The following is a 67500-nucleotide window of genomic DNA, read 5'->3' as shown; positions in this document are numbered from 1 at the left end:
GCTCTGCCCCTCTGTCCTTTCCCCACCATGGGCACCCCGTGCAGTCACTCCCAGGTTTCAGGAAGTGTCTCCCACACAGGGACCCCAGCAGGACTGCTCAGTACCCGAGTGCCCTGAGCGTGCTCGGGATAATTCCCCTGGGTTGTGCCCTCACTTCCAGGCAGCAGAGACAGCAGCTCAAGCCTCAGCAGGGCTCAGGCCCAGAGGCACAGCAATTACCTCCTGTGACTGTGCCTGTCATCGCCTCCAGTCCTACAGCAGAGTCTGTCATGGAGCCACTGCTTCCTTCGGGAAACGCCGCCTTCTGCCCAGCCTCTCCATCCACTTCTGGAGAAAGGAAGAGGGACGGCTGGATCAGGTGGGGCTGTTCCCCATTGGGGAGGTGGCATCTTCAGCAGCCAGTACTTGTGAAAGTCATGGTTAAGGATCAGGAATCCACACAATTTTCTGGGTAGGCCAGGGTCCACTTTCATGATAACACCCGCCCTTAGTGATCATCCTGGAGACTATGAAATTTCAGGGAATCTCAGGCCCGTGGTGCAGTTTGGGCTCCCTGTCAGCTGACGCCAAATGCCTTCCTGCAGAGACTGGGCAGAAGCTGCCGCCAGGCCAGGCTGGGAAGTAGCCCTGCGGGGCGTGAAAGCAGCAGTGGGGCAGAGAGGCTGCCATGGATCCCTTCCCGCTGTGCTGGGCACGGTGTGTCCAGATGTGCAGCCAAAGGCCCTGACTGCTGAGTCCCAGGGGAAGCATGAGGGAAATGCACCCACCTTGTTCGGTTTGCAGTAATTCTTTCACCATTAGTCCCGTGATTTTGAGTGGCTCATGGGGTTTCTTGTGACCTGTAGCTTTGTTCTTTCGCCTCGGAGGACCTTAGAGCAACAGAGTTCCATTTCCCAGGAACAGATCCCACAAAAGCAGGGATCAGCCTGTGGGGTCAGCAGGGACACACTACTCACCCCTGCGATGGGAGCTGGGCTTGCCTGCAACATCCACCAAAGGACCTGGGAAAGTCTTCCCTGCAGGCACACCTGTAACACAACAGCCACAGAAGCTTCTGCCATCTCTGCTGATCTGCACGGGCACCACTGAGCCGCAGGAGCTGTGACGGGATCGCGCAGGGCAAGGGCACACACGTGCATGGATCTGTGCTGGCACCTGCAGCGCTGTCAGGATATTGTTAAGAAAGGCACAGGGACAACTTGCCTCCAGCATTCTTCAAGAGCCTTAAGCCATCATCCAGCAGGGCATCCAAATAGTGCAATTTGCCATCCAGATCTAGAAGGGAGCACAGATCAGAACCATTTCCCTGGTGTATTGTGGCCCCCTCTGCCTCAGATAACGGCATTGCAAGTGGGTTGGGTAAGGTTGTGGGAGCCAGATGTGAATGGATGTGGCCAAAGCTGCACAGGGGCCTCGGGAGCTCTGGGCAGGCTCCTGGCCAATCCCCATCCTCTCTGCAGGCCCTGTGTAACATCCCTGGCGAGGTGGCTGGAGCAGCCCGGGGTGCATTTGGGCTCTCCCACTCCCAGAGCTAAAACTCTTGCTAAAGCACTAGTGAAAAAATGCAGCAGGCACTGCCACAATCGTCCCTCCCTCCCTCTGCCCTCTCTCCCTCCCTTCCTAATTTCTTCTCTCCCTCTATTCCTCTTCCCCCTGAAATTCCTCCCTGAAGGGAGAGGACATAACCTGGCCCCTCAGGACACACTGGAGACTTCCTGTCCTGCTCTGTCAATTCCCCACCATGGGAATGCAGTCGCTCCTAGGTTTCAGGATCTCCCTCCCACGCAGGGACCCCAGCAGGACTGCTCAGTACCGAGTGCCCTGAGCCTGCTCGGGATAATTCCCCTGGGCTGTGCCTGCACTGCCAAGCAGCAGAGAGGGCAGCTCAAACCGCAGCAGGTCCCAAGTCCAGAGGCACAGCAATTACCTCCCATGCCTGTGCCTGGCATCGCCTCTCTTCCTGCAGCAGAGGCTGGCATGGAGCCACTGCTTCCTTTGGGAAACGCCGCCTTCTGTACAGCCTCTCCATCCACTTGTGGAGAAAGGAAAAGCAACAGCTCATCAGGTAAGACTGATCCCCACTGGAGAGGCGGCATCTTCAAGAGGCAATTCTTGTCAAAGACATAAACATCCTAGGTAGGACAGGGCCCACTTTCACCAAAACACCCACTGTTAGTGATCAGCCTGGATACTGCAAAATCGCAGGGGACCTCAGGTTGGGCATGGCCTGTGGTGCAGTTTGGGCTGCCTGTCAGCTGATGCCAAATGCCTTCCTGCAGAGGCTGGGCTGAAGCTGCAGCCAGGCCAGGCTGGGAAGCAGCCCTGCAGGGCGTGAAAGCAGCAGCGGGGCAGAGAGGCTGCCATGGATCCCTTCCCACTGTGCCTGGCACGGCGTGTCCAGATGTGCAGCCAAAGCCCCCAGATGCTGAGTCCCAGGGGAAGCATGAGGGAAATGCATCCTCCATGGCATCATTCCAGATAACTCAACATCTTCTCCATGTGTTTGGATGCCTCCAGGGACTTACTGTTCCTTCTGGGTTTGTTCTCCATTCTCAGGGGACCTTAAGAGGAACATTTCTATTTCCTCGGAACAGATCCCACAAAAGCAGGGATCAGCCTGTGGGGTCAGCAGGGACACACTACTCACCCCTGCCATGGGAGGCAGGCTTCTCTGTAGGAATCAGCAAAGGAGCTGGAGAAGTCCTCCCTGCAGACACACCTGTAACACAACAGCCACAGAAGCTTCTGCCATCTCTGCTGATCTGCACGGGCACCACTGAGCCGCAGCAGCGGTGAGGGGATCGCGCAGGGCGAGGGCACACACGTGCATGGTTCTGTGCTGGCACCTGCAGTGATGCCCCCCTGGCCCAGCTTTGGGCTCTGAGCTGGCAGCTCTCCCAGGGGGAAAGGCCTTGACCTACCCTCAGCATCACCCAAAGGCTCCGTCCTGGATGTGGCTTGGGAAGCTGCACCACCTTCACCAGCAGGTTCAGCTGCAAAGAAAGGCAGGACAGAAGAGCTGCTGTGGCACTGCAGGAGATCCTCAGGCTGCCCACAAGGCTCAGCCCCGGGGCACAGCCCTGGGCCCGGCCCCTTCCCTCTCTGCTCTTCTCTGTGGCTGCACAGAGCACATGGAAGGACACACTGGCATTGCACACAGGAGGAAGACTGACAACTAAATGCTCCTTCCTCCCACTGACAGCGATCCTGTGGGATCCCTCAGGGCTCCAGAAGGGAGCAGAGCAAATTTTTCAGCCTTTCAACCCTGACAGAACCTTGAGGAAAGTGGCATGAATGAGCTCTTGCCACATTGACACTGATTATTCTATCAGATAAAACAGAAATTCAGAACTTGCCTCCAGCATTTTCCAAGATCTTTAAAGTGTCATTCACCAGTACTTGCAAATAATTTATGTCGCCATCCAAATCTAGAGAGAGCAGAGATCATAACTATTTCCATGCTGTGTTTTATCCCCTTCTGCCTCAGGGAGCTGGGTACAGGAAATGGGAAAGGAAAGGCCATGGGAGCCAGTTGTGAATGGACATGGCCAAAGCTGCACAGGGGCCTGGGGAACACTGGGCTGGCTCCTGGCCACTCTCCACCCTCTTTCCCTGCCCTGTGTAACATTCTGGGAGAGGAAAGGGAAATGGGGCTGTCCAGGGCCCCTTGGGACCCTCTCCCTCCCACAGAGGAAACCCTCCCTAAAGCCCTGGGCAAAACCATCCCCAGCGCTTCCCAGGGAGCAGGGAGCACTGTCCCGGGAAAGGGCAGCCAGGCTGCCGGCTCACCTGCTCGCCGCGCTTGCGGCGGAGCAGCCTGGGCAGCCCTGGCAGGCAGGGCCACAGCCAGGAGGAGCAGGAGTAGGAGGCGCAGAGCAAGGGCCATGGTGCCTTGCCCTCCGCCAGTCCCGCAGCTCTTGCTGCCACCGCTGTCCCAACACCGCTGTCCCAATGTCAGCACCGCTGCTGCCACAGCCGCTGCTGCTGCAACAGTTGTGCTCAGGGACTGACTGCTGGGTCCTTGTGCTGCTGTGCAACCACGGGGCTCTGGCACCTCTGGCACCTCTGTGACCTCAGGGCCTGCTGTGAGCTCAGCCAGCTGTGACCCCAGAGCCCTGCTGTGACCTCATGGCCTTAGCTGTACCCCCAGAGTGTGCCCCCATCTCTATGAATGGACTGCCCTGATTGTAAATGTTTTGCTTCATCAAAGGGCCATTCACAAAACTTTTTTTTCGCCTACTGACATTGCAGGTCAGGCTGTGTCCCTGGAGATGCTCAGTATTCATACAGAATTCACAGAATGACCAGGTTGGAAGAGACCTTCAAGATCATCCACTCCAACCCATGTCCCAACACCACAACTAAACCATGGCACCGAGTGCCACATTCAGTCTTATTTAAACCCATCCAGGGATGGTGTCTCCACCACCTCCCCTGGCAGGCCATTCCAGAATTTTATCACTCTTTCGGTGGAAAATATTTTCATGATATCCAACCTACATTTCCCTTGATGCAGCTTGAGACTGTGTCCTCTGGTTCTGTCAGTGCTGTCTGGAGAAAGAAACAAACCCCACCTGACTACAACTACCCTTCAGGGAGCTGTGGAGTGATAAGGTCACCTTGGACTCTCCTTTTCTCCAGGGTAAACACCCCCAGCTCCCTCAGTCATTCCTCACCAGGGCTTGTGCTCCCAGCCCCTCACCATCCTCGTTGCCCCCTCTGGATGTGCTCGAGCAACTCAATGTCCTTCCCAAACTGATGGCCCAGAACTGGACACAGCACTCGAGGTGCGGCCTCACCAGTGCCAAGAACAGGGACAGAATGACCTCCCTGCTCCTGCTGGCCACACTGTTCCTGACACAGGCCAGGAGCCATTGGCCTCCTTGGCCACCAGGCCACACTGCTGGCTCATGTTCAGCTGGCTGTGACCAGTGCCCCCAGGTCCCTTTCTGCCTGGCCACTGTCCAGCCACACTATCCCCAGCCAAGAACACTGCAGGTGCTTCTTGTGGCCAAAGTGCAGCACTGGGCACTTGCACCTACTGAGCTTCATCCCACTGGACTCTGCCCATTGCTCCAACCATTCCAGCTCTCCCTGCAGAGCCCTCCTACCTTCCAACAGATCAACACACTCTCCCAGCTTAGTGTTGTCTGCAGATTTGCTAATGAAAGACTCAATCCCCTCATCCATGTTGTCAATAAAACCATTGATCAGAGCTGGCCCCAGCACAGAGCCCGGAGGGACACCACTGGTGACTGGCTGCCAGCTGGGTGCAGCACCGTTCACCAGCCCTCTCTGGGCCAGCCATCCAGCCAGTTCTGAGCCCAGCAAAGAGTGTTCCTCTCCCGGCCCTGGGCTGCAGCTTTTCCAGGAGCGTGCTGTGGAAGACAGTGCAAAGGCCTTTCTGCAGTCCAAATAGACACATCCACAGCCTTTCCTGCATCCACCAGGCAGGTCACTTGCTCATGAAAGGAGATCAGGTTGGTTGGACACGACCTACCCCTCCTAAACCCCTGCTGGCTGGGTCTGATACCCTGGCCATCCTGTAAGTGCTGTGTGATGGCACTCAGTATAAACTGCTCCATCACCTTACTGGGTACTGAGGTCAGACTGACTGGCCTATAATTACCAGGATCCTCCTTCCCACCCTTGTTGTACATGGGCGTCACATTGGGAACCTTCCAGTCATCTGGAACCTCACCAGTGAGCCAGGACTGTTGGTAAATGATGGAGAGCGGCTTCACCAGCTCATCTGCCAGCTCCCTCATCACCCTGGGGTGGATCCCATCTGGCCCCATAGATTTAGGAACATCCAAGCAGCTCAGCAGTTCTCTGGCTGCCTCCTCTTGGCTAACAGGGGGCCCATTCTGCTCCCTGACACCATCTACCAGCCCAGCAGGACACTTGTCCTGAGGACAAGTCGTCTTCCTACTAAAGACTGAGGCAAAGAAGGTGTTCAGTGCCTCTGCCTTGTCCTCATCTGCAGTTCCTAAGTTCCCTCCCACATCTAAGAAAGAACAAAGGTTGGTCTTACCCTTCCTTTTATCGGTGATATATTTGTAAATACATTTTTTTATTATCCCTTACAGAAGTCACCATTTTAAGTTCAAACTGAGCTTTGGCCTCCCTAATTTTTTTTTTCCTACGTGCTCTAGCAGCTCCTTTAAAAACTTCCTGAGAGACTTGACCCTCCTTCCAAAGATGATACATCCTCTTTTTATTCCTAAATTCCTCCAAAACCTCCTTGCCCATCCAGGCTGGGCGTTTGCCTCATTGACTCATCTTTCGGCACCCAGAGACAGACTGTTCCTGTGCCCTGTAGATCTCTGTTTTGAAGCATGCCCACCTTTCCTGGACTCCTTGGTTTTTAAGGGCTGCTTGCCAAGGAACTCTCTGAAGAAGTCTCCTAAACAGGCCAAAGTCTGCCCTCTGAAAGTCATGTGTAGAAGTCTTCTTGATGTTCCTCCTGTTTTCACAAAATACCAAGAATTCTTCATACATTGGTGTTCCCCTGTCTGAGACATAAGACAGACCACTCGTGTTTCCTCAGAAAAACAGCCTTGTTTATTGTCCGGAGTGTTCTTTTATAGCCCACCTAAATTTTCTGGGCCAAGACAGCTCATTGGTCTATCTGTGTGCCCCCAGACTCTGAACCAAGACAATGTCTGCATCCTAGGAGAGTTCCCATTGGATGTGAGCTTCTGTCAGTCAAACACAGAGGCTAGTTCATGGAGCTGAGCTGGACTGCTTCTTAGAACTTGATTAATGCTGACTACAGATCAGCTTACAATGCAACAAATTCCATCATTTCATGATCACTATGCCCCAAGCGGCCTCCAGCCACCACATGTCCCCCCAGCCCACCTCTATCTGCAAACAGCAGATCTAACATAGTCCCTCCCCTGCTGGGCTCACCCACCTGCTGCAACCAACACTTGTCCTCCACACACTCTACAAATTTCCTGGGCTGCTTTTTCTTCTGTTGTATTAAGTTCCCAGCAGATGTCTGGCAAGTTGAAGTCACCTACAAGAACAAGGGCTGATGATCCTGAAACATCCTCTAGCTGTTTATAGAATGAGTTGTCCACCACTTCTTCCTGGTTGGGTGGATGATGACAGACTCCCAGTAGGATGTCAGCCTTGTTGGCCTTCCCCCTCATTCTCATCCATAGGCATTCCACTTCATCATCATTAGTTTCAATATCCATGGTGTCCAAAGCCTCTCTAATATAAAAAGAGCCACGTCTCCACCTCTTCTCCCTTTCCTGTCTCTCCTGAAGAGCTCGTAGCCATCCAGTGTAGTGCTCCAGCCATGTGAGGCATCCCACCACATTTCTGTGATGGCAATGACATCACAGCTCTGCTGCTGGACCATGGGCTCCAGCTCTTGCTGTTTGTTACCCATGCTGTGTGCACTGCTATCCATGCACCTCAGCTGGGCTGCTGATTTCATCCCTAACTCAGGCTTACCACCCTTGGGCCTGCTTCCAGACAGCCCAGCTGCATCCCGTTCCCTCTTCAAACCTAGTTTAAAGCCCTCTCAACAAGTTCTGCAAGCTCATCAGCTAAAAACCTTCTGCCCGTAACAGAGAGCTGGAGCCCATCTGGTTCCAGCAGGCCAGGTGCCATAAAAGCTGCGCCATAATCAAAGAATCCAAAATTCTGCCAATGACACCAGCCCTTGAGCCACTTGTTGATGATATGAGCTCTCCTATTACTTTCACCATTTTTCTCAGCCAGCAAAGGGACTGAGGAAAAGACTACCTGTGTCCCTGTCCTATCAACCACTTGTCCCTGTGCCCTAAAGTCCCTTTCAATGGTCCTGACACTCCTCAATCTCATCACTTCCAGCCTGGAGTTTCAACAGTGGATAATAATCAGAGGACTGAATCAGCCCAGGAAGTCCCTCAGGAATATCCTGCACCTGGGCCCCAGGGAGGCAGCAGAGCTCTCTGTGGGGTGGATCCCCTTGACATGGGGCCCTCTGTTCCCCTCAGAAGGGAGTCACCCACCACGATTACAATTCTTTCCTTTTTGATGTTAGAGGTGGCAATCCTTGTATACAGATTAATCATAATTAGGAGGCTCTCCGGACAGATAATTTTCTTCTTAATCATTTGGCCGACTCTTTAGATCCAGGGGCTCATACCTATTCTGAAGTGGCCCCTGGCTAGGGGATGGGGGTCAGGAGGAATTTTTATCATAACCTCCCCGTGCAGGGACCATTTCCACTCCCCTTCATCTACCAGGTGTCCTTCTCTTGCCTGAGAGTGTGCGGCATAGGAGTCCTGTGACTCTTGCTGGGCCTTCCGTAAAGATGGAAGGGCTGAACTCCACCAATCTATTTCCCTTTCACTTTCCCTGATACTCCTTAGTCTTTAAACTTCCTCCCTAAGCTCGGCCACCAGTGAAAGGAGATCATTCACCTGTTCACACCGCAGGCAGCTTTTCTCCGCACTGCCCCCTGAAACCACTGCTAAGCTCAAACACTCGGCACAGGAATGGGTCAGGACAGACACATCCTTTTTGGAGGGTTCCATCTAGTTACATGCACTTGTACTAACTACAGTTTTCAATTGCGTAAAAACCACTACTGCCAGAAACCCCAAAACCAAGCAACCAACAGAAACACTGCAAACAACACACAGTAAACCTTCCTAGCAAGAAAACCTGCAACCCTGCCTGCTTGCCCTGCCTGTGCACACTGCCTCGTGAATTGTCTCTCAGAGACATGCCATGGCCCTGTTTGCCCACTCCTGTTTGCCACAAACCCTAGAGGCCTCTTTTAATCCGCCCGCTAACCAAGGAGGGAGGAAGCTGCAGCCCATCCCTGCGTAACTCACAGGCTCTTGATGGCTTCCCTCTTTTCCTGGGCATGCCACTGGAGGAGGTCCAGGCCCAGATGGTCCCAGGCAAGGAAATGTCCCTCAGCCCAGGGACGCTCAGCATGGGCTGCCCCATCCTCTCCGGGGACCCGCCACTGGTCACAGCAGCCCCTGCCTGGCTCCTGCCTGCCCACACCGTGCCCATCCCCAGCTGCCCCTGGGCACGCAGCTCAGCCAGTGCTGATCCTGGCTGGGCTTTGCTGCTGCTACCACCCGCACACTGGGGTGACAGCTCCATCTCTGTATTGCAAGAGAAGAGCTGGGCCAAGCCCTGCCCACCTTCAGTAGGGGCCAGAGAGCAGGGCCAGTGCCTTCAGGGGGAGAGGACCTTGTCTGGCTGGAGGCAGCATCTGCACAGCAACAAGCTGTTAAAGCAGCTGGCACAGGGACATCGGGCATGGGCATGGAGATGTGCGACGCAATTAGAGGTCCAGTTCTCCCTTAGGTGTTTGGCAGGACATATGAAGGGAGAAAGATACAACTGTGAAAGAGGCCATGGCAAGTGACACAGTGAACAGAGGCTCTGCTATACCTATCATGCTCTGCTTGTGCCCGTCCTGCAAGCAGAAAATCATTGGGATTCATCAAAGTGGAAGCAGGGCACGTGTTCCTGTCTTGCTTTGAACCTCTACAAGATCCGTGGGGAGCGTGAGCCCGTGCTGTGCTGCACTGCTGAGCTGGCAGCACGGTGAATACGGGCAGGACGTTCTCTGTTTCCCCCAGAGCTGGAGCCTGCAGGCACCTTGCCGGCCCTTGGCACAGGCTGTGCCAGCCAGCAAAGCCCAGCAGGCCGGGAGGAGAGCCCGGGGGCAGCGCAGCTGCTTGGGCAGTGGCTGCTGCCAGGGACAGGGGCCAAAGCCATCCCTGAGCAGCCACTGCCAGCCCTGGCCCTCCCTGCCCCGTGACAGCTCCCCCAGCCCCAGGGGACAGGCTCAGGCCCACTAAGGACACACTGGAGCCTTGCTCTCCCTCTCTGTCCTGTCCTCACCATGGGCACCCCATGCAGTCACTCCCAGGTTTCAGGATGTGTCCCCATGGAGGGACCCCAGCAGGACTGCTCAGAACCCGAGTGCCCTGAGCCTGTTTGGGATAATTCCCCCGAGCTATGCTGGTCGTGCCTGGGCTGTGTAAGACTGAACATTAAGAATTAAAAGCAATTTTACTTTTATTGCCAATGTGTCAGAAGATTCTAGGTTTCCCTGACTGTAAAACTACTTTATCAATTACAGAACTGTTGGAGGAAAGGGGAACAAATATCTGGTGTCCGTATTCTATGAAAAACTCTCCTCAATGCTGCAAAGGAAAAATATATCTAAATGTTTTAAAATGAAAGACAAAGATAACATGAGAGTGCTGTTGGTCGAATGAGCCCCATGCCCAGCTGCTGCCTGCCCATGCCTGGCTGTGCCCAGACGAGCATCTCCGCCAGTGCTGGTGGTAGCACACAGACACCTGAGCTGAACCTGGACTCAAGCCTGTGATAGATGAGTAAAGTGACAGTTGACTCTCACAATAAAGGATAAATATCATGTATATTTGTTAAGAGAAGTTTTATATATTTATAGATATGTTTTACCCCCTGTTGTGTTGTTATCTTGGGATTACCTGAGTTTAAGACATTTAAGAGGGTCACCTTGCTACGACAGCAGCACCTGACCTCCAAGCGAGATGTAAGGAAGTAAACTCCACCACTGGACATCAAAGAAGGAGTCGATGGACAGAACTTTAAGAAGGGCAAAAGAGTTGAAAGGTGAAACCTCCATTGTGTGGATGAGAATGTGGTGGGAAAAATCCTCTACTCCCGGCACAGTAACATTGTCTTTATTCACTGTCCTGTTATATTTCTAATAAGGTTTTTAATAAACATCTAATATTTTTACAAGTAAATATAACTTTGCGAATAATCTATTCCCTGGCTAGAGGGCTGCACCTCCTGTCCTGGATGGGCAGCTAGGCCAGTCCCTTCAGGGAGAGACGGATCTGTTCTAGGCAGTGCTTGTAGCATACTTCCAGCTACAAGCTGGTAATACACCTGTGGAAGGGACAATGGACACTGGCACAGAGATGCACGACGACAGGCCAAGTTCTCCATGACTGAGGTATTTGGCTGGACTTGTGAAGTTCCAGAGGTGCTCCTGTGGAGAGAGGAGGTGGCTGAGGCCCCAGCTGCCAGTGGCACACAGGGACTCTCCTGCACAGCAGGGCCCAGAGCTGGCAAGGCTCCCCAGCACGGCTGGAGCTGCTGGCACAGCTGGGCCCAGCTGGACAGCTGCCCCTCAAGGCCCCGGCCAGTAGGGCACGGCTCTGGGCAGGGTCCCTGGCCAGAAGCGGGCCCCAGAGCGCCTCTGCCTTTCAAGGGCAATCTCAGCCCTGCTCTTTCTCCTCCCCACCTCCCTCTGCCTCTGCCGCGTGCCCCTGGGGCTGCTTTTGGCCAGGCAGCCTCAGTGGGAGCCAGCACTGGCTGCTGCCCCAGCGGGGCCCCAGGACAAGGCCCAGCGATTGAGAGGCCAATGGAGGCACTGGGCAGCAGCAGAACCCTCAGCAGAGCTGTTTGGAGAACCATGGACTGGCCACAGCTCCAATGCAGCCTCTGTGGGAATGCTTCCTGTCTACATTACACTTTCAAAAGAAGCTCTTTCAGGGAAAGATAACCACTCACCGTTTCTTCTTCCAGTTACACCAGATTTTGACACAGCACAATATGATAATAAGGTCCAAAATAAGCAGGCCTGCCATTAACCCTGCCCAGCAGCCTGTTCCCATATAGAAGCCCCTTCCCAGGCCATCCTCGGCATCAGGAACAGGTGTTGTGGTGCCGGCTGCATCTGTGGGAGCAATGGGGAGCGTGAGCCCGTGCTGTGCTGCACTGCTGAGCTGGCAGCACGGTGGATATGGGCAGGACGTTCTCTGTTTCCCCCAGAGCTGGGGCCTGCAGGCACCTTGCCGGCCCTTGGCACAGGCTGTGCCAGCCAACAAAGCCCAGCAGGCCGGGAGGAGAGCCCGGGGAAGCGCAGCTGCATGGGCAGTGGCTGCTGCCAGGGACACGGGCCAAAGCCATCCCTGAGCAGCCACTGCCAGCCCTGGCCCTCCCTGCCCCGTGACAGCTCCCCCAGCCCCAGGGGACAGGCTCAGACCCTGTCAGGACCCAGCGCAGCCCCTGCCCAGTCGGGAGCCAGGGCTGGCTCTGGCCCTGGGCTGGCGGCAGGGCTCCCGCTCGGGGCTGCTCCTGTGCCTTGGGCCTCTGGGCACTCAGGGCCAGCTCTGCAGCAGCTGCAGCGCCAGGGACGCTGCTGCACCAGTCCCGTTTCCCCAGGGCTCTGAACCAGCTCCAGAGGCCTGGAAGCCCAGGCGCCTCCAGCTTTGGCTGCTGCCGGGCTGGGCAAGGGCAGGCCCTGGGGGAAGAGCTGCTGCCACACAGCCCCGGCCAGGGCTGAGCCCACCACAGCAATTACCTGCTGTGCCTGTGCCCGTTTCTGGCATCGCCTTCCTTCCTGCAGCTAGGGCTGCCAGTGAGCCCCTGCTTCCTTGGGGAAACACCTCCTTCAGCCCTGCCTTTTGGTCCATCACTTGAGAAACAAAAAAAGGACAGTTGGATCAGATGGAACAATTCCCCATTCCTTTGCTGGCATCTTCAAGGCAGCATGCTTATCAAAAATTGGGAAAAGATTTACAAAGTATCTGGGCTTTTGTGTCTGGGCCAGGGCCCTCCCTTCCCCAGACAGCTGCCAGTGCTGAGCAGAAATCATGAGGGGATTGTGCAGGGCAAGAGGACACACGTGCATGGTTCTGTGCTGGCACCTGCAGCGCTGCCTCTGTGGCCAAGCTTTGGGCTCTTGAGCTGGCACCTCTTCCAGGGGAAAGGCCTTGACCTACCCTCAGCATCTCCCCGAGGCTCAGTCCTGGACGTGGGTTGGGAAGCCAGATCACTTTCACCAGCCGGGTTAGCTGCAAAGAACGGCAGGACAGAAGAGCTACTGTGACCCTGCTGAAGATTCTCCTTCAGGCCTGAGTGGCAGTGAGGGCACCTGGGTGACTGGTGCCCTCCAAAGCACTCCCTCAGCTCTGCCTCCCACTCAGGAGCAGGGGGACCTCGTGCCTGCAGTGGCCCCACACTGGGATGGAAGGGGCCCCTTGGGGGGCTGTGTGGGCAGAAAGGACTCCCTGGAGCTGCCAGCAGCTCTAAACCCAGACCCGGGCAGGGCCAGGGCTTGGCAGTGGCAGCAGGAGCAGCTCAGGCTCCTTGGGGCTGGCAAAGGAGCTGCCAAAGGCTCAGCCCCGGGGCACAGCCCTGGGACCGGCCCCTTCCCTCTCTGCTCTTCTGCCGGGCTGCACAGAGCACATGGAAGGACACACTGGCATTGCACACGGGAGGAAGATGGACAGCTAAACGCTCCTTCCTCCCACTGCCAGCAATCCTGTGGGATCACTGTAGGGTACAAGAGTAGAAATTTGGAGGCTAGGATTTCCACAATCCATCAAACTTCAGAGGATCTCAAGGGAAATGACAGAGGAATATTACTCTGGACAATGATTACACTTGGACAATGATTGCTCTGTTAGCAAAGTGTTGCTGAAAACCTACCATCACCAAGCTCCAACATCCTTAAACTGTGCTTTAACAGCGTTTCCCAGTGATGGAAGTCACGTTCCCAATCTAGAAAGGAGCAGAGATGGGAACTGTTCCATGCTGTGCTGGGATCCCCTTGTATAGGGAACCGAGCACTGCAAGGGGGTCAGGTAATGCTGTGTGCCTGCATTGCCAAGCAGCAGAGAGGGCAGCTGAAGCCTCAGCAGGGCTCAGGCCCAGAGGCACAGCAATTACCTCCTGGGCCTGTGCCTGGCATCGCCTCCCTTCCTGCAGCAGAGGCTACCATGGAGCCACTGCTTCCTCTGGGAAACTCAGCCTTCAGCACAGGCTCTCCTTCCATGTCTGCAGAAAGGAAAAAGGACAGGTGAATTAGGTGGGGTTGTTTCCCAATGGGAATGTGGCATCCTCAGGAGGCAATGCTTGTCTAAGTAATGGATAAGATTAAGGAGAAAGACCAGGGCCCTGCCTCCTCCAAAGAGCTGCCCCTCCAGATGCGCTCACAGACTGGGAAAGTGCAGGGGATCTCAGGGTGGGCCATGGTGCAGTTTGGGCTCCCTGGCAGCTGATGCCAAATGCCTTCCTGCAGAGGCTGGGCAGAAGCTGCAGCCAGGCCAGACTGGGAAACAGCCCTGCAGCGCGTCAAAGCAGCAGCAGCAGCAGCGGGGCAGCGAGGCTGCCATGGATCCCTTCCTGCTGTGCCGGGCACAGCGTGTCCAGATGTACAGCCAAAGCCCCCGGCTACTGAGTCCCAGGGGAAGCATGAGGGAAATGCACCCACCACGTTGTCTCTCCAGGTCACTCCAGATCCTGTCCATCTGTTTGGATGCCTCCAGGGACTTGCTGTCTCCTCTAGGTTTGTTCCTCCCTCTCGGAGGACCTTAAGAAAAGCATTTGCATATCAGGTGAATGGATCCCACAGAACCAGGGCTCAGCCTGTGGGGTCAGCAGGCACACACTACTCACCCCTGCCATGGGAGCGGGGCTTGTGTGCAGCAACCAGGAAAGGAGCCTGAAAAGTCTTTCCTGCAGACACACCTGTAATTCAACAGCCACAGAAGCTCCTGTCACCTGCTTCCTGCCAGGTTCTCAATGATTATTCTTTTAGCAACATTGACAACATACCTGCTGGAGGGTTAAGACCCTGGAAATCTTCATTAAGCCAAGCTGCTGAAGAAGCCTTCCTAGTATGCTCATCTAGAGGGGAGCACAAATCTGATCAGACCCATTTCCATGGTGTGCTGGGATTCCCCTCTCCCATAGAGAACTGGGCACTGTAAGGGGGTCGGGTAAGGCCTTGGCTGCCAGATGTCAGTGGACAAGGCCAAAGCTGCACAGGGGCCTGGGGAGCTCTGGACTGGCTCTGGTCACTCTCCACCCTCTTTGCAGGCCCTGTGCAACATCCCTGGATGGGTGGCTGGAGGAGCCCAGGGACCATGGGGGCTCTCTCACTCCCACACAGGAAACCCTCCCTAAAGCCCTGTGCAAAACCATCCCCAGCGCTTCCCGGGAGCAGGGAGCGCTGTCCCGGGAAAGGGCAGCCAGGCTGCCGGCTCACCTGCTCGCCGCGCTTGGAGTGGAGCAGCCTGGGCAGCCCTGGTAGACAGGGCCACGGCCAGGAGGAGCAGGAGGAAGAGGCGCAGAGCAAGGGCCATGGTGCCTTGCCCTCTGCCAGTCCCGCAGCTCTTGCTGCCACTGCTGTCCCGACACCGCTGTCCCAATGTCAGCACCGCTGCTGCCACCGCTGCTGCAGCCGCAACAGTTGTGCTCAGGGACTGACTGCTGGCTCCTAGTGCTGCTGTGCAACCACGGGGCTCTGGCGCCTCTGTGATCTCAGAGCCTTCTGTGAGCTCATGGCCAGGGTGGAATTGTTTTTGGAGCTGTATCTGCCTTCTTCGGAAGGGAGCTCATCCTGCCCAGCTGCTCTGCCCAAGGGCTGTGACACAGTCCCAGCTCAGCTGATCTCACTGGTTGGGGCATGAAGAGATGCAGAGCAGCCCTGCTGAGAAGGACTTGGTGTTGCAGCCAGATGAGAGGCTGGACATGAGCCAGCCATGTGCATCCAAAGGAGAGTGCCCAGCAGGTTGAAGGAGGTGATTCCCCACCTCTGCTCAGGTAAGACCCTACTGGGAGTACTCTGGAAGGGGTTTTATAGTGATTTCTGTGAGCCATCAAGAAGTTTGATAACAAGATCCATGTTTACCCCTGAAAGAATTTCCTACCAATGTTTTTGACATGAAAACCAAGAAAGAAAGATAAATAAGAGAAACCTGCAATGGCCTATTCCATTGAGCATTTTGCTTGTCTCTCGTGACCAATGAATAAAGTGTAAACATAAGAGTTTTTTAAGAATGCAGAAAAAGCATGCAGGCTAGAATAAAAACAGGGTTTGAAGCCTTCTGGAAATGGAGTGTGTTGGTTTGTAGTGTCTCGGTCTCTACCACGACAGAGTACTGCATCCTGCTCTGGGTCCCCAAGGCAGGAAGGACATGGACATGTTGGATCTAGTCCAGAGGAGGGACAAAATGCTCTGAGGGCTGGAGCCCTTCTGCTTTGGAGACAGGCTGGGAGAGCTGACAGTGTTCAGCCTGGAAGAGAGAAGACTCCAGGGACACCTGATTGCTGCCTTTCAGTGCCTTCTGGGGGCTTGTAAACAGATGGGACAGAATTTTTAGTAGAGACTTTTGTGACCAGACCGAGGGTCTTTTAATCTAAAAGATGGTCAATTCAGACTAGATGAAAGAAGCACATATTTTACACTATTGCTTTTGAAACCCTGGCACAGGTTGCCCAGAGAGGTGGACATCCATCCCTGCAGACATTCAAGCTCCTGCTCTGAGCAACCTGACCTAGTTCAAGGTGTCCCTGCTCACTGCAGGCCATTGGGACTAGATGGCCTTTAAATGTCCCTTCCAACCCAAGCCATTCTGTGCTCCAGTGCACCATCAAAGCAGTGCTGCATTAGTGCTGGGCTGATTGTGCTGGCACCTGTATTTTGGTACTTGTGCCATTTAGCAATTGGCCACGAGAGGATTGATGGGCTGGGCAGTGAAGTCTGCAAATAACACACAGTGTGCTCTAGGAGAAACAGGAGAGGAACACGGCTTCCAGTTCAGATAAATGCCAGCATTTTGGTGCCCATTCCTGGTTAGAGAAATAAAGGAATATCCTGAAGATCCCTTCATGTGTGTTCATTATTGGCCGTATCAGTACTTGTGTTCTGTAAAACAGGTTAAGTTGTTACAGCTTCTTGCCACATTTATCCCCGGATAAACCCCAAATACTGCATTGCTCCTTGTCTACTTTCTTCCAAGTCAGGGCAAATTTTGTTCATTACTGAGTGGGACATATTCATCTGTTCACAAGCAAATTCCTCTTGCCATTCACACAATGGCTAGACTGCTTTGTTGATTTGCTCCAATTGGACTGTAATTAAGGCTAACTCTCACTAGAATTAAAGCTGATGCATTGGGAGGCAAAGTGTTGAGTCATTTCTCCTGGAGTCTGACACTGTAGAGAGTTGTTCTGTAAGTAAATGACATCCGAAGACAGGTGTAGTCTACCATACTTCTGGCATACTAGAAGTGAGAAAAAACCCTTTGAATCAGGATTTTATCCTTTCTTCTTTCTCCTCCTCCTCCTAGGAATTTTAATCTCTGAGGTCTAAGCTCTTCAGCTGCCTCACAAACATTGTTTTAATTCAGACAGGTATCCATGCAGTGAGCCACAAATCAGGACCGTGGTGTGAACCTTGAAGCAATGTAGGTTTATAGCACTGAAAATAATAATCCAATACCCAGGTTAAGCTAAGCATTTCCCAAAAACTCCACATGTCCTCAGATATGTTTCAAAAGGAATCACCGTTTTAGGTGGGAGTGGGCAGAAAGAGTGTCATCAAAATAAAAAATTCAACTTTCTGAGATCTTTATATTCCTATAAAAAGAGAGTCCAAGTTGTTCATGTATGGAACATTAACTAGGAAGTGAATGACAGATTGTAAAAATAATTACTTGGGGAATGAATAACCATAAATAATAACAAGTTTACATATAGGTAATAAGTAAACCATCATGCAAAGAAAAAAAACAGACCTGCCAAAATAAAAACCAATAAGGCTGTTTCATATGTCTGAATAGAAAAAAAAAATACTGAAAAGAATCAGAGATCCTCAAGGGCATTGCTATATATAGAAACTTCCAGCTATTCGGAAAAAATGAAGGAAACTGTAGTGTGCAATAAACAGAGGTAACCTGGAATTTATTGGTGGATTTGTTGCAGAATTTCAGAGAGCAGACTGGAAAAGCATAGGGGTTGATCAGACCATGTGTGGGCATTTACAGCAGTCTGATGGATGTTTCTGGGACCAACTGCAGGAAGGAAAAGCAGCACACAATTCCTGGGACAATCTCTTTGCTGGCTGTGGACTTTTTGATAGCCTGTCCCCTGGGGCTGGGGGAGCTGTCACGGGGCAGGGAGGGCCAGGGCTGGCAGTGGCTGCTCAGGGATGGCTTTGGCCCGTGTCCCTGGCAGCAGCCACTGCCCAAGCAGCTGCGCTGCCCCTGGGCTCTCCTCCCGGCCTGCTGGGCTTTGTTGGCTGGCACAGCCTGTGCCAAGGGCCGGCAAGGTGCCTGCAGGCCCCAGCTCTGGGGGAAACAGAGAATGTCCTGCCCGTATCCACCGTGCTGCCAGCTCAGCAGTGCAGCACAGCACGGGCTCACGCTCCCCATTGCTCCCACAGATGCAGCCGGCACCACAACACGTGTTCCCGATGCCCAGAAGGGCCTCGGAAGGTGTTGCTATTTTTGGAACCCTCTGTTTGCATGGGATAAGGGCAAGTTTGGCTATCTGTTTCTGCCAGGTAATTATTTGAAGAGCTCATCCGAGCCTTGACTCAGAGCTTCTCCATTGCAGTTCATGTTGTAATAAATAGGTGTGATTCCTGCTGATAAAATTATAAAGTAATCAATATTGATATAATAATTAATATTTGGAAACAGTAAAACCGTTAGAAGGTGTAATGCCAAGGAAGAAAGGGAGAGGAGGGGCTCCCCCCCTTCTCCTGCAGATGTTCAGAACAGGAAGAAGAAAGAGATAAGTATTACTGAATTTAGTTAGAAGAGAGGAAAGTTTGGTTGGACATCCAGGAAAATGTTAATTATAGGAGATTTATTGCTTTGATGCTAGAACATAGTATTGGCTTGTATGATATTAGCTTTGGCTTACATTATACCAGCTTGGTGCGCATGTGTAATCCAAAAGGTGAATCAAAGGACATCGAGGAAGAGGAGAGGCCTTCATCAGAGATGACCCCAAAGAACACTGCAACCACCTAAAAAATGGTGGAGCATGCGTGGTAAAAGTGATAATGAAGGTGGAGATACAAGTGTGACAAATTGAAAATGGGAAGAGATGGTGATGATGTACAGTGTAAAAAGGAGAATTTTAGGCTTGGCAATTTGTATGTGAGGGGACAGGGGTCAAGCCCTGCCCTCCGTACCCCCCGTGTACCCCGCACGGTTATTTTTCCTTATGCGCTATTATAAGAACCAAATTATCCCTTATCATAACCAAATTATATTGTCAATATTTTGAGTGGATTCAATTTCATATACTTTTCAGCTACTTCATTAAAATTGCTGCAACATTTAATTTGCTTGGTTTTCTTTCATGATACAGTAATTGGAGAAATATAACAAAATTTTTGACTGTAATTCAGTCCTAGCAGTCAGTTTTATACCCCTCCCCTTATTTTCTATTGTTATAGCATATTTTATTAGCAATGGGTTGCTCCTTTCCCCCCTGTGATGTTGGTTTTGCCCCACTTGTCCATCTCTCCAAAGACCTGCCCTTTTGTTCACTGTTCCTCCTCCCATTGCATGTCAGTCCCTCTCCAAGCCTGCCCCTTGCTCTAGAGACTTCCCTATCAATTTTGTATCCTTCGGAATCACATTGGTTTGTTTAAGTTCTTCCCCTCCCCTGTAATCCCCAATTGGTTTAAACCTTGTATTCCCCGCCTGGTGTTCCACCCTCAGTTTCTCCCAATTGGCTAAAGATTGGATCCTCCCCTGGGACCCTGCCAAGTTTGTAAGTTGGTGTATGCCTTTAGTGCAGTGTTGGCCTGGCCCTGATGGTCTGTAGAATAATCACCTTAGGAAAACATAGAGCAGACCTCACCCTGTTCCTTGTCCCTACCCTCAGGGCAGTCCTACCCCCAAGGCAGTCCACCTGTGCTGTAGAGCAGCTGTGCCCTGCAGCCACAGCCCAGATTCGACAGTTTTCTGGGGGCGGCCCAGTGCCACTGTGGGTGTGGGCAGCTAGTGGGGCTGAAGAAATGGGGCAGCACAGCACTTCCCAAATCAGCTCTTCTGTTGCAGTAGAGAGATGCAGCTGTGACCAGATTGTCCTGGTGGTAGCACCAGCAAAGCCCACCCGGCAGCAGCAGTGGCTGAGCTCCATGCCCAGGAGCAGCCGTGGATGGCCACGGTGTGGGCAGGCAGGAGCCAGGCAGGGGCTGCTGTGCCCAGCGGCGGGGCCCTGAGGGGATGGGGGAGCCCATGCTGAGCGTCCCTGGGCTGAGGGCACATTTCCTTCTGTGGGATCATCTGGGCCTGGACCTGAAGAGGCACAAAGGGATATTTTGGGGTCCCTGATGAGGGTTCCAGGAGTCCCGGATGTTTTAAATGAATTAGCTTTTTCTGATTAATACGGAGAATTTATTCCATAATTAAAATTCAGTCGTAGAAAATCTAGAAGCAAATATCAGATTGGCCCTGAAGCAGGCTGACAGCGTCAGGTGAGACAGGTGGGGCATTTCTCTCCCCTGTGCATCACGAAAGGACAGCTCTCTCAAAGTCTTTTTTGTCCATTTCCAAGCTCCAAGCGGTGTGGAGGGCAGCAGTTTTTCTGCTTTCTTATGGTTGTTTTTATCCTTTTTGCATATTCATGTATTTTTTCCTTTCTTGCTGCAGCTCTTGCTGAGAGTTTCCCCAAAACTGGTAAAAAATTCACTTTGTTAGAGGAAAATCTCCTGCAATATGCATTCTAGGAGGCACACATTTATCTTATAGATGATGCAAATTGAATGCACATTGCTGAGGTTTGGTCAGAGAAATAATCTTCTGGAATCAGCATTTCTGGGGATGAATATTCAGGCTAGGATTTTGGTGCATGTTGATTGCCCTGAACCCTCCTTTGTTATGCTAGGATTTTCATTAGGCGAGATTACTGTAGTCTCAGCATGAATTTGTGCATACAATCTATCAGAATCCCTCCCTTTCTCTATTAATTTATTAAATTTGTACTTTTAGGATACACTTTGACAAAGCTTACTTATTTTCTAATTTAATGTTTAGTATTTATAAAACTTAACAACTACGCTTTTATACTACTAGTCAGGGTATAAAATTAACAACTCTTCTCATAAGGTAGATTATTCTAAATCTTTAATTTCTTTTCTTTGGATTGTCAATTATATTTTTTTATATCAATGCATGTGCTTATTGTATTTTAGATATATTTTGACTCCATAGTCGTTTAAGGCTGGTAATATTTATAAAATAAGTTTTTCATGTTTTCTTATGTTGCCTGCTAAAATGTGTCTTTATAACTGTCTCATGTTCTTGTTTTCTAATTCTTGAGCAATTTGCTTTATTCTACTCTCAGGATTTATTTCTTCTCTAGCTCTTCCAGAACAAAAAGTTTTAATATATTGCTTACAAATTTTGCCATTTTATTCTTTTTGCTCTATTTCACATTTTCTTTATTCCAGTGTCTTTTACTACTCATAGTGCACCTTCTGAATTTGTTAACAATTTGTTAACATACTACACTAACTTGGGAGTGTGCATATGGCTCATTCTTTTTGGGCTTGGATGACTGATACAGTGACAATAATCCTCTGCAGTTTTAACACTCTAGCTCTCTCAAAGCCCCTTTGGGTTGCAGCCAAAGGGCCAAGATGTGTATCTTCTTGGTAGCAGAGCTTACACCTTGGGATCTAGTCACTGGTGTCATTCGTCTCATTCTCAGTATTTACTTCATAAGATTTATAAGAGCCTTTTAAATTGTTTTTCAGGATTTAGGATAGCATCTGCTTATTTCTAATTCTTATAATTTTATTTCTTTGACATTTTAGCTCTAAAGTTGTAATTAGTCTGTACACTTCTCTTTCTTTCAGCTATACTTGGCTGTTTTCCTTTATTTTAATTTGATCCTTATTAAATATCTAACGGCTTTTGTTATATCCTATCTGATTTAATGTTACTTTTAGTGTTTCTTGGAACTTAAATCTGGTTTGTATCTTATATACTTAATTTTTTTCCGATTTTTCACGAATCATATTATTGTTCTAATATATTCTTTACAGTGTTTCATTAGCTTTTACTTCTATTTCTTTTGTCTGTTATAACAAAAGCACTAAAATATTTTATTTTTTGAAATAAATTTGCATATCACACCTTAAATATTCAGTTCACTTAAAACAACCTCATGAATAATACAGTTTAAAATAAAATATTTTACTTCTCATAACAATGGGTTTTACAGCTTACAAGCTTAGGTATTAACATGCATCAGTCTATTTTACTTCAAGGAGTAGTGGTGACTTTTTAGTGAGGTTTGGCTGGTGTTTCTGCTGGTGGATTTACAGGTCTTCTGTCCTGCCTTTCTTGGCAGATGAACCTGCTGGTGAAGGTGGTGCAGCTTCCCAAGCCACGTCCAGGACTGAGGCTCTGGGAGATGCTGAGGGTAGGTCAAGGCCTTTCCCCTGGGAGAGCTGCCAGCTCAGAGCCCAAAGCTGGGCCAGGGAGGCAGCGCTGCAGGTGCCAGCACAGAACCATGCACGTGTGTGCCTGCGCCCTGCACGATCCCCTCACCGCTCCTGTGGCTCAGTGGTGCCCGTGCAGATCAGCAGAGATGGCAGAAGCTTCTGTGGCTGTTGAGTTACAGGTGTGTCTGCAGGGAGGACTTCTCCAGCTCCTTTGCTGATTCCTACACAGAAGCCTGGCAACCATCGCAGGGGTGAGTAGTGTGTCCCTGCTGACCCCACAGGCTGAGCCTTGCTTTTGTGGGATCCATTCCTGGGAAATGGAATTCTGTTGCTCTAAGGTCCTCCGAGGGGGAAGGACCAAGCTACAGGACACCAGAAACCCCATGATGCATCCGAAAACATGAGGCAAATGCTGAAGGAAATGCAGCAGGCAGAGGAAGGTGGGTGCATTTCCCTCATTCTTCCCCTGGGTCTCAGCATCTGGGGGCTTTGGCTGCACATCTGGACACGCCGTGCCTGGCACAGTGGGAAGGGATCCATGGCAGCCTCGCTGCCCCGCTGCTGCTTTCACGCCCTGCAGGGCTGTTTCCCAGCCTGGCCTGGCTGCAGCTTCTGCCCAGCCCCTGCAGGAAGGCATTTGGCATCAGCTGACAGGCCGCCTAATTGCACCACAGGCCTGAGATCCCCTGCAATTTTCCAGTCGCTGGGTAGAATAGAAAGGGCACCAGTTTGGAGAGGGGAGGGCCCTGGCCTTCCCAAAATGTTTATAGGGATTTCCTGATTTTAGCCATGTCTTTGACAAGCATTCCCTCCTGAAGACGCCACCTCCCCAGTGGGGAACTGCCCCACCTGATCCAGCTGTCCCTCTTCCTTTCTCCAGAAGTGGATGCAGAGGCTGGACATAAGGCGGCGTTTCCCAGAGGAAGCAGTGGTTCCGTGCCAGCCTCTGCTGCAGGAAGAGAGGCGATGCCAGGCACAGGCACAGGAGGTAATTGCTGTGCCTCTCGGCCTGAGCCCGGCTGAGGCATGAGCTGCTCTCGCTGCTGCCTGGCAGTGCAAGGACAGCCTGGACTAGAGCGGCACAGCCCAGGGAATTATCGCGAGCAGGCTCAGGGCACTCGGTACTGAGCAGTCCTGCTGGGGTCCCTCCTTGGGAGACATGTCCTGAAACCTGGCAGTGACTGCATGGGGTGCCCATGGTGGGGAAAGGACAGAGGGGGAGAGCAAGGCTCCAGTGTGTCCTGAGAGGGCCTGGCTGTTTGCCCTTGGGATCTGGGAGCTGTCCCAGCAGAAGGAGGGCAGGAGGGAGTGTAGGAGGGAGGGATGGATACCTGTGTCACTGCCTGCTGCAGTTTTCCCCAGGGTTTTAGAGAGGATTTCCTCTGTGTCTGAGGGAGGGAACCCGGGGGCCCTGCGCTGCTCCAGCCACCCCTCCCAGGGATGTTGCTGAGGGCAGGGAAAGAGTGTGGCGAGTGACCAGGAGGCAGCCCAGAGCACCCCAGGCCCCTGTGCACCTTTGGCCATGTCTATTCACATCCGGCTCCCACGGCCTTAGCCGACCCCCTTGCAGTGCCCAGTTCCCTGTGGCAGAAAGAGATCCCAGAACACCCTGGAAAGTGTTCTCATCTGTGCTCCGTTCTAGATGAGGGTGCTGGGAAGGCTTCTCCATCAGCTTGGATGAAGAAAGTTTTGAAGCCCTTGGAGCCTCCTGCAGGTATGTTCTCAGTGTGCCACCAAGGAAGAATTGTAGACAAGCGGGCAGGCACCAGGTGACAGAAGCTTCTGTGGCTTTTGTGTTACAGATGTGTCTACAGGGAGGACTTCTCCAGCTTCTCCAGCTCCTACCTTGGATGCTATACGCAAGCCCAGCTCCCATCACAGTGGTGAGTAGTGTGTCCCTGCTGACCTCAAAGGCTGAGCCTTGCTTTTGTGGGATCCATTCCTGGGAAATGGAAATATTTTTCTCTAAGGTACTCCAACAGGGAAAGTCCAAGATAGAACAGATAAGATATCCCTGCAACCATCCAAACAGATGAGGCAAGAGCTGAAGGAACCCCTGCAGACAAGGCAAGGTGGGTGCATTTCCCTCATGCTTCCCCTGGGAGTCAGCAGCCGGGGGCTTTGGCTGCGCATCTGGACATGCCGTGCCTGGCACAGTGGGAAGGGATCCATGGCAGCCTCGCTGCCCCGCTGCTGCTTTCACGCCCTGCAGGGCTGTTTGCCAGCCTGGCCTGGCTGCAGCTTCTGCCCAGCCTCTGCCGGAAGGCATTTGGCATCAGCTGTCAGGCAGCCCAAACTGTAACACACCCTGAGATCCCCCACTATATCCAGCCCTCCAGATTAGGAAAAGGGTGGCTGTTTGGAGGTGGAAGTGCTCTCATCATGCCACCATAACCTGGCCATTTTCCTGCTCCATAAATTTCACAAATATTACCTCTGATGCCACCGCCCAAGTGGGGAACAGCTCCATCTGATGTAGCTGTCTCCCTTCTTTTGTCAAGAGATGGGCATAGTGCTTCAGTGGAAGGTGGCATTTCTTGAAGGAAGCACTCCATCTTCGGTGCCAGCCCCTGCTGCAGGAAGGAAGGCGATGGCAGACACGGGCACAGGCATAGCAGGTAATTGCTGTGCCGGGCTCAGCCCTGGCTGGGGCTGTGTAGCAGCAGCTCTTCCCCCAGGGCCTGCCCTTGCCCAGCCCGGCAGCAGCCAAAGCTGGAGGCGCCTTGGCTTCCAGGCCTCTGGAGCTCGTTCAGAGCCCCGGGGAAACGGGACTGGTGCAGCAACGTCCCTCGTGCTGCAGCTGCTGTGGAGCTGGCCCTGAGTGCCCGGAGGCCCAAGGCACAGGAGCAGCCCCGAGCGGGAGCCCTGCCGCCAGCCAGGGCCAGAGCCAGCCCTGGCACACAATGGAAACAGTTCTCATCTTGGTTTGCTTCCAGACTGGGATGCTGGGACAGTTCCTCCATTAGCCTGGCACTCTGAAGTTGTGATGCCCTCCAAGCATTCAGCAGGTATGTTCTCACTGTCCCACCAAGGCGTAATGTTTGACTGACTGGTAAGAACCAGGTGACAGAAGCTTCTGTGGCTGTTGTGTTACAGGCGTGTCTGCAGGGACGACCTCACCAACTCCTACCTTGGATACTGCACAAAAGCCCAGCTCCCATCACAGGGGTGAGTAGTGTGTCCCTGCTGACCCCTCAGGCTGAGCCCTGCTTTTGTGGGGTCCATTGCTGGGAAATGGAAATACTTTCTCTTAAGGTCCTCTGACAGGAGAGACCAAAGACATGGCAGGCAAGAAATTCCAGGACCCATTAGAAATCATGTGGCAAATGCTGAAGGAATGTCTGCAGAGGAGGCAAGGTGGGTGCATTTCCCTCATGCTTCCCCTGGCACACAGGAGCCGGGGGCTTTGGCTGCACATCTGGACACGCCGTGCCCGGCACAGCTGGAAGGGATCCATGGCAGCCTCGCTGCCCCGCTGCTGCTTTCACGCCCTGCAGGGCGGTTTCCCAGCCTGGCCTGGCTGCAGCTTCTGCCCAGCCTCTGCAGGAAGGCATTTGGCATCAGCTGACAGGCAGCCCCAATTGCACCACAGTCCATGCCCACCCTCAGATCCCCTGCAAATTCCTTCTGTCCAGGCAGATCAGATGTTGGGGCTGTTTGGGGAAGGAAGCAGTCTTGGGTTGTCCCAATATCCTGGGTGTTTTCTGATCCTTATCCATTCCTTTCACAAGTGATGCCTCACCTTCCCCATTCCCAGTGAGGAATGTTTCCATCTTATCCAGCTGTCTCCTTTCCATTTTCCAGAAATGAAAGGAGAGCCTGTGCAGAAGGAAGCATTTCGTGGAGGAAGCAGTGGTTCCGTGGCAGCCTCTGCTGCCGGAAGAGAGGCCATGCCAGGCACAGACACAGGAGGTAATTGCTGTGCCTCTGGGCCTGAGCCCTGCTGAGGCTTGAGCTGCCCTCTCTGCTGCTTGGCAGTGCGGGCACAGCCTGGACTAGAGCAGCACAGCCCAGGGGAATTATCCCGAGCAGGCTCAGGGCACTCGGGTCCTGAGCAGTCCTGCTGGGGTCCCTCCATGGGAGACATGTCCTGAAACCTGGCAGTGACTGCATGGGGTGCCCATGGTGGGGAAAGGACAGAGGGGGTGAGCAAGGCTCCAGTGTGTCCTGAGAGCGCCTGGCTGTTTGCCCTTGGGATCTGGGAGCTGTCCCAGCAGAAGGAGGGGAGGAGGGAGTGTAGGAGGGAGGGATGGATAGCTGTGGAACTGCCTGCTGCAGTTTTCCCCCATGCTTTAGGGAGGATTTGTTGTGAGTTTGAGGGTGAGAGCCCCAGGGCCCTGGGTTACTCCAGCCACCCCTCCCAGGGATGTTGCTGAGGGCAGGGAAAGAGTGTGGAGAGTGATGAGGAGCCAGCCCAGAGCTCCCCAGGCCCCTGGGCAGGTTTGGCCATGTCCATTCCCATCTGGGTCCCATAACCTTACCCGACCCCCTTGCAGTGCCCTTTTGCCTGTAGCATTAGGGGTTCCCAGCATGCCACAGATATGGTTCTGATCTCTGCTCCCTTTTAGACTGGAATCGTGACATGGGTTTTCAGGAAGTCCTGATGAAGGATGGTTTGAAGTTCCTGGAGGATGCTGGAAGCAAGTTTTCATTCTGCCTTTCCTGAGTGAATAATCAGGATCAATGCAACAAAAGCTCATTTATAGACCCTTTCCCTTAACATTATGTAAGGGCTGAAGGATTCTGAGAATCTTTCCCTGCTCCCTTCTGGAGGCCTGAGGAATCCCACAGGATCGCTGTCAGTGGGAGGAAGGAGCATTGATCTTTCAGTCCTCCTCCCGTGTGCTGTGCCAGTGTGTCCTTCCGTGTGCTCTGTGCAGCCACAGAGAGGAGCAGAGAGGGAAGGGGCCGGGCCCAGGGCTGTGCCCCGGGGCTGAGCCTTGTGGGCAGCCTGAGGATCTCCTGCAGTGCCACAGGAGCTCTTCTGTCCTGCCTTTCTTTGCAGCTGAACCTGCCGGTGAAGACCCCACATCCAGGACTGAGGCTCTGGGAGATGCTGAGGGTAGGTCAAGGCCTTTCCCCTGGGAGAGCTGCCAGCTCAGAGCCCAGAGCTGGGCCAGGGGGGCATTGCTGCAGGTGCCAGCACAGAACCATGCACGTGTGTGCCTGCGCCCTGCACGATCCCCTCACCGCTGCTGCGGCTCAGTGGTGCCCGTGCAGATCAGCAGAGATGGCAGAAGCTTCTGTGGCTGTTGAGTTACAGGTGTGTCTGCAGGGAGGACTTCTCAGGCTCCAGGGCTGGATGCTTGGCCCCAACCCAGCTCCCATGGCAGGGGTGAGTAGTGTGTCGCTTCTGACCTCACAGGCTGAGCCCTGCTTTTGTGGGATCCATTCCTGGGAAATGGAACTACTTTCTCTTAAGGTCCTCCAAAAGGAAAGACCCAAGATACTGCAGCCAAAACATCTCATGAGGCAGATGAATTCCTGAGACAAGCACAGAAGCAAGCACCCCGAGGACAAGGTGGGTGTGTTTCCCTCATGCTCCCCCTGGGACTCAGCAGCCGGGGGCTTTGGCTGCACATCTGGACACGCCGTGCCCGGCACAGCAGGAAGGGATCCATGGCAGCCTCGCTGCCCCGCTGCTGCTTTCACACCCTGCAGGGCTGTTTCCCAGCCTGGCCTGGCTGCAATTCCTCCCCAGCCTCTGCAGGATGGAATTTGGCATTAGCTGATAGGGTGCCCCAACTGTACTGTGGGCCTGAGATCCCCTGCCATTTCCCAGTCTCTGAGAAGATCAGGAGGTGCAGCTGTTTGCACAAGGGAGTGCACTGGCCCAGCCCCAGTTACCTGGGCTTTTTCCTGATCTTTACCTGTGACTTAGACAAGCATTGCCTCATGAAGGTGCCACCTCCCCAGTGGGGAATATTTGCATTTGATCCAGTTGTCCCTTTTTTCCTTTTTCAATCGATGGACCAAAAGGCTGTTCAGGAGGAGGGACACTCAGGGAGAAGCAGTGGCTCATTGGCAGCCCTAGCTGCAGGAAGGAAGGTGATGGCAGAGACGGGCACAGGCACAGCAGGTAATTGCTGTGCCGGGCTCAGCCCTGGCCGGGGCTGTGTGGCAGCAGCTCTTCCCCCAGGGCCTGCCCTTGCCCGGCCCGGCAGCAGCCAAAGCTGGAGGCGCCTCGGCTTCCAGGCCTCTGGAGCTTGTTCAGAGCCCCGGGGAAACGGGACTGGTGCAGCAACGTCCCTCGCGCTGCAGCTGCTGCGGAGCTGGCCCTGAGTGCCCAGAGGCCCAAGGCACAGGAGCAGCCCCGAGCGGGAGCCCTGCCGCCAGCCCAGGGCCAGAGCCAGCCCTGGCTCCCGACTGGGCAGGGGCTGCGCTGGGTCCTGACAGGGCCTGAGCCTGTCCCCTGGGGCTGGGGGAGCTGTCACGGGGCAGGGAGGGCCAGGGGTGGCAGTGGCTGCTCAGGGATGGCTTTGGCCCCTGTCCCTGGCAGCAGCCACTGCCCAAGCAGCTGCGCTGCCCCCGGGCTCTCCTCCCGGCCTGCTGGGCTTTGTTGGCTGGCACAGCCTGTGCCAATGGCCGGCAAGGTGCCTGCAGGCCCCAGCTCTGGGGGAAACAGAGAACGTCCTGCCCATATTCATCGTGCTGCCAGCTCAGCAGTGCAGCACAGCACGGGCTCACGCTCCCCATCGCTCCCACAGATGCAGCCGGCATCACAAGACCTGTTCCCAATGCCCAGGATGGCCTCGGAAGGGGTTTCTGTCAGGGAAGAGGCTGCTGGCTAGGGTTACTGGCAGGCGTGCTTTCTTTGGAGCTTGTCTTCATGTTGTGCTGCTTTGGAATCGGGTATTCCTGGAACAGAAAACAGTGAGTGTTTTGTTGCTCTCCCCCTCAAACAGCTTCTTTTGAAAGTCTAACATGGTCGGGGAACATTCCCATTGAGGCTGCAGTGGGGTTGTGGCCAGTCCATGATTGTCCAAATAACTCTGCTGAGGGTTCTACTGCTGCCCAGTGCTTCCATTGGCCTCTCAATTGCTGGGCCTTGTCCTGGGGGCCCCGCTGGGGCTGCAGCCAGAGCTGGCTCCCACTGAGTCTGGCTGGCCAAGAGCAGCCCCAGGGGCACGGGGCAGAGGCAGAGGGAGGTGGGGAGGAGAAAGAGCAGGGCCGAGGTTGCCCTTGAAAGGCAGAGGCGCTCTGGGGCCCGCTCCTGGCCAGGGACCCTGCCCAGAGCCGTCCCTGCTGGCCGGGGCCTTGAGGGGCAGCTGTCCAGCTGGGCCCAGCTGTGCCAGCAGCTCCAGCCGTGCTGGGGAGCCTTGCCAGCTCGGGGCCCTGCTGTGCACGAGGGTCCCTGTGTGCCACTGTCAGCTGGGGCCTCAGCCACCTCCTCTCTCCACAGGAGCACCTCTCCCACTTCACAAGACCAGCCTAATACCTCAGCCATGGAGAACTTGGCCTGTCATCATGCATCTCCGTGCCAGTGTCCGTTGTCCTTACCACAGGTGTATTACCAGCTTGTAGCTGGAAGTATGCTACAACCACTGCCTAGAACAGATCCGTCTCTCCCTGAAGGGAATGACCTAGCTGCCCATCCAGGATAGGAGGTGCAGCCCTCTAGCCAGGGAATGGATTATTCGAAAAGTTATATTTGCTTGTAAAAATTTTAGATGTTTATTAAAAACCTTATTAGAAATATAACAGGACACTGAATAAAGACAATGTTACTGTGCCGGGAGTAGAGGATTTTTCCCACCACATTCTCATGCACGCAATGGAGGTCTCACCTTTTAACTCTTTTGCCCTTCTTAAAGTTCTGTCTATCGACTCCTTCTTTGATGTCCAGTGGTGGAGTTTACTTCCTTACATCTCACTTGGAGGTCAGGTGCTGCTGTCGTAGCAATTTGACCCTCTTATATGTTCCAAACTTAGGTAACGCCAAGATAACACATCAGGGGGTAAAACTTATCTATAAATATATAAAACTTCTCTTAACATATATACATGACATTTTTCCTTTAATTGTGAGAGTCAACTGTCGCATTATTCATCTATCACAGGCTTGAGTCCAGGTTCAGCTCAGGTGTCTGTGTGCTACCACCTGCACTGGCGGAGCTGCTCGTCTGGGCACAGCCAGGCATGGGCAGGCAGCAGCTGGGCATGGGGCTCATTCGACCAACAGCACTCTCATGTTATCTTTGTCTTTCATTTTAAAACATTTAGATATATTTTTCCTTTGTAGCATTGAGAAGAGTTTTTCATAGAATACGGACAGCAGATATTTGTTCCCCTTTCCTCCAACAGTTCTGCATTTGACAAAGTAGTTTTACAGTTAAGGAAACCTAGAATCTTCTGACACTTGGGCAATAAAAGTAAAATTGCCTTTAATTCTTAATGTTTAGTCTTACACAGCCCAGACAAGACCAGCACAGCTCAGGGGAATTATCCCAAGCAGGCTCAGGGCACTCGGGTTCTGAGCAGTCCTGCTGGGGTCCTTCCATGGGGGACACATCCTGAAACCTGGGGAGTGACTGCATGGGGTGCCCATGGTGGGGAAAGGACAGAGAGGGAGAGCAAGGCTCCAGTGTGTCCTTAGTGGGCCTGAGCCTGTCCCCTGGGGCTGGGGTGGCTGTCACGGGGCAGGGAGGGCCAGGGGTGGCAGTGGCTGCTCAGGGATGGCTTTGGCCCGTGTCCCTGGCAGCAGCCACTGCCCAAGCAGCTGCGCTGCCCCCGGGCTCTCCTCCCGGCCTGCTGGGCTTTGTTGGCTGGCACAGCCTGTGCCAAGGGCCGGCAAGGTGCCTGCAGGCCCCAGCTCTGGGGGAAACAGGGGACATCCTGCCTGTATCCACCATGCTGCCAGCGCAGCAGTGCAGCACAGCACGGGCTCACGCTCCCCATCGCTCCCACAGATGCAGCCGGCACCACAACACGTCTTCCCCATGCCCAGAAGGGAATTGGTTTCTGCCAGGGAACACACTGCTGGCTAGAGTTAATGACAAGCCAGGCTTTTCTATGGCATGCCGGGCATTGGGCATGCCATATAATAGCCTGTAAGGATGGCAGTAGGCCAGGGTCCCTCATGTGGCACACCAGCTGGAGGGGGGGTTTTGTAGGTGTTGGGTTTTGCAGGAAGGCATGCAGGGCTTTGCGTCCTTTGTAGAGTGGTGCATGGGGCTGGGGTTCCTCGTGAGGTTCTCAGGGGATTTGAGATCTCTTCTGTGGCATACAGGGGACTGGAGACATCCGTAAGGCTGGCAGGGGCTTGAGTTCCTCGTGATTAACGTGGTGGTTTAGTGCTTGCCGTCAAGGCCTGGAGAGGAGCTGAGTCCTTCCTAAGGTGGGCAGGAGGCTGTGGTCTTTTGTGAGGCACACAAGGCTGTCCTGGGGTCTCTGCATTGGTGTGCATGGATTCTCTGCGAGGCACACAGGGATATTTTGGGGTCTCTGCTGAGGGGTGCAGGGATCCCTCAGGAGGCATAAAGGAGTCTTGATGGTCTCTACGAAGGTGTGCAGGGATCCCTCATGAGATGTGCAGCGGGGTTTGTCAGTCTCCTCAGCGCAGCAAAGGGCCACTCTGGGTGGAGGCTGTGCAAAGTGGGCAGAAAGCTTCCTGCCAAGCCTTGCGGCCGGCGGGCGGGCGGAGCCCATCCTTGGGGGTCGGGTGGGGCCTCTGGAGCCGCCGCACCCTTGTCGGGCAGGTCCCGGCCCCGGCGGGGAAGGGCCGCGGCCCCGGGCTCCAGCGGCGCTGCCGAGCAGCAGCGGAGGCACAACAAGGGCCCCGCTCCGGCCTGGCCCTGTGCTGCAGCCGAGCACAGCGACAGCCACGGCCGCTCCCTGCGCCACAGGCGGCACCGGGGCTGCAGCTGAGGGCGTGCCTGCTCCCACTGAGGAAGGAGCTCCTTGCAATGCCCACTTCCCTAAAGCACGTGGGCAAGCCAGCACAGCATGGAAACGCTTCTGAACTGTGTTCAAATGGACACTGGGATCGAGAGATGGATTGACTGGAAGTCCTGGTCCGTCACTGTGTGGAGATCACGCTGCATGCTGGAGGCAACTTCTCGATGCCCCTTTGCTGAGAGAACAATCACGGATTAGCAGTTGTGGCCAAGAGCAGCCCCAGGGGCACGGGGCAGAGGCAGAGGGAGGTGGGGAGGAGAAAGAGCAGGGCCGAGATTGCCCTTGAAAGGCAGAGGCGCTCTGGGGCCCGCTCCTGGCCAGGGACCCTGCCCAGAGCCGTGCCCTGCTGGCCGGGGCCTTGAGGGGCAGCTGTCCAGCTGGGCCCAGCTGTGCCAGCAGCTCCAGCCGTGCTGGGGAGCCTTGCCAGCTCTGGGCCCTGCTGTGCACGAGGGTCCCTGTGTGCCACTGGCAGCTGGGGCCTCAGCCACCTCCTCTCTCCACAGGAGCGTCTCTGCAGCTTCACAAGACCGGCCAAAGAGTTCCATCAGGGAGACCTGTACCTGCACCTGCGCCTCTCATCAGCCATCCCTAAGCCATGTCCAACATCCCTGCCACAGGTGCATTATCAGCTTGTTGCTAGGGACATAGTGCCACCACCCTGAACAGGAGCCTCTGTCCCCAAAGTGCTGGCCCTGGTGTCTTTTGCAGTGAGCAAGGGAGTGAGGGAAGCCATGACAAACATTAGCAATGTCCGTTGCTTTTACTGTGGCCAACTTGGACATTTCCAGAAAGACTGTCCTCACGTTCCTGTTGGGCAATTTATTAACTATGTTCCACCTCCTAGGCCTCCTCCTTTCCAACAGCCCTATCGGCCCACATACAACTTTCAGCAGCAATATTATCAGCCGACCCAGGGAAATGCTTAGCAGAGCATGGGGCCACGCCGCGAAACAACAGCAAATTACCGGCCTTGCCTGCAAAGCCCACCTCAGCTGCCAGCCATCCAGGAGTCCCCCGCCCCAACAGGCTCCTCGCAGAGGACCGCAGTCATGAGGACGGACTCCAGTTGTTTCGCAGAACCCGGAACTTTCCCCAAAGCCTCCGACCAATGTTAGTAAGTTCTGTCCATCTGCTTTTCCCCGACGAAGATCTAGTTTGAGTTCCAGCTGGGTACCTTGAGCCCCCTTTCCACCCTCAACCAACTACAGTCCTGCTGTTTGGGGACAGTGAACACACTCCAGATCAGGTAAGTATATTACCAGAAGTTGTGACTGTAAATCCAGGCAATGAAATTACTGTGTCAGTTGTTTGTTACAATCCACCATTTACATTGTTGAAATTTGCACCTTTTGCACAAATGTTAATTTTAACCGGCCAGGATTCAGAGGTTGAACCTGATTCAAATTTTGATGCGTTTGCATGTCACCAGATTTGTAAAGACAAACCCCTGATTGATTCTTGTATTTCCAAAAATGGGAAATCCATTGAACTTCATCTCATGGCTGACACAGGAGTGGACGTTACTATCCTCCCCAGGGCAAAGTGGCCCCGCGACTGGGCACTGGTGTCCCCTTGTGGCACAATCTCCGGTGTTGGTGGAGCTGTCAATTCCATGCAAAGTCCTCATCTTGTAAGCGTAGAGGGGCCCGAGGGGCAAGTCTCCACCATCCAACCATTTGTCGTGTCATCCAATATCTCCCTATTTGGCAGGGATGTTTTATCCCAGTGAGGTGCCTGCCTTTATATCCCTGACCCCAAGTGGGATTTTTGGCATGGGCCACTGCAGAGCAAACTTCCCCACCATTGAATTGGAAAACCGATGTTCCGATGTGGGTGGATCAGTGGCCCCTCCCATCAGACAAATTAAATGCGCTCATCGAATCAGTCAAGGAGCAAGAACAACTCGGGCAATTAGTTACATCAACTAGCCCGTGAAATACCTCAGATTTTGTCATCCGAAAGCTTGGCAAAAGCAGTTGGCATCTGCTCCAAGACCTTCAAAAAATTAATGAGGTTATTGAGGATATGGTCCCCTTCAGCCTGGCCTCCCCTCCCCTTCTATGCTTCCCCACGATTGGCAGCTTGCTGTCCTTGCTATCAAGGACTGCTTCTTTAACATCCCACTTTACCCAGGAGATGCCCTCAGATTTGCATTTTCAGTACCATCTCTGAACAGAAGTGAGACTTTTAAAAGGTATCAATGGGTATCAATCCTCAAGGATTGAAAAACTGCCCCGTGTTATGCCAAATGTAGGTTGCTCAGGTTTTATCACCTGTCAGGAATCAGTTTCCTGAAGCTATCATAGTCCATTACATGGATGACATACTTATTTGTGCTGCCACCAAAAGTTACCTTAGTGCCGCTCTCGAAAAGACTGTTTCTACTATTGAGAAAGCAGGTTTTGTAATTGCTCAGGACAAAATACAAATGTCAGCACTGTGGATGTACCTTGGGTATCTCATCACTGGGAGAACTGTAACACCACAGATTTTTTCTATAAATGAACAGCCACAGGCTCTAGAGCACATTCAACGCATTTGTGGGATCATCACTTGGGTCTGGCCTTTGCTCGGCTTGACAAGGCAAGAGCTGGCTCCACTGTTCTCCTTGCTGAAGAAAGACACCGACCCCACAGCCCCACAGACCCTGACACCAGAGGCAGAGGAAACATTGCAGAAAGTAGCAGAGGCAATGAGGACACGACAGGCTGAACAGGTCAGAAAAAACCTTACGATTTAATTTGTCATCCTGGGAAAGTGCCCACACTTTCATGGGCTCCTATTTCAGTGGGACACATCACAGAAAGACCCACTCATCATACTCGAGTGGTTGTTTCTCCCACATCAGCCTGCGAAAACAGTGTATACACCATCAGAGTTGCTAGCAAAATTAATTGCCAAAAGTCACCATCGCCTCTGAAGCCCCGTAGGCTGTGATCCCTCATGCATTTACCTGCCTTTGAAGTTAGGTCAATTGGACGCCTTATTAAAAACAAATGAAAACATCCAAATTGCTTTAGATAGCTATCTCGGGAAAGTCTCAATTCACTACCCAAAGCACAAATTATTCAAAGATTCGTTCCATGTAGTTCCAAAAACTTTCCAAAGTCATCTTCCTATTAAAGGCGCTGTCACAGTGTTCACTGATGGGGCTGGCAGGTCCCACAGATTGGTATTTACCTGGAAAGACATGAACACTCAAAAGTGGGAATCTGATGTTCAGACCATCGAAGGTTCCCCCCAGATTGCAGAGCTTTTTGCAGTTGTGAGTGCCTTCAGGATATTCCAGCAACCATTTAACTTAGTGACTGATTCATCTTATGTTGCCGGGATAGCTGATGGAGCAGAGCATGCTCTGCTCAAAGACGTGCAAAAGAAACAGCTGTTTTCCTTGCTTTCAGAATTAATCTGGCTCATCTCTCATCGAGAGCAACCCTATCATATTCTACATGTAAGATCCCACACTGACATGCCTGGCTTCCTTACTGAAGGGAACCAGAGTGCAGATGCATTGGCAATGACAGTCACCACCACAATTACTTCACCAACTTTACCTGACATTTTTAAACAAGCACAATTGAGCCTCCTGTTCTACCACCAAAACATGCCAGCCCTGGCACGTCAGTTGAAATTGTCACAAGAACAAGCCCGTGCCATTGTAGCCACATGTCCAAATTGCCAATCCCATGCCCTTCCAACAGTATTAACAGGTATCAGTCCTAGGGGACTGAATGCATTTGACCTGTGGCAGTCAGACATTACTCATTACCCATGTTTTGGGAAATTAAAATATATTCACGTATGTATACATACATTTTCTGGTGCAATCTTTGCATCTCTGCATGTAGGAGAGAAAGCCAAAGATGTCACCAAGCACTTTTACATGGCCTTTGCTACCCTAGGAGTTCCAAAAAAGATTAAGACAGATAATGAACCAAGTTACACCTCCAAAGCATTTCAAAATTTTCTCTCAGCTTGGGGAAATCCCCATCCCACCGGCATTCCTCGCAACCCTCAGGGACAATCAATAATAGAAGGCACACACAAAGAAATTAACAACCTGTTAGGTTTACAAAAAGATTCTGCCCTTTTAATGACACCTCAAGAAAGACTCTGCAAAGCACTATATGTGCTCACTTTTCTTAACTGCCATTCAAAAGAGCCAAATCCTCCAATCCTTTGGCATTTGCATAACAACACATTTGCCCATCTCAAAGAACGCCCACCTGTGCTCATCAGAGACCCTGAGTCCCACCAAATTAAAGGTCCTTTTCCACTAATAACCTGGGGCCGAGGGTACGTGTGCGTTTCAACAGAAACAGGGCCGAACTGGATTCCAGGCCACTTTGTCAAACCCTACCAGGATGCAGATCAGCCTGCTGACCCACCCAGGAAAAGCCAAGCTGCATCTGATCAGCCAGACACCGCAGCAGATGCAGTCGCTTGGAAGCATCGGAAGAAGAAGACCAGAATTCCCAAAATTGTAGCACGAACTCTCATCACAAAAAAATATTTTCCCCTCTCATACCTTGCTGCAGAACCCCTCCTTTCCTCCCCAACTATCCCTATCCCTTTTCCCACATACCTTGCCCCCAACCCATCCCACAAGTCCCCACGCCTCTCTTTCCTGCTTGTGTCCTACGATTATTAGAAAAGGGGGAGGGTGAGGAGGGTGACTGAAAGAGTGTACAGAAATTTAATGTCATATGTTTCTCTTGCTATTTGCTACAGCAAAATCACCCTGGAAGGCCACCCGGGAAAGAATGAAATTCAAACGAGTGCTTTTCACTGCAATCACCATTCTGCTCCATCCATGGATAGCAGAAGGGTGGATGGTGCAACAACCGACAGAAAATGTATGGCAGAATCTGGCGAAAACTCTGAAACAAGATCTGCTTGTCAATGGGCAGCGTGGACAATCCTCTATCTACGTGCCTGGTGGGAATGCCTCTGTCGCAAAAAGATTATCCATATGCGGGGAAGAAACCAAATCCGGTTGACACCTGGGACACCTGGACAAAGATTTGACCACATGCCAGACAAGAGCCTCAGGAGTTAGATCTCTTGGGCTCTGCTCCAGCTGCATACTGTGTTAGGTTTTTCTATCTACAAAACACACCCATTTGGCATGACTCTGCAGTCTCAGGCACAATAACTCAGAAAGATGTAACACCTAATAGCAGAAAGTATAATTCAGCCACATGGTGCAACTATACCTCTAGCACACCACCTGAGTCCAGTGATGGTCCCAGAGTGTCACCGAGAGGCGTGTTTCTTATCTGCGGTGACAGAGTGTGGGCAGGGATCCCATCAAAGATCAAAGGAGGTCCCTGCAGCCTCGAACAGCTGACTGTCCTCACCCCAAACACATCACAAATTATAAATTGGCAGAATCAAGAACAATTGGCATCAAAAAGAAATCTTACACTTACAGTCAATTCGACCCAAATTGCGATGACAAAATTTATAATTGGAGCGAATCCAAAAGAGTCTCTGCATCCATTTTTCTACCTTGGTACGCAGCTGCAAAGGCTCTCGGTGAAATTTCCCACCTGGGGTGTTGGCTCAGCCATCAGGCCAAAGCTGCCTCCGCAGCCCTGTCAGATCTGCTCACGGAAGAAGAAACCACCAGGCACGCCACCCTACAAAATAGAGCTGACATTGATTTTCTTCTTCTGGCGCACGGTCACAGCTGTCAGGACTTTGCTGGTCTGTGCTATTTTAATTTAACATCTAAAAGCACCTCCATACATGGCAGCATTCAGCAAATTCGAAACCAAGTGCAAGACCTCATGACGGAGACCAGAGACATCAATGTAGTAGGTAAAGCACTCACACAGTGGGGAATCCCTGGGTGGCTTGTACCAATTCTCAAAAATTTGGTGTGGATTTTAGTTGTCATTTTCATGATAATGGTTGCCCTGAGTTGTTTGAAAAGAGTAATAGAAAAGTCACTTGGAAAAATTTATTTAATAAAGAAAGAAGGGGGAGATGTGGGGGTCATGGGTGAGAAAGCTATCTCAGGAATGCCCTGGGAAAGCACCATTGTCTAAGTCAGGGAAAATTCATTCCTTTCCCATGGTTTGAATGCTGTACTCCCTTTCCCACCTCACTCATCCTGTACCCTTTGTATCTTTCATTAGTTACTCCTGTGAAAACTTTTCCCCTCCCATCCCCCTCCATGTAGCTGTGCACAAAATCTGTAACTTTCCCCAGAGATCTCGCACTCGCCCTGGTATCCCTCTGCTGGTGTTACCATCCCTGCTGTCCCTTCGACTCACTGTGTGTCCCTCAGCCTACCCTCCATGTTTTCCTATCCTTTTTGGACCCTGCAATAAATCAGTTGAAATTATCCAGGACTCAAGCTGCCCTCCTTCTATCTAGTGAAGAGGAACATCTAGCCGGGGTCGAGCGGGTGAAAATCCTGACCCCGGCAACCTTGTTCTTATCAATTTCTATGACATCACACACACAGTCCTTAAACACACACAGACATCACCTATATACACTAGTACCGTTTCTTGGTTGGTATCTGGGTGGATCTCAAAGTGGCAAATGCCTTGGTCATTGTCAAGGCATATGTCTTGAGCACTAATCACATTACTGTCACAGATGAATCCCTGTTGTTCTTGAGCAATGCAAGGTTCCAAGTTTACGGTTTGCCATCTCCCCTGGATTTTCCAAGCCCATACCCTGTATTCTGAGGGGTATAATGCTGGCTGCTCGTGACTGAGCCCTAAGGCAGCAATGGCGTGAATAGCATGAACTGTGCCATTACGCAGAGTGAGCACGAAGACTGGAGCTGTGTTAGTGGAGGGATTATATGTAAAATTACCATGGTCCACCAAGACTGGAAATCTTTCTCAATGTCTGTAGCACTGCCCCAGACCACCTTTTGCACTTCAGTGGGAAAGACTCCTTCACTTCCTTCTCTTATGATTAAAGCAGCTGTTGACTGTACCCATAATTGTGTTTGCATATAGCTGAGGGCTGAAGATATGTTATCCTGTGCCCCCTTTAATGTGTCTGCTAGCAAGCTATGGTCTTGATCTTCAATATCTCTCCATTTCGGCAGCACCCTCAAGACTTGCCACTGACTGTTTTCCTATGCCAAAAGAGATGACTGTAAAGGCTGTTTTAATTTTATTGGATGGCTAGCTGCTACAGCTAATTTGTTCATTAATATTTCTGAGTCAATCCTATTCAAAACCCCTAGCCCAGTCCCTAACATCTTGGTTAAATCCCTTTGCATTCTGTCTCTGAAGTGTGCGTGTTTTTGTAGCCATCTTGTCCATCCCTTGAAGGATGACCTTATGAAGGGGGAACAAGGTGGCTGAACTGTCGAGATAGTAGTTTGCATTAACAGTTCGAAATGTCATAATCCTGGATTAAATAACTGTTGTTGTTGACCCGTATTCCTTATTATGTCTGGGCCAATTTCATAAACTCTAAGTTCAAGCTTCAATGGCATATTTTGGGTTTGTCCTTGAGTGCTGGGGTGGGTTGTAACAGGCTTAGCTATAGCATTTATTTTAAATTTGAAAGACAGCCCAATAGTGTTGCAGGCCCAGAGGCAAACCATGTTGACAGTTTGTCTTAATGTGAAGTTGTGCCAACAGTCCAATTCATTTGGACGATTACAAATCTTCCAGTGCTTATTTACACTGATTTGGGTTGCTTTACTATAGGTAGTCCCAATAATCATTCTACACTCTATCTTAATTACCTCCCCCATGGTCCCTTGAAGTCACCACAACCTCTGTTTCTGCCACTGCAGCGTTTTTTATATTTGCTTTTTGCACATGACCACAGTTGTTAGGTTTAAACCTTTTAAATGGGAAGGTTTACCCATGGATCCGGTCTATTGAGTAAGGGCTTGGGACCAAGGCCATTCAGCATTGTTCTGGCTAGGAGTACTTTCTAATTTTTGGATTACAGCAATGATTGTAAACAACACTTCAGCACAAATCCCCACCCACCATGATGCATTCATTTTGTGAGGGTAAGTTTCAGTTTCAGTTTACCATCACCCGGTGTTATTCTCCAAGGGGCTTCTGGAGCTTTCTTAACACGGCTGTGGTGGATCCAAGCACTTTGTTCCTTAGTCTTGATTGCAGTGAAGGTAGTAAGGAGCACTTGGTATGGTCCCTCCCATTGTGGTTTCAGGGCCTTCTCTGTAAGAGACTTAACATATACATAGTCTCCAGCCTGCACATCATGTACTGATGCATCGAGCCCTTTACCCCGAGTACTGGGGGTACCTCCAGGCGGTCATGCTCCACTGGCTCCCCTTGGTTTCCACTGAGGAAGGAGGCTGGATTGACAATATTAGTCACCACAATGTCCACAGCATCTTGCTCCACCATAATAGCTTGGTATCTCAGAAATCGTTGTGGGAAAAGCCAATGTCTGCCTTTCACCTCCAGCACTGCAGACACCGTGTGAGACACTGGCACAGTCATTTTGTCGCCCAGGGTGAATTGACTTACCTCTTGGATATTCAGTACAACTCCTGCAGCAGCTCTGAGGCATCCAGGCCAGTCTTTAGCTGCTGCATCCAATTGCTTAGAGAAGTAAGCAACTGGTCTCTGGTATGGGCCAAGGTCCTGTGCTAATATTCCCAAGGCCATTCCTTGCTTCTCATTGGAGAACAAGAAGAAAGGCTTACTCACGTCTGGCAATCCCAGAGCTGGAGCTGACATGAGGGCTTTCTTCAGCTGGTGGAAGGCCTGCATAGCTTCCTTTGTCCATTGGATTTCCCTGCTTTCAGTTGCAATAAGTTCATATAAGGGCTTAACAAACAGTCCATAGTAACAGATCCATAACCTGCACCACCTCGTCATCCCCAGGAAAGTTCCTAGTTCTTTTGCAGTCTGAGGTTTTGGGGTCTGGCATATTGCCTCCTTCCGGCTTTGGCCCAGGGTACATTGTCCAGTACTGACTTTGTATCCCAGATAAGTTAATTTCTGTTTTACTGCTTGAGCCTTTTTCTTTGATACCCGGCACCCTTGGAGTCCCAGAAAGTTCAAGAGGCTTACCGTCCAGGCCACGCATGCTTCACTCGTCCGTGTGGCTATGAGGATGTCATCTTCGTAGCAGCTTTGCTTCCTCTGGAGGGGCTTCCCAGGCCTCTAATTCCTTTGCAAGTTGTTCTCCAAACAAAGTGGGTGAGTTTTTAAATCCCTGTGGGGGTACTGTCCATGTAAGTTGAGTTCTTCGCCCACTTTTAGGACTTTCCCATTCAAATGCAAAAATTTTCTGGCTGGCTAGGTAGCTAGGAAGGCAAAAGAAGGCGTCTTTAAAACCTGAAACGGTAAACCAAGTTAGTTCAGGTGTTAAGCAATTTAATATCGTGTAGGGATTGGCCACCACACGATACAGATCCTCAGTTATCTTGTTCATGGCTTGCAGATCCTGTACTAACCTGTATGACTCATCAGGTTTGCTGGCTGGTAGGATAGGGGCATTAAAATCAGATTGACATTCTTTTAATAATCCTAGATGTAAAAAAGTTCTCAATTACTGGGCTAATTCCTTCCTTATCTTCCTTCCTCAGGGCATACTGTTTAACTCTGCCAGGTTGCATTCCCTCTTTTAGTCTGATCTGAACAGGCGGAGCATTTTTTGCTCTCCCTGATACATCAGAGGCCCATACCCCAGGGAACACCTGATTCATTACGTCTTCATCGATTTCAGTTTCCCTTGTGACTTGACTGGTGGTTAATATCAAACTCAATATTTCTACATACTTTTGATCATTTCCCTCCAGAGTAATTTCCCCATTTTTGAATGCAATAGTTGGCGGTCATTGTCCCAGCAAATCTCTGTGCAGAAGTTGCTCAGGGGAGTTGGGCATATATAGAAATTTGTGGATCCCCCACTGCTTTCCCAGTTTGTATTTTAGTGGCCTAAAGAAAAATACCTTTTCAGTTTGGCCAGTCCCTCCCGTAACTGTAGCATAATCATCCCTTACAGGCATCAAGGCTGTATTTAGAACCGAGTATCTTGTCCCAGGAAGGTACTCGCTTCTAAAGGTTGACTAGGAATTTCCCTTCTTTTTCCATTTCTCCCAGCTTTAGTTTTACAACCAGAGAGCCTGCTGGGGTAGTCTCCTCCAGCCCCCCCTAATCCTCTTGCACATGGGCAACCACCCCTCCTCTCCTTTGATTCCCTTGACCATTCTCTTTCTGCTCTGGAAAGTCCTTCTTCCAATGGCTCTGTTTCTTACAGTTTGCACATTGATTTCTGCCGGATCGAGGAGGGCCTTGCCTGGGTGCTCCCTGCCCACTTTCACGTCTTTCTTTCCGTTCCTCCTGCACTATTGCTATTAAGTTTTTCATCCCTTGTTTATCCCCTTCTTCTCTGTTGCTAAAGACTCTCCAAGCCTCCTCCAATAAGTTTCTAAATTCCGTATATCTTCTTCTCAGACTTTTTAGAGTTTGCATCAAATATCCCCCTTGGACTGTCCCAAAAATAGATTAATTACTTGTTGTATCCCTCTCGGATTTCCTGCAGTCAGGATGACCCTCCCCGAGAGTTCTTTTTTCCCAGCCCGACGGTGGAAGAAAGAGTCGTAATTCTTCAGCTCTGGTTCACAAGGCTGTTTATTGTCTCTTATCTAAACCATTCTTTTTCAGACCTGCAGAGGCCTGATCTGCAGGTCTGTCATGGGCACGCTGCCCACCCCTGGGCTGGTGTCTACATTTTATACGAGGAATTACATGTACTTTATTTGTCATTGTTTTCCAATACCTATCACCTCTGTTAGACTGTCTACTTCTAGTCTAAACCAATCCAAATGTGCCACCATCACCAAGAAGATGGAAGCTAGGAAGAAGAAGGAAGAAAAATAGGACAATGCCCAAATCCCTCCATCTTGCCTCCTAGACCCCCTCTAGTAAAATCCCTGAAATTCCACTTTTCACCCTAGGATTAATTCATTATCACTCTACTTAAACTTCCGTGACTTGTGATTCTTCATACAAGGTTGGTAATTTGCTCCATGGGTTAAGATCAAAATCCCAAGTGTCTCTGGCTTCCTGCCAGGATTCCCCAGCCCTCTGCCAGGGGCACGTGTCATCCAGGGCACCCAGAGGGGTGTCCTGGGTTCCAGCATATCCCCAGATCAGATGCAGGGTCCAGTGGTGCATAGCGTCGCATTGTGTTTCTCAGGTGGTCTGGGAACTCTCTGGGGGATTCTGAGGGTGCCTGTTTAATAGCATATAAAGCTGACCAATTTATAGTTTCAGGTGTTGCTCTTTCCACTCCCAATGTAAGACAATCCTGATAATTTTTTAGCCTCTGTCTTTGTACTGGTTGGTTCAGGTTCCAGCCTGGGTCCTGGAAGTGGAAAATGTTCCTTTAGATCCCCTGGTTGTTGTGTAAAGTGGTCTGCTACCTGGTTCCCGGCTGTCTCTAAAACCATCTAGCTTTCTGTTTCAGTGAATGTGTATAATAACAATTGAATATCACCCCAGTCTGGATTGTGCTACTTCATAATGTATCCTAGATGTTTAGCAGTATTTATTTGATCATTTTGGTAATTTCCTGCAATCCTTTTCCAAGCTTCCAAATCAAGGGTGGAGAAGGGCACCTTAACTAATATCTTTTCTCTGCCTGGTTTTACTGTCTCCTGCAAAGGGGCCTGCAGTATTTGTCCTCTGGTTCGGGATGCTATTGGGCTGCCTAGAGGGGTTGGAGCTGGTGTCTTCTCCAAAGGAGGAGTAGGAGTAGGAGTAGGAGTAGTAGTGGAAGAGGTCGACTTGGTGGTGTAGGTGGTGTAGATGGAGCCCCTCCCAAGTCTCTAGCCCTTCCCCCCTGCCCTCCCAAGTGAGGGGCAAATAGGTCAGCTAGATCTTGTTCTTGTTCCTCTAGTGCTGTGCGATAAACTTTATCTGTCCTGCTGCATCTCTGTCTTATGCTACAGGCCGAGCAGCCCCATTTCAGTTCTCCCATTTTGCTTCTGTTTTCTCTTTCAAGAGCCAAAACGAGGGGGCTCTGATGCCACAGTCCCTTTGCCAATCAGGGTTATTTTGGAGGGAGAAAAACATATCACAATAAGAAACCTCCTCCCATTTCCCTTCCCTCCATAGAAACAACATTAGCTGTAACAGGGTATTCTATTCCAATGTACCTGTAGGAGGCCACCTTGCCCCATCCTCCAGGTGATATCATGGCCACCAATGGGAGCAATATATAATTAGGGTTTTTAAAATTTTGCCTGCCCCCTTTGCCTGTTATTTCTCTCCACTGTGCTAAGACACAACCTAATGGGTTGGCTTTATGTACTTCCTTACTCTGCCTTGTTCCCATGATGTCTTTTTAGAGCAAGCTTTAGCTTATTCAGTTCCGAATGTCCAGATGTGAGTCTCAAATCAAAACTCCTTTTTTCCCCCCCTTCTTCTGAGTTATTTTTAAAAAGTAATAATTAATCAAATAATGTATAGAAATATTTCTAACCAATTTAACAATCAATAATATTTTAATTAATTAAATGTTATTTACATTAAATACAACTTAATTTAATAATTAATATATAACAATCCACCATTAACTTTTCCTTGTTTGTTGTTTTCTCAGTCCCACACAAAGTTACAAACTCCTATGGGTACAATCCAAACCACTGGGGAGAAAAGAAAAGGAAAAAATTCCTTAATTCTTCCTTTTGATACGGCGGTGCCACTCCTTTATCCTTTCCCAATCCTCTTCAAAGATGTCTTCCCATGTCTCAGGGTCTAGGTGACTTTTTCCACAGATTAAATTCACTATTTCACACTTTGCATGTACCTCTTGGTTATAGTATCTTGGCAGTTCAGGGGTGCATGCATGGCATGCAGGTCTCTGTCTATATGAAACACAATACCACCTCCTCTGACACTTTCTGCACTGAAGGAGAACCCAAGCTGTGTGCCAGTCTGGCTCCCAGTGAAAAGCTGTCAGTCTGCACACAAAACAAGGAATCACCCCTTCAAGCCCCCAGGTCAAGGCGTTTCTAAGCACTCTTTCAGCTGCGGGGTGTTCCCAGTCAAAGGCTCGATAACAACGTGTTGAACTGCGGTATATCCCTCCCAAGAACACTCTGTCTCTCCCTCCGTCCTCCCGTTCTATGACTCCCCAGCCCCTGACGGATGAAGAGACTGACTGGGTTCAAGCTGCAACCACCTGTGTAGAGCATGTCTCGGAGGCCGGGCTCTCCCAGCCCAGGCTTGAAGTTAGGCAGCCACCGTGGGCAAATCACCTCTCGCTTGTAGAAAAAAAAAAAACAAACCCCAAAACAACCCCAGCACACCCCTTAATGCAAAGGCTCTCCTAGTAACAGCTGTCAAGACTGAAGGGCAGTGTTATCGCACAGCAAACACTTAACTCTTAGCCCAGGTGGGCTTGCTGGCTGCCTTCAGGTGGTTCCTGCCCCTTACCAACCAGCGGCGCTTGCTTGCAAATGCCGACTTGTGCCGTGCTCCTGCTAGCTGTGCTATCAGCTAGCAGTGTTCAAAGCAACCCTACAAACCGCGGCTGATGCCCCGAGTGCCTGCCAGCCGTGCTGTCGGCCCGCTGCGCCAAGAGCAATTTGGCAAGGCCCAGCTCATGGCCCTGCACCACGCTGGCCCCGCTCATTGGAGCCGCCCTGCACCACGCATGTGCTGCTGGCCAGGGGCTGCCTGCGCTGGGCATGCGCTGCTTGCTCTCCCAGGCGCTGCCGACTGGCCGCCGCTGCCCCGGCTTTGCGCCGCCTCTGCCCGCCGCGCCGACCTGCGCCACGCTCACGGCGACCCGGCGCCCTTGAAATGTTCTTTGAAAAACCACAGTTACCAGAGAAACTAAACCAAGACCTCACTCCCCGCAGCGTGTTTCACCGTTCACTCACACACACAAGCACGCACGTCCAGACGTGATAACCATACACAATCACAGTTCAAACCAACGCTCCGCCAGCTGCTCTGTCAGCTGGGGACCCCCCGCCACCGGCCTCTCCCCGGCAGACGATTGCTTGCAAACTGCTTGTGCAAAACTGCACACAAAGACGTCTCTTATGTGACTTATCAGTAGCCAACCCTAAAAAAAAGAAAGGAATACATACCACTTCTGTCCATCAACTTGGAGACAGAGGAGCTCCTTAGTCTAGGCTTCCTGAATTCCCTGGTCTTCTCCTGGCCTTATGAGTAAAAAAGTTATCTGTAGCTATGATATTTTATTAAAAATCCTTTTCTAGGATTTTTCCCCTCCTGAGGAGCTGAGGGCCCCAGGAAAGAATTGCATACAATAACTATCTGCTGCTGTGGAATGCAACAGGTGCATCTTCCATTGGTCCATGTGGATTGTTTTCACTTCATGACCAATCACAGCCAACTGTGTTGAGCCTGTGAGCAGTCACAAGATTTTTGTTATGCATTCCATTCTGTTCTTCTTCTTTGTAGCCTTCTGGTCATTTTTTCCTCTCTGTTCTTTTAGTATAGTTTTAACATAGTATTTTAATAGAATATATAATAAATCAGCCTTCTGAAATGGAGTCAAGCCTCATGTCTCCACACCTGGGGTGTTCTCCCCAACAAATTATCCATTTTTTTAAGGTTGCAAAGTTAAACAGTTTGGGCCAGTTGTCGAGAGTTGAAATGTTGACTGTTTGTTGTTGATAGCTTCATGTAGCAATCACCTCTTGTTAATAGTTTTTCTTCAATTACCTGTTAATGGTTAGAAATCAAGCGCAATTGTCCCCCTGCTGCTTCCCCAGAGCCTGCAGGTAGCAGGGGGAGGTGACATCAGAGCTAGTATGCAGATGAGAATGCATTTCACCAAATTTTGCAATTTTTCTGGAAAAAAATTCCTAAAAACAAGAAGCCAACATGGAATTATGAAACCTAAGTAATGTCTGAAGATGAAGAACTTAATCCAGTATCTGCTAAGATCCTTTTTACTTTTCACCCTAACCTGAAAGGATGTCAGCAAGAAAGAGGATCTGGAATGTTAGTCCAAAAAAGCAGAATTCCCACTACTCCCTCGAGGACGGAAGCCCCAGCTCTGCCTGCATACCAGCGGACACAGCTGCATCATCCTCCTCCTCCGTGCCGCTCCTGGGAGCAGCAGGGGTGCAGGCGACCTGTTGTTTCTCCCCAACCTGAGCTGAATGTTTTTAATAAAGGCATTAAAAAGGAGAAAGATCTCCTGCCCTGTTTATGACACTGGTATTGTCCTTCATAGCAAGAAGCTTCAGAAATTTGCATTTTCCTATGCCCTTTGTACCTTGGCAGAGGTTTCTTAAGTAAAAGGTTAAAATTCAACACATAATTCTACAATTTAAAATTTAAATGCTTAGTCCATATATTGCCAACTTAATTGAACCCCCCAAAACCTCCATTTCAACAGCAGCCCCTGCCTGGATTCTGCCTGCCCACACCGTGGGCATCCACGGCTCCTCCTGGGCATGGAGCTCAGTCAGTGCTGGTGCTGGGTGGGCTTTGCTGCTGCTGCCACCTGGACACTGGAGTGACCGCTTGTCCTAGGTTGCAGTGTAAAGATGTATTCTAATGCCATCCTCAAGAGCTGCTGAAACCAGGAGGGGCATTGTTTCTTCCTTATCTCCTGTTAATGGGCCCATCAATGTCTTGCCACATGACTCAGAGATAACTCCCTCCCAGAGCCATTTCTGTTTCATGGCTAATCAAGGACCCACAGCATGAGGCAGAATGATATCAGCCCACTGTGAGATGCTCTGCCCATGGGGGAGGAGCTAAGCATCCCCAGCTGGATATAATCTGGGTTTTGGGACACAACAAGCAGTCTTTCCACTGGATTCCCAGAGGAACCGCCGCCCTTACCCACTGCTTTTCCAGAGGATGAGAGCTACCAGATTGTTTCTACAGGATCACCACTTCCACAAGTCCATTTCATCTGGACTGCTACCACCACCCCAACTAGCAGGGTGTCAGCAGGCTCTATTCTGACCCTGTCAGTGGTTTTTCTTTTGTATTATTGCATGTGTTTTGGGTTTTTTTCCCTTTTTCTTATAAATTGTATTTCTGACTTGGAGTCTCTCACTGGTTTTGATTTCCAACCAGAACAAAGATCCTTCTCTTTATTTAAACAGAAGAATAGGCCATTGCCTACCCTGCAAGCCGGGGGGGTGGGGGGGAGGGGTGTGGGGTGTCACCTTCAGTGAATCCTAGAGGGCAAGGCCAGGGGTCTCAGAGGCAGAGGGAGGGATGTGTTGGTCTCAGGAAGGGCTGGAGGGTGCTGGGCTGATCCTGGGGTCCCTAGAGGTACTCGAGTTGGCTGGGATGGGACAGACAAAGATAAAAAAAGGGATGAAGGCAGCTTGGGGAGGCCCATGGGGAGAGCAGGTGGCAGTGGGATCTATGGGGTAAAAGGAGGTTCCCTCATAGTTGGTTGTTCTGGGGTCCTCTTCACAGAACACTTGAGAGGGCTGTCCAGGCCGTTCCTGCTGCTGGAGGAGCTGCTCACGCTGTCTGGCTGTGAGGTGCAGCCACCGTCTTCCAACTCCTGTCCTGAGGTGCTCCTGTGCAGAGAGGAGGTGGCTGAGGCCCCAGCTGCCAGTGGCACACAGGGACCCTCGTGCACAGCAGGGCCCAGAGCTGGCAAGGCTCCCCAGCACGGCTGGAGCTGCTGGCACAGCTGGGCCCAGCTGGACAGCTGCCCCTCAAGGCCCCGGCCAGCAGGGACGGCTCTGGGCAGGGTCCCTGGCCAGGAGCGGGCCCCAGAGCACCTCTGCCTTTCAAGGGCAACCTCGGCCCTGCTCTTTCTCCTCCCCACCTCCCTCTGCCTCTGCCCTGTGCCCCTGGGGCTGCTCTTGGCCAGGCAGCCCCAGTGGGAGCCAGCTCTGGCTGCAGCCCCAGCGGGGCCCCAGGACAAGGCCCAGCAATTGAGAGGCCAATGGAAGCACTGGGCAGCAGCAGAACCCTCAGCAGAGTTATTTGGACAATCATGGGCTGGCCACAACTCCACTGCAGGCTCAATGGGAATGCTCCCTGTCCACGCTGGACTTTGAGAAGAAGCTGTTGGAGGGGGCAGGCAATAAAACACTCACTGTTTTCTGTTCCAGGAATACCAGATTCCAATGCAGAACAACATGAAGACAAGCTCCAAATAAAGCATGCCTGCCAGAAACCCTAGCCAGCAGCCGGTTCCCTGACAGAAACCCCTTCCGAGGCCATCCTGGGCATTGGGAACAGGTCTTGTGGTGCCGGCTGCATCTGTGGGAGCGATGGGGAGCGTGAGCCCGTGCTGTGCTGCACTGCTGAGCTGGCAGCACGGTGGGTACGGGCAGGACGTTCTCTGTTTCCCCCAGAGCTGGGGCCTGCAGGCACCTTGCCGGCCCTTGGCACAGGCTGTGCCAGCCAACAAAGCCCAGCAGGCCGGGAGGAGAGCCCGGGGGCAGCGCAGCTGCTTGGGCAGTGGCTGCTGCCAGGGACACGGGCCAAAGCCATCCCTGAGCAGCCACTGCCACCCCTGGCCCTCCCTGCCCCGTGACAGCTCCCCCAGCCCCAGGGGACAGGCTCAGGCCCTGTCAGGACCCAGCGCAGCCCCTGCCCAGTCGGGAGCCAGGGCTGGCTCTGGCCCTGGGCTGGCGGCAGGGCTCCCGCTCGGGGCTGCTCCTGTGCCTTGGGCCTCTGGGCACTCAGGGCCAGCTCCGCACCAGCTGCAGCGCCAGGGACGTTGCTGCACCAGTCCCGTTTCCCCGGGGCTCTGAACCAGCTTGAGGCCTGGAAGCCGAGGCGCCTCCAGCTTTGGCTGCTGCCGGGCTGGGCAAGGGCAGGCCCTGGGGGAAGAGCTGCTGCCACACAGCCCCGGCCAGGCCTGAGCCCGGCACAGCAATTACCTGCTGTGCCTGTGCCCGTGTCTGGCATCACCTTCCTTCCTGCAGCTAGGGCTACCAATGAGCCACTGCTTCTCCCTGAGTGTTCCTCCTCCTGAACAGCCTTTTGGTCCATCACTTGAAAAAGGAAAAAAGGGACAACTGGATCAAATGGAAATATTCCCCACTGGGTATGTGTCATCTTCATCAGGAAATGCTTGTCAAAGTCACAGGTAAAGATCAGGAAAAAGCCCAGGTAACTGGGGCTAGGCCAGTGCACTCCCTTGAGCAAAGAGCTGCACCTCCTGATCTTCTCAGAGACTGGGAAATGGCAGGGGATCTCAGGCCCACAGTACAGTTGGGGCACCCTATCCACTAATGCCAAATTCCATCCTGCAGAGGCTGGGCAGAAGCTGCAGCCAGGCCAGGCTGGGAAACAGCCCTGCAGGGTGTGAAAGCAGCAGCAGGGCTGCGGGGCTGCCATGGATCCCTTCCTGCTGTGCCGGGCACGGCGTGTCCAGATGTGCAGCCAAAGACCCCGGCTGCCGAGTCCCAGGGGAAGCATGAGGGAAATGCACCCACCTTGTCCTCCGGGTGCTTCCTTCTGTGTTTCTGTCAGAAATTCATCTGCTTCATGAGACTTTTTAGCTGCAGTATCTTGGGTCTTCCCTTTTGGAGGACCTGAAGAGAAAGTAGTTCCATTTCCCAGGAATGGATCCCACAAAAGCAGGGCTCAGCCTGTGGGGTCGCAGGGACACACTACTCACCCCTGCCATGGGAGCTGGGTTGGGGCCAAGCATCCAGCCCTGGAGCTTGAGAAGTCCTTCCTGCAGACACACCTGTAACACAACAGCCACAGAAACTTCTGCCATCTCTGCTGATCTGCACGGGCACCACTGAGCCACAGGAGCGGTGAGGGGATCGTGCAGGGCGCAGGCACACACGTGCATGGTTCTGTGCTGGCACCTGCAGCGCTGCCTCCCTGGCCCAGCTTTGGGCTCTGAGCTGGCAGCTCTCCCAGGGGAAAGGCCTTGACCTACCCTCAGCATCTCCCAGAGCCTCAGTCCTGGATGTGGGGCCTTCACCAGCAGGTTCAGCTGCAAAGAAAGGCAGGACAGAAGAGCTCCTGTGGCACTGCAGAGATCCTCAGGCTGCCCACAAGGCTCAGCCCCGGGGCACAGCACTGGGCCCGGCCCCTTCCCTCTCTGCTCTTCTCTGTGGCTGCACAGAGCACACGGAAGGACACACTGGCATTGCACACGGGAGGAAGATTGAAAGCTAAATGCTCCTTCCTCCCACTGACAGCGATCCTGTGGGATCCAGAAGGGATCCAGAAGGGAGCAGGGCAAGAATTTCAAAATCCTTCAGCCCTTACATAATGTTAAGGGAAATGGCTTATGAGTGAGCTCTTGTCACATTGATCCTGATTATTCTGTCAAGAAAGGCACACGGAGGAATAGCCTCCAGCATCCTCCAGGAATTTCAAGCCATTTTCCAGCAGGGCTTCAAAAAAATCCAAGTCATGATTCCAGTCTTGAAGGGATCAGAGATCAGAACGATATCAGTGGCATTCTGGGATCCCCTTCTGCCACAGGGAACTGGGCACTGCCAGGAGGTCGGCTAAGGCCGTGGGAGCCAGATGGGAATAGACATGGCCAAAGCTGCACAGTGGCCTGGGGAGCTCTGGGCTGGCTCCTGGTCACTCTCCACACTCTTTCCCTGCACTCAGCAACATCCCAGGGAGGGGTGGCTGGAGTAGCCCAGGGCCCCAGGGCTCTCTCCTTCACATACAAAAGCCCTGGGGCAAACTGCAGCACACAGTGCCACAGCTATCCATCCCTCCCTCTGTCCCTCCTGCCCTCCTTCTGCTCGGACAGCTCCCAGATCCCAAGGGCAAACAGCCAGGCCCTCTCAGGACACACTGGAGCCTTGCTCTCCCCTTCTGTCCTTTCCCCACCGTGGGCACCCCGTGCAGTCGCTGCCAGGTTTCAGGACATGTCTCCCATCGAGGGACCCCAGCAGGACTGCTCAGTATCCGAGTGCCCTGAGCCTGCTCGGGATAATTCCCCTGGGCTGTGCCGCTCTAGTCCAGGCTGTGCCTGCACTGCCAGGCAGCAGAGAGGGCAGCTCAAGTCTCAGCAGGGCTCAGGCCCAGAGGCACAGCAATTACCTCCTGTGCCTGTGCCTGGCATGGCCTCTCTTCCTTCAGCAGAGGCTGGCACGGAACCACTGCTTCCTCCGGGAAATGCTTCCTTCTGCACAGGCTCTCCTTTCATTTCTGGAAAATGGAAAAGAGACAGCTGGATCAGATGGAAACATTCCTCACTGGGAATGGGGAAGGTGACAACTTCAGGAAGCATCACTTGTGAAAGGAATGAATAAGGATCAGAAAACACCCAGGATTTTGGGACAACCCAAGGCTGCTTCCTTCCAGAAACAGCCCCAGTATCTGATCTGCCTGGACACCAGGAAATTGCAGGGGATCTGAGGGTGGGCATGGACTGTGGTGCAATTGGGGCTGTCTGCCAGCTGATGCCAAATGCCTTCCTGCAGAGGATGGGCAGAAGCTGCAGCCAGGCCAGGCTGGGAAACAGCCCTGCAGGGCATGAAAGCAGCAGCAGGGCAGGGAGGCTGTCATGGATCCCTTCCTGCTGTGCCGGGCACAGCGTGTCTAGATGTGCAGCCAAAGCCCCCGGCTGTTGAGTCCCAGGGGAAGCATGAGGGAAATGCACCCACCTTGCCTTCTCTGCAGACATTCCTTCAGCATTTGCCACATGACTTCTAATGGGTCCTGGAATTTCTTGCCTGCCATGTCTTTGGTCTCTCCTGTCGGAGGACCTTAAGAGAAAGTAGTTCCATTTCCCAGGAATGGACCCCACAAAAGCAGGGCTCAGCCTGAGGGGTCAGCAGGGACACACTACTCACCCCTGCCATGGGAGCTGGCTTTTTGTGCAGCATCCAAGGTAGGAGTTGGTGAGGTCGTCCCTGCAGACACGCCTGTAACACAACAGCCACAGAAGCTTCTGTCACCTGGTTCTTACCAGTCAGTCAAACATTACGCCTTGGTGGGACAGTGAGAACATACCTGCAGAATGCTCAGAGGGCTTCACAACTTCAGAGCGCCAGGCTAATGGAGGAACCGTCCCAGCATCCCAGTCTGGAAGCAAACCAAGATGAGAACTGTTTCCATTGTGTGCCAGGGCTGGCTCTGGCCCCGGGCTGGCGGCAGGGGTCCCGCTCGGGGCTGCTCCTGTGCCTTGGGCCTCTGGGCACTCAGGGCCAGCTCCACAGCAGCTGCAGCGCCAGGGATGTTGCTGCACCAGTCCCGTTTCCCCGGGGCTCTGAACCAGCTCCAGAGGCCTGGAAGCCCAGGCGCCTCCAGCTTTGGCTGCTGCCGGGCCGGGCAAGGGCAGGCCCTGGGGGAAGAGCTGCTGCCACACAGCCCCGGCCAGGCCTGAGCCCGGCACAGCAATTACCTGCTGTGCCTGTGCCCGTGTCTGGCATTGCCTTCCTTCCTGCAGCAGGGGCTGGCACCGAAGATGGAGTGCTTCCTTCAAGAAATGCCACCTTCCACTGAAGCACTATGTCCATCTCTTGACAAAGGAAGGGAGACAGCTGCATCAGATGGAGCTGTTTCCCACTTGGGCAGTGGCATCGGAGGGAATATTTGTGAAATTTATGGTGCAGGAAAATGGCCAGATTACAGTGGCATGATGAGAGCACTTCCACCTCCTAACAGACACCCTTTTCCTAATCTGCAGGGCTGGATATTGTGGGGGATCTCAGGGTGTGTTACAGTTTGGGCTGCCTGTCAGCTGATGCCAAATGCCTTCCTGCAGAGGCTGGGCAGAAGCTGCAGCCAGGCCAGGCTGGGAAACAGCCCTGCAGGGCGTGAAAGCAGCAGCGGGGCAGCGAGGCTGCCATGGATCCCTTCCTGCTGTGCCGGGCATGGCGTGTCCAGATGTGCAGCCAAAGCCCCCGGCTGCTGAGTCCCAGGGGAAGCATGAGGGAAATGCACCCACCTTCTCTTGTCTGCAGGGCTTCCTTCAGCTCTTTCCTCATCAGTTTAGATGGTTCCAGGGAGATCTTATCTGTTGTGTTTAGGATCTTCCCTGTTGGAGAACCTTAGAGAAAAATAGTTCCATTTCCCAGGAATGGATCCCACAAAAGCAGGGTTCAGCCTGTGGGGTCAGCAGGGACACACTACTCACCCCTGCCATGGGAGCTGGACTTATGTGCAGCATCCAAGGTAGGAGCTGGAGAAGTCCTCCCTGGAGACACATCTGTAACACAACAGCCACAGAAGCTTCTGTCACCTGGTGCCTGCCCGGTTGTAACCAATCCCTCCTTGCAAGCACACTGAGAACATACCTGCAGGAGGCTCCAAGGGCTTCAAAACTTTATTCATCCAAGGTAATGGAGACGCCTTTCCAGCAACCTCATCTAGAACGGAGCACGGATGAGAACATTTTTCAGTGTGTGCTGGGATCCCCTTCTGCCACAGAGAACTGTGCACTGCAAGGGGGTCGGGTAAGGCCGTGGGAGCTAGACATGAATGGACATGGCCAAAGCTGTTGGGGCCTGGGGAGCTCTGGGCTGGCTCCTGATTACCCTCCACACTCTTTCCCTGCCCTCACCAACATCTCTGGGAGGGGTGGCTGGAGCAGCACAGGGCTCCGAGGATCTCTCCCTCACACACAGAGGAAATCCTCCCTAAAACATGGGGGCAAACTGCAGCAGGCAGTGCCACAGCTATCCCTCCCTACCTCCCTCTGTCCCTCCTGCCCTCCTTCTGCTGGGACAGCTCTCAGATCCCAAGGGCAAACAGCCAGGCCCTCTCAGGACACACTGGAGCCTTGCTCTCCCCCTCTGTCCTTTCCCCACCGTGGGCACCCCATGCAGTCGCTGCCAGGTTTCAGGACATGTCTCCCATGGAGGGACCCCAGCAGGACTGCTCAGGACCCGAGTGCCCTGAGCCTGCTCGGGATAATTCCCCTGGGCTGTGCCGCTCTAGTCCAAGCTGTGCCCGCACTGCCAAGCAGCAGAGAGGGCAGCTCAAGCCTCAGCCGGGCTCAGGCCCAGAGGCACAGCAATTACCTCCTGTGCCTGTGCCTGGCATGGCCTCCCTTCCTGGAGCTGAGGCTGGCATGGAGCCACTGCTTCCTCCGGGAAATGCTTCTTTCTCCGCAGGCTCTCCTTTGATTTCTGGAGAATGGAAAAGAGACAGCTGGATCAGATGAAAACATTCCTCACTGGGAATGGGGAAGGGGACAATTTCAGGAGGCATCACTTGTGAAAGGAATGCATAAGGATCAGAAAACACCCAGGATTTTGGGACAACCCAAGGCTGCTTCCTTCCCCAAACAGCCCCAACATCTGATCTGCCTGGACACCAGGAAATTGCAGGGGATCTGAGGGTAGGCATGGACTGTGGTGCAATTGGGGCTGCCTGTCAGCTGATGCCAAATGCCTTCCTGCAGAGGCTGGGCAGAAGCTGCAGCCAGGCCAGGCTGGGAAACAGCCCTGCAGGGCGTGAAAGCAGCAGCGGGGCAGCAAGGCTGCCATGGATCCCTTCCTGCTGTGCCGGGCACGGCGTGTCCAGATGTGCAGCCAAAGCCTCTGGCTGCTGAGACCCAGGGGAAGAATGAGGGAAATGCACCCACCTTGCCTTCTCTGCAGACGTTCCTTCAGCATTTGCCACATGATTTCTAATGGGTCCAGGAATTTCTTGTCTGCCATGTCTTTGATCTCTTCTGGTGGAGGACCTTAAGAGAAAGTAGTTCCATTTCCCCGGAATGGATCCCACAAAATCAGGGCTCAGCCTTTGGGGTCAGCAGGGACACACTACTCACCCCTGCCATGGGAGCTGGCTTTTTGTGCAGCATCCAAGGTAGGAGTTGGTGGAGTTGTCCCTTCAGACACGGCTGTAAAACAACAGCCAGAGAAGCTTCTGTCACCTGGTTCTTACCAGTCAGTCAAACATTACGCCTTGGTGGGACAGTGAGAACATACCTGCAGAATGCCCAGAGGGCTTCACAACTTCAGAGCGCCAGGCTAATGGAGGAACCGTCCCAGCATCCCAGTCTGGAAGCAAACCAAGATGAGAACTGTTTCCATTGTGTGCCAGGGCTGGCTCTGGCCCTGGGCTGGAGGCAGGGCTCCCGCTCGGGGCTGATCCTGTGCCTTGGGCCTCTGGGCACTCAGGGCCAGCTCCGCAGCAGCTGCAGCGCCAGGGACGTTGCTGCACCAGTCCCGTTTCCCCAGGACTCTGAACCAGCTCCAGAGGCCTGGAAGCCCAGGCGCCTCCAGCTTTGGCTGCTGCCGGGCTGGGCAAGGGCAGGCCCTGGGGGAAGAGCTGCTGCCACACAGCCCCGGCCAGGCCTGAGCCCGGCACAGCAATTACCTGCTGTGCCTGTGTCCGTGTCTGGCTTTGCCTTCCTTCCTGCAGCCGGGGCTCGCATTGAAGATGGAGTGCTTCCTTCAGGAATTGCCACCTTCCACTGAAGCACTATGTCCATCTCTTGAGAAAGGAAGGGAGACAGCTGCATCAGATGGAGCTGTTCCCCACTTGGGTGGTGGCATCAGAGGTAATATTTGTGAAATTTATGGTGCAGGAAAATGGCCAGATGTGAGCACTTCCAGCTCCAAACAGACACCCTTTTCCTAATCTGCAGGGCTGGATATAGTGGGGGATCTCAGGGTGTGTTACAGTTTGGGCTGCCTGTCAGCTGATGCCAAACGCCTTCCTGCAGAGGCTGGGCAGAAGCTGCAGCCAGGCCAGGCTGGGAAACAGCCCTGCAGGGCGTGAAAGCAGCAGCGGGGCAGCGAGGCTGCCATGGATCCCTTCCCGCTGTGCCGGGCACGGCGTGTCCAGATGTGCAGCCAAAGCCCCCGGCTGCTGAGTCCCAGGGGAAGCATGAGGGAAATCCACCCACCTTCTCTTGTCTGCAGGGGTTCCTTCAGGTCTTGCCTCATCTGTTTGGATGGTTGCAGGGACATCTTATCTGTTGTATATTGGACTTTCCCTGTTGGAGTAACTTAGAGAAAAATAGTTCCATTTCCCAGCAATGGATCCTACAAAAGCATGGCTCAGCCTGTGGGGTCAGCAGGGACACACTACTCACCACTGTGATGGGAGCTGGGCTTGAGTGCAAAATCCAAGGTAGGAGCTGGAGAAGTCCTCCCTGGAGACACATCTGTAACACAACAGCCACAGAAGCTTCTGTCACCTGGTGCCTGCCCGCTTGTCTACAATTCTTCCTTGGTGGCACACTGACAACATACCTGCAGGAGGCTCCAAGGGCTTCAAATCTTTATTCATCCAAGCTGATGGAGAAGCAACCTCATCTAGAACGGAGCACAGATGAGAACACTTTCCAGGGTGTGCTGGGATCCCCTTCTGCCACAGGGAACTGGGCACTGCAAGGGGGCGGCTAAGGCCGTGGGAGCCAGATGGGAATAGACATGGCCAAAGCAGCACAGGGGCCTGGGGAACTCTGGGCTGGCTCCTGGTCACTTTCCACAGTCTTTCCCTGCCCTCAGCAACATCCCTGGGAGGGGTGGCTGCAGCAGCGCAGGGTTCCGGGGTTCTCTCCGTCAGACACAAAGGAAATCCTCTCTAAAAGCCCGGTGAAAACTGCAGCACGCAGTGACACAGGTATCCATCCCTCCCTCTGTCCCTCCTGTCCTCCTTCTGCTGGGATAGCTCCCAGATCCCAAGGGCAAACAGCCAGGCCCTCTCAGGACACACTGTAGCCTTCCTCTCCCCCTCTGTCCTTTCCCCCACCGTGGGCACCCCGTGCAGTCACTGTCAGGTTTCAGGACATGTCTCCCATGGAGGGACCCCAGCAGGACTGCTCAGTACCCGAGTGCCCTGAGCCTGCTCGGGATAATTCCCCTGGGCTGTGCCGCTCTAGTCCAGGCTGTGCCTGCACTGCCAAGCAGCAGAGAGGGCAGCTCAAGCCTCAGCAGGGCTCAGGCCCAGAGGCACAGCAATTACCTCCTGTGCCTGTGCCTGGCGTCGCCTCCCTTCCTTCAACAGATGTTGGCACAGAACCACTGCTTCCTCCGGGAAATGCTTCCATCTGCACAGGCTCTCCTTTCATTTCTGGAGAAGGAAAAGGGACAGCTGGATCAGATGGAAAAATTCCTCATTGGGAATGAGCCATGGATCCCACCCGCTGAGCCGGGAACCATGCGTTCAGATGTGCAGCCAAAGTCCCCGGCTGCTGCGTCCCAGGGGAAGCATGAGGCAAATGCACCCACCTTTTCCTCCCTGCAGCATTTTCTTCAGCACTTGCCTCATCTGTTTGGATGGTTCCAGGGATATCTTCTCTGTTGTGTCTTGCATCTTCCTCTTTGGAGGAACTTAGAGAAAAATATTTCCATTTCCCAGGAATGCATCCCACAAAAGCAGTGCTCAACTTGTGGGGTTAGCAGGGACAGACTACTCACCCCTGCCATGCAGACTGGTCTTGTTGGCAATAACCACCAACGTACGGATGAATCTCCTCCCTGTAGACACACCTGTAACTCAACAGCCACAGAAGCTTCTGCCATCTCTGCTGATCTGCACGGGCACCACTGAGCAGCAGGAGCGGTGAGGGGATCGTGCAGGCCGAGGGCACACACGTGCATGGTTCTGTGCTGGCACCTGCAGCGCTGCCTCCCTGGCCCAGCTTTGGGCTCTGAGCTGGCAGCTCTCCCAGGGGAAAGGCCTTGACCTACCCTCAGCATCTCCCAGAGCCTCAGTCCTGGATGTGGGGCCTTCACCAGCAGGTTCAGCTGCAAAGAAAGGCAGGACAGAAGAGCTCCTGTGGCACTGCAGGAGATCCTCAGACTGCCCACAAGGCTCAGCCCTGGGGCACAGCCCTGGGCCCGGCCCGGCCCCTTCCCTCTCTGCTCTTCTCTGTGGCTGCACAGAGCACACGGAAGGACACACTGGCATTGCACACGGGCGGAAGATTGAAAGCTAAATGCTCCTTCCTCCCAATGACAGTGATCCTGTGGGAGCCCTCAGGGCTCCAGAAGGGAGCAGGGCAAGATTTCCAGATTCTTTCAACCTTAAGATTATGTTAAGGGAAATGGTTTGTAAGTGAGCTTTTGTTGCATTAATCCTGATTATTCACTCAGGAAAGACAGAATGAAAACTTGCCTCCAGCATCCTCCAGGAACTTCAAACCATCCTTCATCAGGACTTCCTGAAAACCCATGTCACTATTCCAGTCTAGAAGGGAGCAGAGATCAGAACCATTTCCATGGTGTGCTGGGATCCCCTTCTGCCACAGGGAACTGGGCAATGCAGGGGTGTTGGGTAAGGCTGTGGGAGCCAGATGTGAATGGACATGGCCAAAGCTGCACAGGGGCCTGGGGAGCTCTGGGCTGCCTCCTGGTGACTGTCCAGCCTCTTTGCAGGCCCTGTGCAACATCTCTGGAGGGGTGGCTGGAGTAGCCCAGGGCCCGTGGGGTCTCTCTCCCTCCCACAGAGGAAATTCTCCCTAAAGCCCTGGGCAAAACCATCCCCAGTGCTTCCCTTCCCAGGGAGCAGGGAGGGCTGTCCCAGGAAAGGGCAGCCAGGCTGCCGGCTCACCTGCTCGCCGCGCTTGCAGCGGAGCAGCCTGGGCAGCCCTGGCAGGCAGGGCCACAGCCAGGAGCAGCAGGAGTAGGAGGCACAGAGCAAGGGCCATGGTGCCTTGTCCTCCGCCAGTCCCGCAACTCTTGCTGCCACCGCTGTCCCGACACCGCTGTCCCAACGTCAGCACCGCTGCTGCCACCGCCGCTGCTGCCGCAACAGTTGTGCTCAGGGACTGACTGCTGGCTCCTTGTGCTGCTGTGCAACCACGGGGCTCTGTCACCTCTGGCACCTCTGTGACCTCAGGGCCTGCTGAGAGCTCAGCCTGCTGTGACCCCAGAGCCCTGCTGTGACCTCATGGCCTTAGCTGTACCCCCAGAGTGTGCGCCCGTCTGCATGAATGGACTGCCCTGATTGTAAATGTTTTGCTTCATCAAAGGGCCATTGCTCAGCAAAACCTTTCTTTTGCCTGCTGACATTGCTGGTCAGGCTGCGTCCCTCAAGATGCTCTTGATTGTTGCAGTTCAAATTTATTTGATTGATTTCATTTTAAGTGTTGTATAAGGGCTCTGTTGTGCCCCCATTTTTTTCCTGAGTTGGTTTACTTGTGGGTTTTACCCTCCCTCCAAACTGTCCCTCGTGCCCTTCCCCACCCCTTGTTCCAGCTCTTTCCCTGCCTGTCAAGGCAACCCAGCCCCTTGGTTCCCCAACCTTTGGGCCAATCCCTTACTGCAACTCCCCTTTGGAATTCCCCTACTCCTGGGAGCCCCATTGGCCCTTGTGACCCATCCTCTCCACCCTCCTACCCCAATTGGCCCCAGACACTTGATGTAATCCCCTCACTCCTCTCCTGAGGATTCCCTATTGGTTCATTGTTTGCATCCACCCCATGACTTGTATGTGTACAAAACCCCTTGGGCAGTACAGCTAGGGGCTTCTCATCCTGTTCTCTTCACCTGGACTAAGGTGTTCCTTGCAAAACCTGAAGACAGGGAGCCTCCTCCTTTCTCCTGTGCTTCGTTCCTGTCGTGGCTTGTGTCTGGCACTGGAGAGCAAGTGGCACTAAAGGCTCTGCCTCTGGTAAATCCCCATAGCGAGGCAGTTACCGACTCCTGCCGTAGTGCCGGAGTTCTAAGAGCTAGCCCAGGTTCCAGCACTCACTTCACTAATGTACCGAATGCCCCTTCTTCAGAGCCTGCTCTGGTGCTCTGCCATCTCACACAGCAGAGTGTGATTCACATACTGCAGCCCAGAGTCAGGTTGTTGCAACATTGAAATGGGTGTGGTTGGCAGGATGGCTGGGCATAAATCACTACAGAACTAAAGCAAATGCGTGCACGGTCCCAGGCTGGACTTGAATAGACACAGGAATTGTGGAAAGATGAGGACAAGATAGCAGAGAACAATGGAAAAGCCAGCTGAAAAGGAGGACATGCTAAAGGAGTTATTTGTGCACATTTGGGGGTATATTTTTCTTGGGTGCAAAGCAAAGTGAAAAGCTCCTAAATGCCCAAAAGATGAGAACTGTGTGTGGTAAATAGGTATGATTCATGCTGACAACATTGAAAGAGTAATCAATACTGATACAGTAATTAATATTTGGAAATAATAAAACAGTTAAAGGTGTAATGCCAAGCAAGAAAGGGAGAGGAGGGGTTATCCCTCTCCCCACTGTTCTTCTGCAGCTGTTCAGAACAGGAAGAAGGAAGAGATAACAATGACTGAATTAAGTTGGAAGAGAGGAGAATTTGGTTGGACACCAGGCAAATGTTGATTATATGAGATTCACATCTTTAATGTTAGAACACAATATTGGCTTATACAGTACCAGCTTGGTGCGCATGTGTAATCCAAAAGATGAACTACAGGACATGGAGGAAGAGGAGAGGCCTTCCTCAAAGAAGATCCCCAAAGAGTGGTACAACTTACTTAAAGAAGTGTGGAGCATGCGTGGTAAAGGTGATGATGAGGGCGGTGATACAAGTGTGACGAATCAAAAATGGGAGGAGATGGTAATGACATACAGCATAAAAAGGGGAATTTTGTCTTCACAAGCTAGTCCGTGAGGTGACGGGGGTCCAAAAGCCCTGCACTCCATACCCCAGGCATACCCCGCATGGTTAGTTTTGCTTATACGCTATTATCAGGACCAAATTATTCGTAATTTAAACCAAATTATATAGTCAGTGTTTCGAGTTTATTCAATTGTATATATATTAAGTTACATAATTAAAATTGCTATTTTATTTAATTTTGTTTGGGTTTGTTTTTTTTGGTTTTTTTGATTGGAAAACTTGGCAAATATAACATGTGGAATGTCCTCCACAGCAGAGTGTCAGACCTCTGAATCTTTTTAAACAATTTTATCAAGGTGGAACTGTGGCAGCTTCAGCTGGTGCCTCTGGAGGACCTTGAACAAAGAACCCCTGAGCTTTTCTACCCTCCCAGGTGAAGTGTGATAATCTCAGGTCTTCCTGCTGTGTCCGAGTGCCAGGCCACTAGCTGGCACCACAGGTCCCCAGACCCTCTGCGGAGGCATCCGTCTCCTACAGTCAAGTTTAGTCTGTCACATTTGGCTTTTCTCTCTGATCCACCACCAGGACCAAAGATCACACGGTCGTGAGGATGTAAAAAAGCCTGTTCCTTCTGGAACATTGCTGTTGCGTGACAGCCGTGCAGGCAGAGTGGGCAGCTGTAGGGACACTGACTCGTTTCCCTGGTCCCAGCCGTGCTGCATCCATCGAGCTGCTGGGTGTTGGTGCTCGCTGGGACGCGGCCCGGCCCGGCACCACGGGAGTTAGGAAGGAATCCCCACGCGTTAAAGCAGACGATTTAGCCAGGGATTTTAAGTTGTTTCTCAGTTAACCTTGTAAAAGGCCAAAACAAGTCTCCTATGAATTCTGTCCCTGTCAAGTTCAGTTCTGCCCCGAAATCCCCTCAGCATTCTCAGGGCAGTGGCAGGAGCCGGGTGCTGGCCCGGAGCCCCGCTGGCCGGGGAGAGCATGGCCCAGAGCGAGCCCCTGCTGCCCGGGATGGCCACAGGCCCGGGGGAGCCTGGCGGGCAACGCCAGGGCCCTGTCCAGGGCTCCTGGGGCTCCTCTGGCATCTGTTCCATCCCCTCGGGTGCTGAGCGGTGCCCGTCCCGTGGGGCTGTCTGTGCCCGGCCCCAAAAGAGGCAGGGCCGGGGCTGTGGCCCCTGGGCTGGCGGTGCCGCCTGCCCGGCGCTCAGCACCGCCCGTGCTGTGCCGGTGCAGCGTGACCCGGCAGGGCAGCTCCGCCTCGGCGCCTCGCCACCGCCATCCCGGCACGGCGGCTGGCCCTGGGCCGCGGCAGCCCCGAGCCGCACGGGCCCGGGAGGGACTGCCGGAGCTCCCCGTCCCCTGCGTGCCTCAGCAGACACTCCAGCCCCACTGCGTGCAGCAGGAGGGACACAAAGCACCTGCACGCTTACGAGAGTCCACAGCCCTTTCTACATGTGAAATGAGACCTCAGAACCGTGACATGTGCCTCAGGAGAGATCCCAGCACCCTGCACACCTTGGGAGAGATCCCAAACCCTCTGCATGCCTCACACAGGATTCCAAATGCCTTGCATGACTTGAAGTGGACCCCAGTGCCCTCCATGCCTCAGAGGAAACCTAAAATATTCCTGGGTGTCTCACAAGGGACCCCACTCCCTCGTGCACCTTAGGGGGACTCCAAAAACCCCACGTGCCCTACAGGGAAGTCCAGGCCAGCTACGCCGAGTGTTTTGACCTGGAAATAAAGTCTGGTTGGACCTGGGTTGTTGTGTCTCTGGGGCTGCTCACCAGCCCTGTCTGACCCTGAGGCTACACAGCCCTTCCCTTCCCTTCCCTTCCCTTCCCTTCCCTTCCCTTCCCTTCCCTTCCCTTCCCTTCCCTTCCCTTCCCTTCCCTTCCCTTCCCTTCCCTTCCCTTCCCTTCCCTTCCCTTCCCTTCCCTTCCCTTCCCTTCCCTTCCCTTCCCTTCCCTTCCCTTCCCTTCCCTTCCCTTCCCTTCCCTTCCCTTCCCTTCCCTTCCCTTCCCTTCCCTTCCCTTCCCTTCCTTCTGGCCCTGGCTGAGAGCAGCAGACCCTGTGCAGCACCCTGCATTGGTGATGGCCCATCAATTGGGTCCTATTCAGTGTGTGTTAATTAGGGAGGAGCTTTGTTTTGCCTGCTGACATTGCTGGTCAGGCTGTGTCCCTGGAGATACTCTTGATGGCTTCCCTCTTTTCCTGGCCATGGCACTGGAGGAGGTCTGGGCCCAGATGATCCCACGGAAGGAAATGTCCCTCAGCCCAGGGACGCTCAGCATGGGCTGCCCCATCCCCTCGGGGCCCCACCGCTGGTCACAGTGAAGCCATCTGCAGAATAAATAGACTCCACTGTCGCCCTGGTTTTTAATGTTCTGTCCTGGATTAGGGTAAATCTGGGAGAAGACCTCCAAAGGGGCCCCCCCAGAAAGCAACCCCACATGGCCCCTTCCCCCCAGCAGGTCGGGAAGGATTCCTTGGAGAGAAGTGGAAAGAACCTGTTTATTTGACAGGCAAAACACTCCCAGCACACAAAATGAACAATAGCAGATGACAATGCTTTCACCGATCTGAAAAGGATGACAAATTCAGAAAGTCTTTCCTGGCAGTGGTGGCTCTGTTGTCGCTCTCTCCGGCGCTGGGGATAGCTGCTGCAGCCACAGGATGCAAACTCTCGGTGTTTCCCAGGTCCCAGTCCGGAGCAGGTGTGAGTGGTTCCAAAAAGGGAAAGGAAAAACAGTCCAGGGAAAAATCTGGACTGCTTAGCTAAACTGACTAACAAGCAGAAGCCAAAAAGCAAAAGAAAAGCGGGAGCACAGCAGAAGCAAGAGCAAAGCAAGCAACAGAAAGCAAAGCAAAAAGCAAAAGCTGCACTATGAACTGCGCTGTCTGTCTGTCCTGCCAGCCGTGGGGGAGCAGGCTGATAACAAACCAAAACAAACCTTGCTCTTCAGGGCCAGTCATGAAGGCACAGTACGTAATATCCAGCATTAACAGAACACACGACTGGGGATGCAAGCATCATAACCTCACCCTAGGACAAGTTCTTCTAAGCCTTCTGATGTTTACATTCTTGTAGCAAACTTTCTCACGCATTTTATGCAAATAACTTATTGTTATGCATTCTTTTCTGCAGGAGGAGAAATTTGATGGACTGTTGGTTTGCCCAGTGTCATTGGAGAGGTGGCACTTTCACCCTCCAATCCACTGTCACTTTTGGAAATCTGTAAATGTTGGAGTCAGAAATTCAACTGCCCTCTTTTTTACCTTGGAGAGATGCATGTCTGTGTTGTTTTATTTCATGTCCTATAGTGACACTCCACAACCTGATGTAGTTATGAAGTGGGTATGCGTGTCAGGGCCTGGCACAGGCGAGATGGCTCTCGTGAAAACTTGTGCCCCGAGCCCTGGTCCGAGCCACATCTTTGTTCACAAACATGTTCCATATGCAATACATTAAACAATCTCTTCATGCACATTCAACCCCTGGCCCCGCCTGTCCTCCCCTCACATGGCGATTAGATCCACGCCCTTCTGGGCACGCGTTGTTTCCTGTGGTGGTCACACTGGGGTCTTTGGTGGTCTCTGAGGCCAAAGGCTGTGGTCTTGCTCATGACTGAACTTTTGAACTTTTCTCCTTTGTGCATGCACTGTGGTCCCCTGGTGCTTATCTGAGTATGTCTGTTGGTTGGATCAGCTTGGAGACAGAGGAGCTCCTTAGTCTAGGCTACCTGCATTCCCTGGTCTTCTCCTGGTGTTATGAGTAAAAAAGTAATCTGTAGCTATGATATTTTATTAAAATTCCTTTCCTAGGATTTTTCCCCTCCTGAGGAGCTGAGGGCCTCAGGAAAGAAATGTAAACAATAACTATCTGCTGCAGTGGAATGCAACAGGTGCATCTTCCATTGGTCCATGTGGATTGTTTTCACTTGATGACCAATCACAGCCAACTGTGTTGAGCCTGTGAGCAGTCACAAGATTTTTGTTATGCATTCCATTCTGTTCTTCTTCTTTGTAGCCTTCTGGTCATTTTTTCCTCTCTGTTGTTTTAGTGTAGTTTTAACGAAGTATTTTAATAGAAAATATAATAAATCAGCCTTCTGAAATGGAGTCAAGCCTCGTGTCTCCACACCTGGGGTGTTCTCCCCAACAAATTATCCATTTTTTTTAAGGCTGCAAAGTTAAACAGGTTGGGCCAGTTGCTGAGAGTTGAAATGTTGACTGTTTGTTGTTGATAGCTTCATGTAGCAATCACCTCTTGTTAATAGTTTTTCTTCAATTACCTGTTAATGGTTAGAAATCAAGCGCAATTGTCCCCCTGCTGCTTCCCAGGAGCCTGAAGGTAGCAGGGGGAGGTGACATCAGAGCTAGTATGCAGATGAGAATGCATTTCACCAAATTTTGCAATTTTCCAGGAAAAAAAAACTAAAAACAACAAGCCAACATGGAATTATGAAACCTAAGTAATGTCTAAAGGTGAGGAACTTAATCCAGTATCTGCTAAGATCCTTTTTACTCCTCACCCTAACCTGAAAGGATGTCAGCTAGAAAGAGGACCTGGAATGTTAGACCAAAAAAGTGGAATTCCCACTACTCCCTCGAGGACGGAAGCCCCAGCTCTGCCTGCATACCAGCGGGCACAGGTGCATCATCCTCCTCCTCCGTGCCACTCCTGGGAGCAGCGGGGGTGCGGGCGACCTGTCGTTTCCCACAACCTGAGCTGAATTTTTTTAATAAAGGCATTAAAAAGGAGAAAGCTCTCCTGCCCTGTTTATGACACTGGTATTGTCCTTCATAGCAAGAAGCTTCAGAAATTTGCATTTTCCTATGCCCTTTGTACCTTGGCAGAGGTTTCTTAAGTAAAAGGTTAAAATTCAACACATAATTCTACAATTTAAAATTTAAATGCTTAGTTCATATATTGCTAACTTAATTGAACCCCCCAAAACCTCCATTTCAACAGCAGCCCCTGCCTGGCTTCTGCCTGCCCACACCGTGGGCATCCACGGCTCCTCCTGGGCATGGAGCTCAGTCAGTGCTGGTGCTGGGTGGGCTTTGCTGCTGCTGCCACCTGGACACTGGGGTGACCGCTTGTCCTAGGTTACAGTATAAACATGTATTCTTTTCCCATCCTCAAGAGCTGCTGAAACCTGGAGGGGCATTGTTTCTTCCTTATCATCCTGTTAATCAACAAGATCACCGCTCTGTCTCCACCTACCAAGGAGAAGAAAACACAAGTTTTCCTAGGTGCCGTAGGCTTTTGGAGAATGCTTATTCCCTAGGACAGGCAGATTGTGAGCCCTCTCTACCTTGTTACCCACAAGAAGAACGATTTCCACTGGTGTCCTGAACAGCAACAAGCCCTTGCCCAGATTAAGCAGGCAATCGCTCATGCGGTAGCCCTTGGCCCAGTCAGGATGGGACCAGAGGTGAAGAATGTGCTCTACTCTGCAGCTGGGAACCATGGTTTGTCCTGGAGTCTTTGGTAGAGGTGCCTGGTGAGACTCAAGGCTGACCACTAGGACTCTGGAGATGGAGCTATGAAGGCTCTGAAGCAAACTACATTCCCAGAGAGAAGGAAATCTTGGCTGCCTATGAAGGAGTTCAAGCTGCCTCAGAAGTAACTGGCACCAAAACGCAGCTGCTTCTGGCACCCCAGCTACCAGTGCTGGGCTGGATGTTTAAAGGAAATGTTCCTTCCACACATCACGCCACCGACACCACATGGAGCAAATGGATTACCCTCATCACGCAGCGCACCCAGATTGGAAATGCAAATGGCCCTGGCATTCTGGAAATTCTATCAAACCGGCCTGAAGGGGAGACTTTTGGATTGTCTTCTGAAGAAGAAGAGGAGCAAGTGGCACGTGCCAAGGAAGCCCCACCATATAGTGAGCTACCGGAGCCTGACAGACAATATGCCCTCTTCTGTAATGGTTCCTGCTGAATTATAGGC

General features: G+C 52.4%; 3 protein-coding genes and 1 long non-coding RNA gene across 8 annotated transcripts in view; 1 reads left to right on the top strand and 3 right to left on the bottom strand.

The window, feature by feature from the left end:
* LOC135292063 (uncharacterized) overlaps positions 1-1268 on the bottom strand; it is a 1748-nt gene extending 480 nt beyond the window's left edge. The window contains exons 1-3 of the long non-coding RNA XR_010354615.1: positions 957-1268; positions 768-869; positions 220-327 (exon numbers count right to left, since the gene is read on the bottom strand). This is a non-coding gene — a long non-coding RNA (uncharacterized LOC135292063). The remainder of the gene's footprint in view (positions 1-219; positions 328-767; positions 870-956) is intronic.
* Positions 1269-10624: 9356 nt separating this feature from the next.
* Positions 10625-15125, bottom strand: LOC135292066 (uncharacterized). Its single transcript, XM_064406315.1, has 10 exons — positions 15029-15125; positions 14596-14667; positions 14437-14508; positions 14252-14350; positions 13708-13815; positions 13468-13539; positions 12759-12830; positions 12338-12451; positions 11545-11710; positions 10625-11020 (listed from the first exon to the last, which is right to left on the bottom strand). Exons 1-10 carry the CDS (start codon positions 15123-15125, stop codon positions 10762-10764), a joined length of 1131 nt encoding a protein of 376 aa, XP_064262385.1. The 3' UTR covers positions 10625-10761.
* A 237-nt stretch (positions 15126-15362) lies between these two features.
* On the top strand, positions 15363-30034 carry LOC135292065 (uncharacterized). Of its 5 annotated transcripts, XM_064406311.1 has the most exons (19): positions 15363-15585; positions 22144-22215; positions 22417-22488; positions 22576-22677; positions 23118-23225; positions 23880-23951; positions 24040-24120; positions 24208-24309; positions 24739-24855; positions 25174-25245; positions 25334-25405; positions 25493-25594; positions 26042-26149; positions 27243-27299; positions 27501-27572; positions 27660-27758; positions 28217-28316; positions 28945-29110; positions 29640-29809. In XM_064406311.1, exons 1-19 carry the CDS (start codon positions 15525-15527, stop codon positions 29670-29672), a joined length of 1668 nt encoding a protein of 555 aa, XP_064262381.1. In that variant the 5' UTR covers positions 15363-15524; the 3' UTR covers positions 29673-29809. The 5 variants fall into 5 exon arrangements, with proteins under 5 accessions (XP_064262381.1, XP_064262380.1, XP_064262382.1 ...); XM_064406310.1 differs by lacking the exon at positions 28217-28316 and having other exon boundaries at positions 29640-30032; XM_064406313.1 differs by lacking the exons at positions 15363-15585; positions 28217-28316 and adding an exon at positions 19362-19554 and having other exon boundaries at positions 29640-30034.
* An 18228-nt stretch (positions 30035-48262) lies between these two features.
* On the bottom strand, positions 48263-59620 carry LOC135292064 (uncharacterized). Its single transcript, XM_064406309.1, has 28 exons — positions 59530-59620; positions 59095-59166; positions 58668-58724; positions 58395-58466; positions 58206-58307; positions 57940-58047; positions 57225-57287; positions 57065-57136; positions 56876-56965; positions 56344-56460; positions 55953-56024; positions 55793-55864; positions 55604-55705; positions 55038-55145; positions 54312-54383; positions 54152-54223; positions 53963-54064; positions 53417-53533; positions 53026-53097; positions 52866-52937; positions 52677-52778; positions 52111-52218; positions 50981-51037; positions 50708-50779; positions 50523-50621; positions 49965-50078; positions 49173-49338; positions 48263-48644 (listed from the first exon to the last, which is right to left on the bottom strand). Exons 2-28 carry the CDS (start codon positions 59150-59152, stop codon positions 48482-48484), a joined length of 2481 nt encoding a protein of 826 aa, XP_064262379.1. The 5' UTR covers positions 59153-59166; positions 59530-59620; the 3' UTR covers positions 48263-48481.
* Positions 59621-67500: the final 7880 nt, after the last annotated feature.

This window comes from Passer domesticus, unplaced genomic scaffold (assembly GCF_036417665.1).
Source record: "Passer domesticus isolate bPasDom1 unplaced genomic scaffold, bPasDom1.hap1 HAP1_SCAFFOLD_193, whole genome shotgun sequence".
NCBI classification, from domain to species: Eukaryota; Metazoa; Chordata; class Aves; order Passeriformes; family Passeridae; genus Passer; species Passer domesticus.
The sequence above is the reverse complement of the archived record's forward strand: the minus strand, read 5'-3'. Positions and strand labels throughout refer to the sequence as shown.

What these genes read in the sequence shown, in the direction of transcription:
- LOC135292066 (XM_064406315.1), bottom strand. Translation starts at nt 15,125, where the DNA reads ATGGCCCTTGCTCTGCGCCTCTTCCTCCTGCTCCTCCTGGCCGTGGCC. An exon ending in ACTCCAAGCGCGGCGAGCAG is followed by an intron (nt 14,668 to 15,028) that starts GTGAGCCGGCAG and finishes GCTCCCCTCTAG; the next exon opens with ATGAGCATACTAGGAAGGCT. An exon ending in GCCCCGCTCCCATGGCAGGG is followed by an intron (nt 14,351 to 14,436) that starts GTGAGTAGTGTG and finishes GCTTTTCTTAAG; the next exon opens with GTCCTCCGAGAGGGAGGAAC.
- LOC135292064 (XM_064406309.1), bottom strand. Translation starts at nt 59,152, where the DNA reads ATGGGTTTTCAGGAAGTCCTGATGAAGGATGGTTTGAAGTTCCTGGAG. An exon ending in GCCCAGCTCCCATCACAGTG is followed by an intron (nt 56,966 to 57,064) that starts GTGAGTAGTGTG and finishes TTACTCCAACAG; the next exon opens with GGAAAGTCCAATATACAACA. An exon ending in GCCCTCTGGGCATTCTGCAG is followed by an intron (nt 55,865 to 55,952) that starts GTATGTTCTCAC and finishes GTTGTTTTACAG; the next exon opens with CCGTGTCTGAAGGGACAACT.
- LOC135292065 (XM_064406310.1), top strand. Translation starts at nt 15,525, where the DNA reads ATGTGCATCCAAAGGAGAGTGCCCAGCAGGTTGAAGGAGGTGATTCCC. An exon ending in GATTCCCCACCTCTGCTCAG is followed by an intron (nt 15,586 to 22,143) that starts GTAAGACCCTAC and finishes CTTTCTTGGCAG; the next exon opens with ATGAACCTGCTGGTGAAGGT. An exon ending in ACCCCTGCAGACAAGGCAAG is followed by an intron (nt 24,310 to 24,738) that starts GTGGGTGCATTT and finishes TCTTTTGTCAAG; the next exon opens with AGATGGGCATAGTGCTTCAG.